Source organism: Musa acuminata, chromosome BXJ2-3 (assembly GCF_036884655.1).
Source record: "Musa acuminata AAA Group cultivar baxijiao chromosome BXJ2-3, Cavendish_Baxijiao_AAA, whole genome shotgun sequence".
In the NCBI taxonomy this organism is placed as follows: Eukaryota; Viridiplantae; Streptophyta; class Magnoliopsida; order Zingiberales; family Musaceae; genus Musa; species Musa acuminata.
In genome coordinates, this window is record NC_088340.1 from 23,401,228 (window position 1) to 23,473,316 (window position 72,089).

A 72,089-nucleotide genomic window follows, 5' to 3' on the forward strand; every position below is an offset into this window, starting at 1 on the left:
TCTTTTGTTTCACAATATTTTGCTTGTCACTTGGGCATTCAACCTAAACCACTAGATTATTTGCTACACGTAACTACTGTTGTTGGGGATTCCTTGACAACAAATCTGGTTTATCCTCATCTTTTCGCTGAAAGAGATATGACAAATTTAGAGGACTAAATTTTATTCTAAGGAGGGGAGAGTGTAACATCCCCCATTTTTTTAAAAATTTAGTAAAATATTTGTTTGTAAAAATAAGGATTATTTAATGATTATTTTATATTAAATAATATTATATTAAAATTTATGGCCAAGGACCTAAGAGTAAATATTAAAATTTTGATATGATTTATAGAATATTCAGAATTGAGTAAATAAAAATAAAATAAAATAAAATTTAGTGGACATGTGTCACTAGCTAGCTTAATGATGCCACCTAAGTTTGCCCTAAGGATGACACCTAGCACTTTTCATGCATGCTTGCCACCTTGAAACTTTGCAACTCTTGTGTTAACCAAAAGTAATTAAGTAAGAGATTAAAGGAGAAACTAAATGTAACCTTCAGATGCTGCATCCAACGTGAGTTTAAGAAGAGAAGGGAAGAAGAAGAAGAGGAATTGAAGAAGAAGATTTGATTGAGGTTTTGCATCAACTCCCCCCATTTGGGAATCAAATTTGTTTAAGGCAAGTGTTCTAATCTCTTCCTACAGAATTCCTAATCTTTATTTTCCTTTTAATTCTTCATAATGCAAAAGATTTCAGCTTAGTACCAAACCGTTCTTTCCTTTTGATACAAATCCATGAATCTGAAATTTTTCAGTAATCTGACCTCTATTCAATGTTTCGGTCATAACATTTTGTAATAAACTCTGATTTAGACAAACCTATTCCATTTGAAAGTAGACTCAAATATCTTTATTTTGACACTAAGATTGAATGATTCGGAGTTTAAATGCCTACTAAGACTTCTATTTCAATTAACCCTATAGATTCTGCAAAATAGGGACTGAAATTTCTGACCTTCTGTTACTAAATTGCTCATAACTCTCTAGAGAAAATTCTGAACTAAGCAAAACTTAGTTCTTCGAAAACTAGATTCGTATATCTTTCTTTTGACACCTAGTTGGAAATTTTGAAGTATGTTTGCCTTCTGAAACTTCTGTTTAAATCGATCCTATCAAGTCTACAAAATAGGGATGATCATTTCTGACCTTCCTTTACTCTATTTGTTGTAATATCCTGTTGAGAACTCAAAAAATTATAAATCTGAGTTCATCGGAAAATAGATTGATACGGCTTTCTAATGACACCTATTTTGTATAAATTGGAGCATAATTGGTCATCCAAATCGTTCATATAATGTTCCTATCAAATTCTGCCAGAATCGAGCTTTGGTCGATTTCAGCTTTCTTTGTTTCTTCTCTTTGGAAATCGATTTCGGCAAAAACTCTTACTTCAGTTAAGCTTTACATTATTACCTTTAATTCCTGTATACTTTTGTCCTTTATTTATTTGTACATCTGCAGCTATCATCTAAAGATCATGTTTGCATCGTAATGATTCGGCATATGCATCCCATTGTTCCGCATTTGCTTTCGATATGTGCCTCTTCCAGTTTAATTTCATTGGACATTGAATTCACCTAACCTTCTTATTTCAATTGAGCTATATGTGATTTCTTGAAATCCTTGTATGCTCTTGCTTTTGTTTTCTTTCAAATCTGAATACATTTATGAAAGATTATGTTTGTATCGTATTGACTCGAAAGGCATATGTATATTTTGTTGTTCCGCATGTGCTTCTGATATGTGCCAATGTTATTGTTCATACTACCCTTTTTGTACTCTGGTGTCTTGTGGGATATTGTGAACCTTTGCCAGAAATGGTAAAGGGAGTTATGCTTAGAGCCCGCGATTGCTCTGCCGGCCCCATTGACTTCACTCAGACGTGGGTGGATGGAGCTCCCAGACGTGGGAGACTTATGCTTGGTGGTCATCCAGAAATGGATGAATCACATTATGTATTGGTCCCACAGCGCCATCTATGTTTATTGATATGATATCCAAAGCTTTGTTTATGAGTTCATATTATGCTTTGTATAAAAATGGAATGCATGCTACATCAAAAATGACATACAAGCTTGTGTTTATTACTCGGTTCACTTGTTATACCTTGAAGTGTTTCGTATGTCATTGTTATGCTCTCAAACACTCTTATGCCTTTGATATGTACCTAAATGCCTCATGTGCCATTTGATACATGCCTAAATGTTTCTTTTGCCAATGAAATGCTCCAATTTCCTTTCTCCTATTGTTATGTCTAATGCCTATTTTTGAACGAGGTAAACCTTTGTGATTTTATATCAAATGAGATGACTTCAAATGAACATTTGTATTTCTACTTTGTATCTTGATACTAAACCTGCTTGAACTTCTCCTATCGCCATGGATATGTTAGACACTTGCTGAGCTCTTTATGCTCACCCCGTTGCTATATAAAATTTTCAGGGTAGCTTGCCACGCACTGAAAGCTAGAATTGGGTTAAAGCAGTGAAAGGCTAGAAGATTTTTGAGCTAATCTTTGTTGGGTGATGGTTTTTGTTGTATAGTAAACTTTACTTCTGATGTAATGTTAAGGATCTATTGATACTTATGTGTTGTAAAATGTTAAAGGACCGCTCATGTGTATGGAATGATGAGTTTAAGATGTGTAAGGATAAGAACTCATGGTAAATAATTATCTTTTTGTGATTGTATATACTTCTATGATTATGGATTTGTGTTGTGGTTGATGTTTAGTTGAGTTGCTTTTAGATTTCTCGAATCTTTGAGTGAAGTGGATAATGATTTATGTAACGTTCAGGTTTATGAATTGTGAATATTGATTTTGAATGATTCTTAGTATCCTCAAATTGTTAGATTGGATCCTGGATTGAATTGATGATGAATTATAATATAATTGATTTTAGACAGGGTCACACCTCCTGAATGTGATAATTCGGGGGGGGCGTGACATTAGGAGGCAACCCTTACAGAATTTTCTCTCCTCTCTTGAAAGATTAGAACTTGGAAGAAAAGAGGGAGAAGAACTTTTAACTCATACAACACTTTTGAGATCTAAAAATCACAGAGTAAGATCAGGATTTCAGTGGTTTTGGTTGCTCTTTCATTGCTGAAAGAGTGGGGTATTTATAAGCCCCAAACTAGTTTGAATTCCGAGCTCAAAACTGTCAATTCCTGGAATTCGGGGGTTTGGCCGTTGCACCGCCTGACTGAGGCGGTTGTACCGCCTAGCAGAGCTCGGAGACTGAGCCTCTGGGCGGTGCCACCGCTTGTCAGGGGCGGTTGCACCTCCTGCTAGAGCTCGGAGACCGAGCTCAGGCGGTGCCACCGCCTAACTGGGGTGGTTGCACCGCCTAGCTAGAGCTCGGAGATCGAGCTCAGTCGATTGCACCTCTGTTAGAGGCGGTTGCACCGCCCAGCCAGAGCTCGGAGACTGAGCCCTGGGCGGTGCCACCGCTGACCCAAGCGGTGCCACCTCTGGCCAAGTAATCTGGGTCCGAATGGGCTGATCCATTTGGCCCAATTTGGGTCTTTCAAGGGCCCAATTGTCCCAAGATTAAGTCAATGGGATCACCTCCCATTTCTAACTTAATCATTGTGCTAACTACAAATTTCTGAAGACATTTACTGCAGCTTGCTTCGGTGCATCAATCGCTTCTTTCGGCGAGCTTCCGGCGAACTTCCGGTGAACATTCGACGAACCTCCGGCGATGCTCCGACGGACTTCCGGCAAACTCCTGGACTTACGACGATCCACTTGGCGAGTTCCAATGAGCTTCTTTTGGCAAGCTCCTGGACTTCTTGGATTTGTTCCCGTAGAACCTCCGACGACCGTCCGAACTTCCGTCGAGCTCTCGAACTCCCAACGTGATCATAGTCTTGACTCCGACGCAACTCCTACTGCATGTCTTACTTTCATTGTAGTTAATCCTACACACTTATCTCAACATATGGATTAGATAACAAATGACAATTGACATCATTATCAAAATCTAAGATTCAACAATCTCCTCCTTTTTTATGATGACAATCAATTGATAACGGAGTTAACCTTAACTCCCCCTATCTATGTGCCATAATTGAGATAAGTCATTCTTGAATTCAAAGCCTTTGAATTCAAGAGACATATTGATAAGTTAAAATCATTTAACCTTATTAATACTCCCATCATGATGTATCTCTCTGAAAATGATGTATGATGTCAAAGCTTGACATTCATTTTCAAATTTCAAATGTGAATGATGGTCATGGTAGCAATTTATCATATGGTAAGAAATCAACATGTAAAATTATGATGCAAGTTCTTGATATCTTAACATGATGCAAATATGGCAATCATAGCTATCATCAATTCATATTTTTTTGATGATGCAGTCATAGCATAATCATAGCATCAATAATCATATATCTGCTTCTTTCAACATAATATGGTATTTATAGCATCAATTCATATACTTCTCCCCCTTTGTCATCAACAAAAAGGAGAACGATATAAACAACTTTTAAATAAACGTGCGTGTTAGGACTCTAGCTTGGAGAGTCCTAATTGAGAGGGACATTCATGTAAAAATGTTAGGACTCTAGCTAGGAGAGTCCTAATTGAGAGGGACATTCTGTTAGGACTCTAGCTAGGAGAGTCCTAATTGTGAGGGGCATTCATGTAGGAGGTTTTTTCTTAGAGAAGAATTAGGAGTTGTAAGGGAATAGGAGTCTTGAGTAGGAGTCCTATTAGGAGTGGTTAGAAGTAAGAGTCTTAAGTAGGAGTCCTATTAGGAGTTAGGGTTTAGAAGCCCTATAAATAGCCATGTATTCCTTCTCTTTTCTAAAGCAATAGATGAATCTTTTCTGCAGCCTTTGAGCAGCAACTTGGAGGGAGGAACCCCTATAGAGTTCCAAGGAGGCCGATCCCCTAAAGAGATTAACCCCAAGTTTAGAATCTGTAAGGGTTCTAACACCTGGTATCAGAGCAGCGTTCTTGGCTTCTCGCTGCCCTTCCACAGCCATCCATCAACCCTACACAACCATCCAAAGCAATTCCCACAATTGCTTAAAAGATCGTCACCGAATTCCGCCATCATCTCTACCACCGCGGATCATCCTTTGATCTCCCTGTGAATTGCAACAGGTTCTGGTTTCCTACCTTACTGCTGCTGCAATTTAGTTATCCTTATTCAAAAATCCAAAAAAAAAAAAAAAATCGTTCCTATATTGCTGCATAAACTTTTCGTCACAAAGTTTTCATCTCTACGACGAAAGATACATTGCAGAATTCCAACTGCATAGCACCATCTGTTTGATCTTGCTACTGTGTTTTTTCTATCCAAATATCTACGAAATTTTTATGACATCTTTGACACTTCCTAACAGTAGATTTCCCTTTGGTTTTATCGAAAAATTCTCAATATAAACTACTGATCTTTTATGTCCAATCTGCTGCACTTGAAAATCTTTGCTGTAGAAAATTTCAGCTGCATATCGTTGCCTTAACCCATCTATTTGCAATCTTTTTTGAATGAAATTTATTATAGACTTCATATATCATCTTGCCTTCCATCTAAGATTGATCTATTAAGAAATTCATCTCTAAAAACGATTTTATGTTGCTGCAAATTTTCATCGTAACCCGCTGAAATTTTTCGACGACAATTCTGCAATTGCAACTTGCACCAATTTCCTTGCTGTTATACTGCCGAAATTTTCTTGATTAAACTAGATATCCTTGCTGTCATATAAACTGTGATTTTGCTATCAATTCCCTCCTCAATTCTCTCAAGTTTTTGGTGGAAATTACGTCGAGAAACCGTTGTTTCTTCGACGACAATTCTACTCTTACAAGACAGCACATGCTTGCTGCAAATTCCACGGATTTTTGTCAAACCTTTGCTACCATCTACCATAGATCCAAAACTTTCATCCACAACCCTAAAACTCTACCAAACCACACCCTCAAACTGCACCCAAAACAGCCACAAAACAAGCCTAAATCGTAGCATACATCCACCGATCCACCAACCCTTTCGACCATCACTTCTCTCAACCTATACATGCCTTTAACCTGACAACAAAAGAGAGATCTTAACATCATAGATTTGGAGGCATATACTATGGCATCTAAGGAGGCAATCGATGCTAAATTCGAAGCCTTGGAGGTGCGAATGGAGGATAAGATTCGGACGCTATTTACCGAACTCAGATTGGGCCGACTACAGAGCCCGAAAAAATCATATCACAGAGAGAGCTTTGCCCAATCGCACCAGGCCCGAAGAGATGAGTTCCAAGGGAGGGGAGGCTCTATGATCGATCCCAACTATCCACGCATAAGGGTGGACTTCCCTAGATGGGAAGAAGGAGACCCGATTGGTTGGATCTTGCACGCGGAGTGATATTTTCAGTACCATAAAACCGCAGATGCATCTATGGTGAAAATTGCAGCTATACATCTTGAAGGGGATGCTATACAGTGGTTTGACTGGTTTGAACATACTTATGGAGTCCTTTCATGGCGACAATTCAAAGAAGGACTGCTGATTCGCTTCAGACCAACCGATTACGAGAATATTGACGAACAACTAGCAAAGATCCGACAAACCTCCACCATTCAGGAGTACCAAACCAGGTTTGAAAGTTTATCTAATCAAACTCGTGATTGGTCTCAAAAACAGCTATTGAGGACCTTCATTGAGGGCTTGAAGCCGGAGATCCGAGGAGAAGTTAAAGCGCGACAACCGTATACACTTATGGCAGCCATCTCTTTCGCACGACATCAAGAGGAGCAATTGAACCATGAAGCTCGGAGGACTAGGGTCACTCCTCAACCAGTAATATTGAAGCCCTCAGCCCCCCCTACTGTCGACCAAGTCCCTACACTAAAGAGGTTAACAAGAGAAGAGCTTTGGGCGATATGCGAAGGGGTTATATTGGCATTGTGACGAGCCGTGGAGCCGTGAGCATCGCTGTAGTAAAGGGGGACTTCTTATGATTGAACCGATAGAAGAAGAGGTCATTAAACATCCAAAAGAGAGCATTGAACTTGAAGAAGAAGATGCAGAAGAAGAGCCACAACCGACCGAAGTTACGGTACATACACTAGCTAGCTACTCAAACCCGCAAACGATGAAAATTGGAGGTCTTCTCAAACAACAACCAATCACTGTTCTCATCGACACGGGCAGTACTACTAACTTCCTAAATAGTAAGCTTACTGTTCGGATATCATTACCTATCGAGAATCGCTGCAGGTTTGATGTTAAGGTCACCGACGGACGGATTTTGAATTGTGATCATAGGTTTGATGTTCTGGTTTCCTACCTTGCTGCTGCTGCAATTTAGTTATCCTTATTCAAAAATCCAAAAAAAAAAAAAAAATCGTTCCTATATTGCTGCATAAACTTTTCGTCACAAAGTTTTCATCTCTACGACGAAAGATACATTGCAGAATTCCAACTGCATAGCACCATCTGTTTGATCTTGCTACTGTGTTTTTTCTATCCAAATTTCTACGAAATTTTTATGACATCTTTGACACTTCCTAACAGTAGATTTTCCTTTGGTTTTATCGAAAAATTCTCAATATAAACTACTGATCTTTTATGTCCAATCTGCTGCACTTGAAAATCTTTGCTGTAGAAAATTTCAGCTGCATATCGTTGCCTTAACCCATCTATTTGCAATCTTTTTTGAATGAAATTTATTATAGACTTCATATATCATCTTGCCTTCCATCTAAGATTGATCTATTAAGAAATTCATCTCTAAAAACGATTTTATGTTGCTGCAAATTTTCATCGTAACCCGCTGAAATTTTTCGACGACAATTCTGCAATTGCAACTTGCACCAATTTCCTTGCTGTTATACTGCCGAAATTTTCTTGATTAAACTAGATATCCTTGCTGTCATATAAACTGTGATTTTGCTATCAATTCCCTCCTCAATTCTCTCAAGTTTTTGGTGGAAATTACGTCGAGAAACCGCTGTTTCTTCGACGACAATTCTGCTCTTACAAGATAGCACATACTTGCTGCAACTTCCACTGATTTCTCTCAAACCTTTGCTGCCATCTACCACAGATCCAAAACTTTGATCCACAGCACTAAAACTCTACCAAACCACACCCTTAAACTGCACCCAAAACAGCCACAAAACAAGCCTAAATCGTAGCCTACATCCACCGATCCACCAACCCTTTCGACCATCACTTCTCTAAACCTAGACATGCCTTTAACCTGACAACAAAAGAGAGATCTTAACATCATAGATTTGGAGGCACATACTATGGCATCTAAGGAGGCAATCAATGCTAAATTCGAAGCCTTGGAGGCGCGAATGGAGGATAAGATTCGGATGCTCCTTACCGAACTCAGATTGGGCCGACTACTAAGCCCGAAAAAATCATATCATGGAGAGAGCTTTGCCCAATCGCACCAGGCCCGAAGAGATGAGTTCCAAGGGAGGGGAGGCTCTATGATCAATCCCAACTATCCATGCATAAGGGTGGACTTCCCTAGATGGGAAGAAGGAGACCCGATTGGTTGGATCTTCCACGCGGAGCGATATTTTCGTTACCACAAAACCGCGGATGCATCTATGGTGAAAATTACAGCTATACATCTTGAAGGGGATGCTATACAGTGGTTTGACTAGTTTGAACATTCTTATGGAGTCCTTTCATGGCAACAATTCAAAGACGGACTGCTGATCCGCTTCAGACCAACCGATTACGAGAATATTGACGGACAACTAGCAAAGATCCGACAAACCTCCACCATTCAGGAGTACCAAACCAAGTTTGAAAGGTTATCTAATCAAACTCTTGATTGGTCTCAAAAATAGCTATTGAGGACCTTTATTGAGGGCTTGAAGCCGGAGATCCAAGGAGAAGTGAAAGCACGACAACCGTACACGCTTATGGCAGCCATCTCTTTCGCACGACATCAAGAGGAGCAATTGAACCATGAAGCTCGAAGGACTAGGGTCACTCCTCAACCAGTAATATTGAAGCCCTTAGCCCCCCCTACTGTTGACCGAGTCCCTGTACCAAAAAGGTTGACAAGAGAAGAGCTTCATGAGCGATCTGCGAAGGGGTTATGTTGGCATTGCGACGAGCCGTGGAGCCATGAGCATCGCTGTAGTAAAGGGAGACTTTTTATCATTGAACCAGTAGAAGAAAAGGTCAATGAATATCCAGAAGAGAGCATTGAACATAAAGAAGAAGATGCAGAAGAAGAGCTACAACCGACCGAAGTTACGGTACATGCACTAGCCAGCTACTCAAACCCACAAACGATGAAAGTTGGAGGCCTTCTCAAACAACAACCGATCATTGTTTTCATCGACACGGGCAGCACTAATAATATCCTAAACAGTAAGGTTGCTATTCGAATGGCATTACCTATCGAGAATTGCTGCAGGTTTGATGTTAAGGTCACCGACAGACAGATTTTGAAGTGTGATCGTAGGCGCCCGCAGGAGAAACTATTGCTGTAGGACCAAGAGATAATTGCAGATTTCTTCCTTCTCCCTCTTGATGATCATGAGGCCATGCTCAGAATTAAATGGTTGACAACATTAGGTGATTTTTCTTGGAATTTTATGAAACTAATTATGAAATTTTACAGTAAGGAGAAATAGGTGATACTGCACGAGAAACGTGGGGGCGACGTAACGATGATTTGCACACAACAAATGAAGAAGGTTTTACATAAAACATGCAGTGGCTTTTTGGTACAACTTGAGCAGCAAACTAAGGGAGAGCCAACAAAATTGGAAGATCCAAATCTACTTCCTTTGCTTGCTGAATTTTCAGATATATTTGACGAACTATGCAACCTACCTCTTACCCGTCGGCATGATCATTATATAACGATTCTTCTAGGCCAATCTTCAGTAAATGCTCAGCCATATCAGTATCCACATCTCCAGAAGGATGAAATAGAAAGGATTGTAAAAGAGATGCTCAAAACAGGAGTTATTGGGCCATGTTGTAGCCCCTACTCTTCACCGGTGCTCCTCATACGAAAGAAGGATGGAATATGACGATTATATGTTGATTACCGAACTCTCAATGGCATAACCATCAAGGAAAAATACCCTATTCCAGTAGTAGATGAGTTGCAAGATGAAAGGGAGCACAAATCTTCACAAAGCTGGACCTTCGATCCGGGTATCATCAAATACGAGTATGCGAAGAAGACATACCGAAAACCACCTTTTGAACACACAATAACCACTATGAATTTTTGCTTTCTTCAAAAGAAGGTGGAATATCTTGGGCATATCATATCAGAGGAAGGTGTGGCAGTAGACCCCTTCAAAATTGGAGCAATGCAAAATTGGCTGACCTCGAGAAACATAAAATTGCTATATGGCTTTCTGGGTTTAACAAGATACTACCGCAAGTTCGTGAAAAACTATGGAAAGATCAGTGCACCACTTACTTCCTTACTAGAAAAAGATATCTTCCAATGGTTGGACAGAGCCTCCACTGCCTTCGACAAACTTAAGGCAGCCATGACGACGACGCCGGTGCTAACACTACCAGATTTCAACCGACCCTTCATTATTGAGGCCGACACATCTGGAGTCAGAATTGGAGCCATTCTCATGCAGATGGTCGACCACTCGCATGCACTAGCAAGGCATTATCTCCCTCCGATCAAAATATGTCAACATATGATAAGGAGATGCTCGCCATTGTGCACGCAGCAACAAGGTGGAGATTGTACTTGATCAGGCGATACTTTCAAATCAAGACCGACCATAAAAGCCTAAAATATCTCTTGGAGCAGAAGATATCTTCCCCTGAGCAGCAAAAATGGGTAACAAAACTTCTTGGATTTGATTTTGAAATAACTTACAAAAAGGGGAAAGAGAATGTTCTTGCAGATGCGCTTTCGCAGCTACCCGAGCAAGTTGAAGTTTCGACCTTTTCACTTCCGACCAGCGACTTCCTTGAGGATATTAAGATGGAATGGCAGGAAGATTCAGATACTAGTAAGATTATAAAAAAAAATTGGAGGAAGCACCAAGCCCCATGGCTCATTACAATTGGGACTCAAAAGAATTACACTATAAGGGACGCATTGTGCTTGTGACAAATTCTACTTGCATCTTCTTTTTTTTTTGGTAAGTAAAAGTAAATTGATTATGTTTAAAGTTTCTACAAATAGCTTTATCTATACAAGTCATAGACAAAGCCAAGTAACTTATAGAGTGCGAATGCGATAGTTATGACTACACATGCTGTAGACTATAACTCATAATTATAATCAATATAGAAAATGTTTATCCAGATATATCAAAACTACCTGTGGGTACATAATTTGGCATCATTCCCAAGATCTTTAGCTAATAGCAAAATTAAATTTGATAAAAATATCTTTTTCTCTTTGGGTAAAGTGCTCCGTTTTGAGATCTTGCTCCATACAGGATCTTGAGTCTCTAATAATCTCTTTTAATAATTGAGCATTGTTTGTGTGTTGGCATTCAAATATTCTGTTACATCTCTCCTTCCACATCTACCAAATAGCGCATCTGAAAGTAACCTTTGCCAGTTGTGTTAGAGGCCCTTTTCTTGAGAAACATTGCATGAGGTCGCTTAGTTCTTGGTGCAAGTTTGGTTGCGGCAGTCTATTGAGTTCAAATCGCTGGAGAATCTCCTTCCTTGCATTCGGTATTACACTCCTACTCTATATATTGGTGTAATGCATTTCTTCTACCTGCTGGACTTCTCCATGATATTGAACGGTTATTAATGAACTTATTCTGGAATGGCACAAATGATAAGGCAATGCATATGGTAAATTGGGATAGCATTTGCAAACCGAAAGATGAAGGGGGGCTAAACTTGAGAAATATTAGAGATTGGAATCAAGCTTGTCTGGTACAGCAATTGTGGGATCTTTTGCAAAACAAATGTTCCTTATGGTCACATTGGGTTTTTGCTAGGTATCTTTCAAAGGAATCAATCTGGGAAATTTCAACAAGAACATACCACTCAGCAGCTTGGAAAGGAATTTTAAAGGCAAGGAATTGGCTAATCAAACACATTTCCTATGCAATCTCTTCTGGTACTAGTACAAATATGTGGTTTGATCCTTGGGTAAATGGGAAGAGTATATTTCAATTATATGGTGACAGAATACGAAAAGATCTTGGGGCTCCCAAAGATTGGAAGGTTTCTGAGTTCATTGCTAACAGTGCTTGGTGTCTCCCTAATCCTATTTCTCCCGAAATGTTATCACTTTGGCCGACTATTATAGCTATTCCAATCAGGAACAACTCTTCAGATATACTTATTTGGCCTCATGACAATGGCAAATTTAGTGCCACATCTGCATGGAATCAAATTAGGCAAAGAAATAACAAGTGGGTCCCAAGCAGTTAGACATGGGATCGACCGGGATCACAAAGACATTCCTTATGTACATGGCAGGCTCTTCTCAATAAACTACCGACAATAGACAATATGAAAAGAAGAGGTATCTATCATGTTAACCGATGCTCCCTTTGTATGCAACAAGAAGAAACTGTTGACCACCTCTATTCTACTTGCATCTTCAATAGCAGATTTTGGACAAAGTTATTCTATATGCAGGGTACTAAATTGAAAAGGAGTACGACATATCACCCATTAACCAACAGCCAACCGGAAGTTTTAAATAGGTGCTTGGAGACAGCCCAAAGCCACCCACCAAATATAACTACCCAAAGAGAACTCCAGACCCAGCCAAGTGCCATTATTGATCGACGGATCGTGACTCGACGACGATGACCCACTAATGAAGTGCTAATACAGTGGGCGAACCTACCAAAAGAAGATACCACTTGGGAGAACTATGACGACTTGAAGATCAAATTCCTAGAATTCATGAATCATCAGCCTCGAGGACAAGGCTGATTTGAAGAGGGCGAGTCTGTTAGGACTCTAACTTGGAGAGTCCTAATTGAGAGGGACATTCATGTAAAAATGTTAGGACTCTAGCTAGGAGAGTCCTAATTGAGAGGGACATTCTGTTAGGACTCTAGCTAGGAGAGCCCTAATTGTGAGGGGCATTCATGTAGGAGGTTTTTTCTTAGAGAAGAATTAGGAGTTGTAAGGGAATAGGAGTCTTGAGTAGGAGTCCTATTAGGAGTTGGTTAGAAGTAAGAGTCTTAAGTAGGAGTCCTATTAGGAGTTAGGGTTTAGAAGCCCTATAAATAGCCATGAGTATAGATAAAGCTATTTGTAGAAACTTTACACATAATCAATTTACTTTTACTTACCAAAAAAAAAATAGATGAATCTTTTCTACAGCCTTTGAGCAGCAACTTGGAGGGAGGAACCCCTATAGAGTTCCATGGAGGCCGATCCCCTAAAGAGATCAACCCCAAGTTTAGAATCTGTAAGGGTTCTAACAGTGCGATGCCATAAGTAGGTTCATGTCATTTATAGGATACAAATATCTCAAGAAAAACATGACATGAAGATTATTTACATAGAGTGAAAACTTCTTCCTTTTTATTTGTTATTATCATTTTTGCTTGAAGGAGGAAAGCCATTTGTGTAGTTCAAATCGATAGGATATTAAGGCATGCTTTACAAGGATCAGGATATTTATGTGAATCAAATCCTTGCAAAAAAAATATCTTACTTTTATTAGAAGGAATCATCAAATCTATTTCTCAAAGGGAATATTTTTCATATGATAAGTCTAAAAGATATGCATTTGCTAGATGATTCTATTTGTCAAAAATCAATGATGTGACATCAAAGTCCGAAAGAGAATAATGTATTCATGAAATCCGATTGGAACTGAAAATTTAATTTAACACTTTCATGCAATCAGATAAGACTATACAATCATGAAGATATGCTAATTGTTATGGAAATTTTTGTATTAATTTCCAACGTGTTATTTTAGTGATTTAATCATTCAATAAATAAAGTCTGAATAATTTTAACAAGTTTATGCATTCGGACACATCAACATTCCTAATTATTTTCTTATGAAATTATATTGTTCTTCACTTAGAGATTTTATAAAAATATCAGCTAGTTGATGCTTAGTATCTATGAACTCTATAATTACATCATGATTAGTAACATGATCTCATATGAAATGATGTCTAATATCAATATGTTTTGTTCTTGAGTGTTGAATAGGATTCTTTGTTAAACATATTACACTCGTGTTATCACATTTAATGGGAATGGTTTTAAGATAGACTTTATAATCTTCTAAGCTGTTTTTCATCCACATAACTTGTGCAAAGCATGCACTAGCTGCAATATATTTAGCTTCAGTTGTTGATAGAGCAAATGAGTTTTGTTTCTTATATGACCAGGAAACAAGGGAATGTCCCAAAAATTGACATATTCTTGTTGTGCTTTTTCTATCTAGTCTACACCCAGCAAAATCCGCATCAACATAAGCAATTAACTCAAAATTTTCAGATTTTGGATACCATAATCCTAGATTTATGGTACCTTTAAGATATCTAAGTATTCTTTTAACTGCTTTGAGATGAGATATCTTAGGGTTCGATTGAAACCTAGTACAAAGTCCTACACTGAACATGATATATGGTCTAGTTGTAGTGAGGTAAAGTAAACTTCCTATCATACCCCTATAGGTTTTTTTATCAAAGCTTTCTCCACTCTCATCAACTTATAACTTAGTGGAGGTGCTCATAGGGGTGTTAATAGCCTTTGAGCTATCCATATTAAATCTTTTCTGTAGGTCTAAAGCATATTTAGTTTGACTAATAAAGATGTCATTGCTTAGTTGCTTAATTTGTAAGCCTAAGAAAAACGTTAATTCTCCCATTAAACTCATTTCAAATTTGAGACTCAAGGTTTTAGCAAAAGATTCACAAAGAGATTTATTCGTAGAACCGAAGATAATATCATCAACATAAATCTAAACAATGAGAAAATTATTTTTAAAATTCTTGATAAACAATGTAGTATCGACCTTGCCTTTTGTAAAAATATTTTCAATAAGAAAAGTGTTTAGTCTTTCATACCAAGCCCTTGGGGCTTGTTTTAAACCATAGAGAGCTTTGGTTAATTTAAATACATGATTAGGGAGGCTATTATTTTCAAATCCGGGAGGCTGTTCAACATAAACTTTTTCAGAAATAAAACCATTAAGAAAAGCGCTTTTAACATCCATTTGAAACAACTTAAAATTTTTATTACTAGTATAGGTAAGGAGCATCCTTATGGACTCTAATCTAGCCACAAGAGCGAAGGTTTCTTCGTAATCGATACCTTCTTCTTGGTTGAAATTTTTGCCACTAATCTAGCCTTGTTTCTCACCATGATACCATATTTATCTTGCTTATTTCTAAAGACCCATTTAGTACCAATAACTAAATAGTCATTTGGCTTAGGAACAAGCTTCCATACCTCATTTCTCTCAAATTGATTTAACTCATCTTGTATTGCGATAATCCATGAATCATCTTTCATGGCTTCGTCAATACATTTAAGTTCAATTTGGGAGAGAAAAGCGGTGTTGACACAAAAATTTTTAAGAGATGAACGTGTTTGAACCCCCTTAGATGTGTCTCCTAGGATTAGCTCCTTAGGATGAGCATCTACATACTTCCAATCCTTGGGTAAGGATGTTTCGGAAGTGGATGCATCCAAGTTGCTAGTTGGAGAAGGGGTTTCATTTAAATTCAAAGAATCGAAATTAACATCATCATCAAAGTCATTTTTCTTGATTTCGAAAGTCTCATTGAAAACAACATGAATGGATTCTTCTATAATTAAAGTCATTTTATTGAAGATACGAAAAGCTTTAGAAACCGAAGAATAACCAAGAAAAATTTCTTCATCGGATTTAGCATCAAATTTTCCTAAGGCATCTTTTTCATTCAAGATAAAACACTTACACCCAAAAACTTTAAAATATGAAACATTGGGTTATTTATTGTTCCACAACTCATAGGGACTTTTGGTAAGGGTATTACTAAAACTCTATTCAGAATATAGCACACAGTGTTTACAGCTTCGGCCCAAAAATATTTGGGTAGGCTATGTTCATTCAACATGGTTCTTGGCATTTCTTGTAAATTTATATTCTTTCTTTCTACTACTCCATTTTGTTGAGGATCTTGGAGTAAAGAAGTTGTGGTTGTATCCATTTAATTCACAAAATTCATGGAAATCACGGTTTTGAAATTCACCACCGTGATCACTTCGAATTGATGAAATCATAAAACCCTTTTCATTTTGAACAACTTTGCAAAACTTGGTGAAATATCTAAAGCATATATTTTTGTGTTTCAAGAAATAAGTCCATGTGTATCTGCTATAGTCATCTACAATGACGAAGGCGTATTTGCTACCTCCTAGGCTTGATGTAGAGATTGGTCCGAACAAGTCCATATGGATCAATTGTAAGGGCCTAGATGTGCTTATTTGATTCTTAGATTTGAAACTACTCTTAATTTATTTTCCTAATTGACAAGCATCACAAACATTATCTTTTTTTTTTTTTTTGGTAAGTAAAAGTAAATTGATTATGTGTAAAGATTCTACAAATAGCTTTATCTATACAAGTCATAGACAAAGCCAATTAACTCATAGATGCGAATGCGATAGTTATGACTACACATGCTGTAGACTATAACTACCTGTGGGTACATTATTTGGCATCATTCCCAAGATCTTTAGCTAATAGCAAAATTAAATTTGATAAAAATATCTTTTTCTCTTCGGGTGAAGTGCTCGGTTTTGAGATCATGCTCCTGTTAGAACCCTTGCAGATTCTAAACTTGGGGTTGATCTCTTTAGGGGATCGGCCTCCTTGGAACTCTATAGGGGTTCCTCCCTCCAAGTTGCTGCTCAAAGGCTGCAGAAAAGGTTCATCTATTGCTTGAGAAAAGAGGAGGAATACATGGCTATTTATAGGGCTTCTAAACCCTAACTCCTAATAGGACTCCTACTTAAGACTCTTACTTCTAACGAACTCCTAATAGGACTCCTACTTAAGACTCTTACTTCTAACGAACTCCTAATAGGACTCCTACTCAAGACTCCTATTCCCTTACAACTCCTAATTCTTCTCTAAGAAAAAACCTCCTACATGAATGTCCCTCTCAATTAGGACTCTCCTAACTAGAGTCCTAACAGAATGTCCCTCTCAATTAGGACTCTCCTAGCTAGAGTCCTAACAGAATGTCCTTCTCAATTAGGACTCTCTTAGCTAAAGTCCTAACAGTTTTACATGAATGTCCCTCTCAATTAGGACTCTCCTAGCTAGAGTCCTAACAAACCCGCCCTCTTCAAATCAGCCTTGTCCTCGAGGTTGACGATTCATGAATTTTGGGAATTTGATCTTCAAGTCATCATAGTTCTCCAAAGTGGCATCTTCTGTTAGTAGGTTTGCCCACTGTATTAGCAATTCAGTAGTGGATCGTTATCGTCGAGTCATAATCCGTCGATCAATAATGGCACTTGGCTGAGTCTAAAGTCCTCCTTGGGTAGTCATATTTGGTGGGTGGCTTTGGGCTATCTCCAAGCACTTACTTACAACTTCTGTCTGGCCGTCGGATTGTGAGTGATATGTCAGACTCCTTTTCAATTTAGTACTCTTATAGTGTAATTCTTTTGAGTCCCAATTGTAATGAGCTACGGAGCTTAGTGCTTCCTCCAATTTTTTTATAATCTTATTAGTCTCTGAATCTTCCTGCCATTCCATCTTAATATCCTCAAGAAAGTCGCTGGTCGGAAGTGAAATGGCCAAAACTTCAGCTTGCTCGGGTAGCTGCGAAAGCGCATCTACAAGAACATTCTCTTTCTCCTTTTTGTAAGTTATTTCATAATCAAATCCAAGAAGTTTTGTTACCCAGTTTTGCTGCTCAAGGGATGATATCTTTCGCTCCAAAAAGTACTTGAGGCTTTTATGGTCGATTTTAATTTGAAATCGTCGACCAATCAAGTAGGGTCTCCACCTCGTTGCTGCGCGCACAATGGCAAGCATCTCCTTATCATATGTTGACTTATTTTGATGGGAGGGAGATAATGCCTTGCTAGTGTATGCGAGTGGTCGACCATCTTGCATGAGAATTGCTCCAATTCCGACTCCAGATGCATCGGCCTCAATAATGAAGGGTCGGCTGAAATCTGATAGTGTTAGCACCGGCGTCGTCGTCATGGCTGCCTTAAGTTTGTCGAAGGCAACGGAGGCTCTGTCCAACCATTGGAAGACATCTTTTTTCAGAAAGGAAGTAAGTGGTGCACAGATCTCTCCATAGTTTTTCACGAACTTGCAGTAGTAGCCTGTTAAACCCAGAAAGCCATGTAGCAATTTTATGTTCCTCGGGGTCAGCCAATTTTGCATTGCTCCAATTTTGAAGGGGTCTACTGCCACACCTTCCTCTAATATGATATGCCCAAGATATTCCACCTTTTGAACAAAGCAAAAATTAATAGTGGTTATTGTGCGTTCAAAAGGTGGTTTTCGGTATGTCTTTTTCGCATACTCGTATTTGATGATACCTGGATTGAAGGTCCAGCTTTGTGAAGATTTGTGCTCCCTTTCATCTTGCAACTCATCTACTACTGGAACAGGGTATTTATCCTTGATGGTTATGCCATTGAGAGTTCGGTAATCAACATATAATCGCCATATTCCATCCTTCTTTCGTATGAGGAGCACCGGTGAAGAGTAGGGGCTACAACATGGCCGAATAACTCCTATTTTGAGCATCTCTTTTACAATCCTTTCTATTTCATCCTTCTGGAGATGTGGATACTGATATGGCTGAGCATTTGCTGGAGATTGGCCTGGAAGAATCGTTATACAATGATCATGCCGACAGGTAAGAGGTAGGTTGCGTAGTTTGTCAAATATATCTGAAAATTCAGCAAGCAAAGGAAGTAGATTTGGATCTTCCAATTTTGTTGGCTCTCCCTTAGTTTGCTGCTCAAGTTGTACCAAAAAGCTACTGCATGCTTTATGCAAAACCTTCTTCATTTGTTGTGTGCAAATCATCGTTACGTCGCCCCCACGTTTCCCGTGCAGTATCACCTATTTCTCCTTACTGTAAAATTTCATAATTAGTTTCATAAAATTCCAAGAAAAATCACCTAATGTTGTCAACCATTTAATTCTGAGCATGGCCTCATGATCATCAAGAGGGAGAAGGAAGAAATCTGCAATTATCTCTTGGTCCTACAGCAATAGTTTCTCCTGCGGGCGCCTACGATCACACTTCAAAATCTGTCTGTCGGTGACCTTAACATCAAACCTGCAGCAATTCTCGATAGGTAATGCCATTCGAATAGCAACCTTACTGTTTAGGATATTATTAGTGCTGCCCGTGTCGATGAAAACAATGATCGGTTGTTGTTTGAGAAGGCCTCCAACTTTCATCGTTTGTGGGTTTGAGTAGCTGGCTAGTGCATGTACCGTAACTTCGGTCGGTTGTAGCTCTTCTTCTGCATCTTCTTCTTTATGTTCAATGCTCTCTTCTGGATATTCAATGACCTTTTCTTCTACTGGTTCAATGATAAAAAGTCTCCCTTTACTACAGCGATGCTCATGGCTCCACGGCTCGTCGCAATGCCAACATAACCCCTTCGCAGATCGCTCATGAAGCTCTTCTCTTGTCAACCTTTTTGGTACAGGGACTCGGTCAACAGTAGGGGGGGCTAAGGGCTTCAATATTACTGGTTGAGGAGTGACCCTAGTCCTTCGAGCTTCATGGTTCAATTGCTCCTCTTGATGTCGTGCGAAAGAGATGGCTGCCATAAGCGTGTACGGTTGTCGTGCTTTAACTTCTCCTTGGATCTCCGGCTTCAAGCCCTCAATAAAGGTCCTCAATAGCTATTTTTGAGACCAATCAAGAGTTTGATTAGATAACCTTTCAAACTTGGTTTGGTACTCCTGAATGGTGGAGGTTTGTCGGATCTTTGCTAGTTGTCCGTCAATATTCTCGTAATCGGTTGGTCTGAAGCGGATCAGCAGTCCGTCTTTGAATTGTTGCCATGAAAGGACTCCATAAGAATGTTCAAACTAGTCAAACCACTGTATAGCATCCCCTTCAAGATGTATAGCTGTAATTTTCACCATAGATGCATCCGCGGTTTTATGGTAACGAAAATATCGCTCCGCGTGGAAGATCCAACCAATCGGGTCTCCTTCTTCCCATCTAGGGAAGTCCACCCTTATGCATGGATAGTTGGGATTGATCATAGAGCCTCCCCTCCCTTGGAACTCATCTCTTCGGGCCTGGTGCGATTGGGCAAAGCTCTCTCCATGATATGATTTTTTCGGGCTTAGTAGTCGGCCCAATCTGAGTTCGGTAAGGAGCATCCGAATCTTATCCTCCATTCGCGCCTCCAAGGCTTCGAATTTAGCATCGATTGCCTCCTTAGATGCCATAGTATGTGCCTCCAAATCTATGATGTTAAGATCTCTCTTTTGTTGTCAGGTTAAAGGCATGTCTAGGTTTAGAGAAGTGATGGTCGAAAGGGTTGGTGGATCGGTGGATGTAGGCTACGATTTAGGCTTGTTTTGTGGCTGTTTTGGGTGCAGTTTAAGGGTGTGGTTTGGTAGAGTTTTAGTGCTGTGGATCAAAGTTTTGGATCTGTGGTAGATGGCAGCAAAGGTTTGAGAGAAATCAGTGGAAGTTGCAGCAAGTATGTGCTATCTTGTAAGAGCAGAATTGTCGTCGAAGAAACAGCGGTTTCTCGACGTAATTTCCACCAAAAACTTAAGAGAATTGAGGAGGGAATTGAAAGCAAAATCATAGTTTATATGACAGCAAGGATGACTTATTTAATCAAGAAAATTTCGGCAGTATAACAACAAGGAAATTGGTGCATGTTGCGATAGCAGAATTCTCGTCAAAAAATTTTAGCAGTTTACGATGAAAATTTATATCAACACAAAAATCAGTTTTAGAGATGAATTCCTCAATAGGTCAATCTTAGATGGAAGCCAAGATGATCTATAAAGTGTATAAGAAATTTCATTCAAAAAAGATTGCAAATAGATGGGTTAAGGCAACAATATGCGGCTGAAATTTTCTGCACCATAGATTTTTAAGTATAGCAGATTGGACGTAAAAGATTAGAAGTTTATATTAAGAATTTTTTGATGAAACCAAAGGGAAATCCACTATTAGGAAGTGTCAAAGCTATCATAAAAATTTCATAGAGATTTGGATAGAAACAATGTAGTATCAAGATCAAACAATCAGTGCTATGCGGTTGAAATTTTACGGTGCAGATTTTCAAGTATAGCAGATTAGATGTAAAATATCAATGGTTTATATTGAGAATTTTTTGAAAAAAACAAAGGGAAATCTGCTGTTAGGAAGTATCAAAGATGTCATAAAAATTTCATAGAAATTTGAATAGAAAAAGCATAGTAGCAAGATCAAACAGATGGTACTATGCGGTTGGAATTCTGCAATGTATCTTTCGTCGTAGAGATGAAAACTTTGTGACGAAAGGTTTATGCAGCAATATAGGAACATTTTTTTTTTTTTGGATTTTCGAATAAGGATAACTAAATTGCAGCAGCAGTAAGGTAGGAAACCAGAACCTGTTACAATTCACGGGGAGATCAAAGGATGATCCGCGGTCGTGGAGATGATGGTGGAATTCAGCGACGATCTTTTAAGCAATTATGGGAATTGCTTTGGGCGGTTGTGGAGGACTGATGGATGGCAGTGGAAGGGCAGCGAGATGCCAAGAACGCTGCTCTGATACCAGGTGTTAGAACCCTTGCAGATTCTAAACTTAGGGTTGATCTCTTTAGGGGATCGGCCTCCTTGGAACTCTATAGGGGTTCCTCCCTCCAAGTTGCTGCTCAAAGACTACAGAAAAGGTTCATCTATTGCTTGAGAAAAGAGGAGGAATACATGGCTATTTATAGGGCTTCTAAACCCTAACTCCTAATATGACTCCTACTTAAGACTCTTACTTCTAACGAACTCCTAATAGGACTCTTACTCAAGACTCCTATTCCCTTACAACTCCTAATTCTTCTCTAAGAAAAAACCTCCTATATGAATGTCCCTCTCAATTAGGACTCTCCTAACTAGAGTCCTAACAGAATGTCCCTCTCAATTAGGACTCTCCAAGCTAGAGTCCTAACAGAATGTCCTTCTCAATTAGAATTCTCCTAGCTAAAGTCCTAACAGTTTTACATGAATGTCCATCTCAATTAGGACTCTCCTAGCTAGAGTCCTAACAGCTCCATACAGGATCTTGAGTCTCTAATAATCTCTTTCAAGAGCTGAGCATTGTTTGTGTGTTGACATTCAAAGATTCTATTACATCTCTCCTTCCACATCCACCAAATAGCGCATCTGAAAGTAACCTTTGCCAGTTGTGTAAGTGGCCCTTTTCTTGAGAAACATTGCATAAGGTCGCCTAGTTCTTGGTGCAAATTTGGTTGCGGCAGTCTATTGAGTTCAAATCGCTGGAGAATCTCCTTCCATATCATGTTAACTGATGCTCCCTTTGTTTGCAACAAGAAGAAACTGTTGACCACCTTTATTTTGCTTGTAATCACACACATTATCTTTGATGAACTTAATGTGAGAAATTCCTCGTACAAGTTCCTTGGATGATATTTGAGTGATTAGTTTCATACTAGCATGACCTAATCTCCTATGCCAAAGCCAAGCATCCTCATTCAAAACTGAGAAACATACTTCATTGCAAAGATCATTGATGTTAATAGTGTATACGTTATTCTATTTTAATACAATCATAGATGTGTTTTTGTGTGGTTTCTCAATGATGCAAGCATTAGATTCGAATTTGACGATATATCTTTTATCACATAATTGACTAATACTCAAGAGGTTATGTTTTAAACCATCAACTAACAAAACATCTTCAATAAAGAAGTTGGATTTATTACCTATGGTTCCTTTGCTAATGATTTTACCCTTGTTGTTCGAAGGTGACATAGCCTTCATCTATGCTAGTGAGCTTAGAGAATTGAGATGGATCTCCAATCATATGCCTTGAGCATCCACTATCAAGGTACCATCTCTTGCTCCTAGCTTGTGATGGTGTATGTCTCTACAAGAAAGGATAATTTTTAGGTACCCATTTGCTTTTGGGTGCCTCAAAAACTGATCTACATTGTTTGTCATGTTGCATAGAGTTTATCATGGTTCCTTTAGGAACCCAAATTAATTTGTTCGGACTAATTTTCTTTAATGGACAATAATACGTTTTGTGTCCATGCTTGCAACAAAAGTTGCATTTGCTTTGGTGTCAAACATATAGGATGGGGCCTTTTATGAAGGTGGTTGAATTTTAGTGAGGATTTCTCACAAATCTAATTCCACTTCTTTTGGGAATGTGACCCTTGTTTGTAAGGATCATGTTCAAAGACTTACTACCAACCTCGAATTTCTTCAAGGTGTTCTTAAGTAGCAAGTTTTCCTTCTGGACGGTTTCTAGATCATGACATTTTATACAAGAACCTAAACTATCATGATATTCAGTTTTTAACTTATTGAAATTACAAGGCTATCATGCTCCTTTTTTAGTAATTTATATTTTCTACTAATAATCTTGCATTCATCAAATAAGTCATGGAAGGCATAACTCATCAAATGATAAATCTGCATCAATTAAATTTGTTACCTCCTCTCCAATGGCCATTAAGGCAGAATGAGCAACTTGCTCAGTGTTGGACTCCTCTTTTTCGGACGCGCTTGAGTCATCCCATGTTGCTTTGAGCGCCTTCTTCTTTGATGTTCTCTTCTTGGCTTGGGGACAATCACTTTTGTAGTGTCCCAGCTTTTTGGTCCTTTGTGGGTTCAAGTTTATTTTTTGTGTCATTTTTAAACTTGTTTCTCTTAATGAATTTTTTGAATTTCCTTGTTAGAAGTGCTAAGTCATCGTCATAGTCCTCATCACTTGAGTTTTCTCTCAAGTGGTCATCTAAAGTTCTAAGTGCCATATCCTTCCTGTTCTTTGGAAGGATGTCTTCTTGCTCTTCATGAGCCTTGCATGTCATTTCATAGGTCATAAATGACCCGATTAGTTCTTCAAGAGGGAAGTTATTTAAATCTTTAGCCTCTTGAATAGTAGTGACTTTAGGGTCCCAACTCTTAGGAAGGGATCTTAAAATCTTATTCACGAGCTCAAAATCCGAAAAACTTTTACCGAGTTCTTTTAGACCATTGACAACATCCATGAAACGGGTGTACATGTCGCCAATAATCTCGCTCATTTTCATTCGGAAAAGTTCGAAAGAGTGTATCAAAATATTGATTTTTGACTCTTTCACTCTACTTGTGCCTTTGTGAGTCACTTCGAGTCTTCTTCTCCAATTTATTCCAATCGATCATTGGAAGAGAAGACTTCGAAAATCCATTTTCGACAAGATTCCAAAGTTCAAAATCCATTAAAATAAGGAAAATCCTCATTCGGGTCTTCCAATAGGTGTAGTCCGTCCCATTGAACATGGGTGGACGTGTAATAGAATGACCCTCTTGGTTTCCGGCGTATGCCATCTCTCTTGGGTTTTAATCCGTTTGAGAGTTAACCCCGCTCTGATACCAATTGTTAGGATCAAGAGCATTAAGAGGGGGGGGGGGGGTGAATTAGTGCAGCGGAAAACTTTCGACGATTAAAACTGCATTCGTACGATAAGAGCGATTTCGGTAGAAAAGCCGATTCATAAATCACTTTAACTTATGATCAAGATGCAGTTAAAGTGAATCTATAAGGGCAGTTTGCAATTATGATGGAAATCAGAATGTAAGCACAAACTGAAATATGATGTTCGTACGATAAAACTGATTTACGACTAAACACCGATTCGGAAAACATTGAACTATGAACACGATCGTAAATTCGCAGAAGGTAGTAAGCTATTAAGGAGGTTTGCAGTAAAGATAATATGCTCAAAGTAAATGCAAACCAAAGAGCACCACGATTTTAGAGGTTCGGTCAATCTTAACCTATATCCACTTCTGGCATCCTCCACCAACGAGGTCACCGACGTCCACTAGAGGCCTTCCTTCAATAAGCGAAGGCCAACCACCCTTTTACAGTTTCACTCCTTTTGACGGGCTTAGGAGGTAACCCTTACAGAAATTTCTCTCCTCTCTTGAAAGATCAAAACTTGGAAGAAAAGAGGGAGAAGAACTTTTAACTCATACAACACTTTTGAGCTCTAAAAATCACAGAGTAAGATTAGGATTTCGGTGGTTTTGGTTGCTCTTTCATTGCTGAAAGAGTGGGCTATTTATAGGCCTCAAACCAATTTGAATTTCAAGCTCAAAACTGTCAATTCCCGGAATTCCGAGGTCTGGCGGTTGCACCGCCTGACTGAGGTGGTTGCACCGCTTAGCAGAGCTCAGAGACTGAGCCTCTAGGTGGTGCCACTACTTGTCAGGGGCGGTTGCACCTCCTGCCAAAGCTTGGAGACCGAGCTCAGGCGGTGCCACCGCCTGACTAGGGCGGTTGCACCGCTCATCCAGAGCTCGGAGACTAAGCCTTGGGCGGTGCCACCGTCGACCCAGGCGGTGCCACCTCTGGCCAAGTAATCTGGGTCCGAATGGGCTGATCCATTCGGCCCAATTTGGGTCTTTCAAGGGCCTAATTGCCCCAAGATTAAGTTAATAGGATCACCTCTCATTTCTAACTTAATCATCGTGCTAACTATGAATTTCTAAAGACATTTACTGTAACTTGCTCCGGTGCGTCAAATCGCTTCTTCCGGCGAGCTTCTAGCGAACTTCCGGTGAACATCTGATGAACCTCCGACAATGCTCCGATGGTCTTCCGGCAAACTCCTGGACTTGCGACGATCCACTTTGCGAGTTCCAACGAGCTTCTTTTGGCAAGCTCTTGGACTTCTCGGATTTGTTCCCGCAGAACCTCCGACGACCGTCCGAACTTCCGTCGAGCTCTCGAACTCCCAATGTGATCATAGTCTTGACTCCGGCGCAACTCCTGCTGCATGTCTTACTTTCATCATAGTTAATCATGCACACTTATCTCAACATATGGATTAGAAAATAAATGACAATTGACGTCATCATCAAAATCCGAGATTCAATAGTTGCTGCGCGTACAATGGCAAGCATCTCCTTATGATATGTTGACTTATTTTGATAGGAGGGAGATAATGCCTTGCTAGTGTATGCGAGTGGTCCACCATCTTGGATAAGAATGACTCTAATTCTGACTCCAGATGAGTTGGCCTCAATAATGAAGGGTCGGTTGAAATATGGCAGTGTTAGCACTGGCATCGTCGTCATGGCTGCCTTAAGTTTGTCGAAGGCAGCGGAGGCTCTGTCTAACCATTGGAAGACATCTTTTTCCAGTAAGAAACTAAGTGGTGCATAGATCTTTCCATAGTTTTTCACGAACTTACGATAGTAGCTTGTTAAACCCAGAAAGCAATGTAGCAATTTTATGTTCCTCGGGGTAGGCCAGTTTTGCATTACTTCAATTTTGAAGGGGTCCACTATCACACCTTCCTCTGATATGATATGCCCAAGATATTTCATCTTTTGTTGAAGAAAGCAAAAATTCGTAGTGGTTGTTGTGTGTTCAAAAGGTGGTTTTCGGTATTTCTTCTTCGCACACTTATATTTGATGATACCCGGATCATAGGTCCAGCTTTGTAAAGATTTGTACTCCCTTTCATCTAGCAATTCATCTGCTATTGGAATAAGGTATTTGTCCTTGATGGTTATGCCATTGAGAGCTCGGTAATCAATGCATATTCGCTATGTTCCGTCCTTCTTGTGTACAAGTAGCACCGGTGAAGAGTAGAGGTTGTAACTTGGCTGAATAACTCCTGTTTCGAGCATATCTTTTACAATCCTTTCTATTTCATCCTTCTGGAGATATAGATATTGATATAGCCGAGTATTTGCTGGAGGTTTGCCTAAAAGAATCGTTATATAATGATCATGCCGACGGGTAAGAGGTAGGTTGTACGGTTCGTCAAATATATCTGAAAATTCAGCAAGCAAAAGAAGTAGGTTTGGATCTTCAAATTCTATTGGCACTCCCTTAGTTTGCTGCTCAAGTTATACCAAAAATCTGCTGCATGCTTTATGCTAGTCATAGGTGCCCGCCCAGCAAGCCAATCACGTGAGTGATGGCACGTGTGACTTGATATAGAATCTTTTTGCTTATTATATTTTGGCGTATATCACTTTATAACTATTGCATAAATGCATGCATATATTGTGATGTTCTTGGATTTGTGCAATGGGAATCGGATCGTGATGAGATCACGATAATGAGATCGATTCACCTTTAAACACATATCCTAAATAATCCCGGTCATAGGTTACTCGAGAGGGACATCGTGATAACCGGATAGACTGGTGTGCTGTATACCCATCCATATGATGGATGCAGCTGCTCTCATAGCTGCTCGTATAGGGACACTAGGGATACAGTACAGGTGCTCATTGAAGAATGAGTTCACTGATTGATCCGCTTACGAAATGCTGGATGGTTGATGATGCCTTATTGTTAGACAGCGATTCTGTAGTCCTAGTGGTGTATCTGGTCCTTAGACTTGAGACACCAAGGATGTCCTGTATGAGTGCTCCACTCTTTGATACCAGACTTATAGGTTTGGTTGTCCCAGATCTAGTACAGCTGGTCATTGGGAGTGGTAGTCGACCTTACAAGGGCTATTGAGTGTCGATAAAGGATCAACCACTCTCGGCGTCATGAGAGGAATATCCCATGTATTCTTACTCAGACAAATCCCTGGCCAGGGTCATTCGGGTTGAGAGAGAAAGAGTTCTCTGGGAGAATCCGATTAGAGCGAGACTCGAGTAGAAACCGTATGGGTCTGACAACACCATGCTCGATATACGGTCTCTGGGATATTAGATGGATGAGGGACTATAGGTACACGGTAACTGAGGACAGACAAGTCCAATGGATTGGATTCCCCTGTAACGTCTGGGGACTACGGCGTAGTGGCCTAGTACGTCCGTAGTCGATGAGTTGAGTGAATTATTACAGAGATAATAATTCACTGAGTTAGAAGGAGTTCTGACAGGTATGACTCACGGCCAGCTCGATATTGGGCCTAGAGGGTCACACACATATGGTAGGCATTGCGATGAGTAGAGGTTCAGATATGAGATATCCGACGGAGCCCTTGTCCTATTGGATGCAGATCCAATACCCATTAGGGTTTGACAGGGGACCTCTATAAATAGGAGGGATTTAGAGCTTCATAGGCTAGAGCCTTTGCTTGCCTTTCTTATTCTCCTCTCCCTCTCCACCTTAGAGCAGGCCTGGAGTTTTGAGGAGCGTCGTCGCAACCCTACTGTATGGATCACCGCTAGAGAGGAGGACGCTTGACCTTCTTCACCCTCTCCTAAGGATCTGTAAGGAAACAGGGATATACGATCTCCCTAGGTAACACAACATACTCTATATGCAGTTTTAAGTTTCGCGGATTTTGCGCACCAATCTTCGCAAGACGACGAACATCTCTTTGGGAATCGGGGATTTTGTTTTCTTGTTCTTCCGCTGCACATGTGATGTCGCCCCCATGATTTCCCAACACTTTATGCAAAACCTTCTCCATTTGTTGTGTGCAAATCGTCGTTACGTCGCCCCCACGTTTCCCGATCAGTATCACCTGTTTCTCCTTACTGTAAAATTTCATAATTAGTTGCATAAAATTCCAAGAAATATCACCTAATATCGTCAACCATTTAATTATGGGCATGGCCTCATGATCATCAAGAGGGAGAAGGAAGAAATATGCAATTATCTCTTGGTAAAGCCTCGTGATCAGCAATAGTTTCACTTGCGGGCGCCTACGATCATACTTCAAAATCCATCCATCAACGACATTAATGTCAAACCTGTTGCAATTCTTGATAGGTAAGGCCATCTGGATAGTAACCTTACTGTTTAGAAAGTTATTAGTACTGCCCGTGTCGATGAGAACAGTGATCGGTTGTTGTTTGAGAAGGCCTCCAACTTTCGTTGTTTGCGGGTTTGAGTAGCCGGCTAGTGTATGTACCATAACTTCGATCGATTATGGCTCTTCCTCTACATCTTCTTCTTCATGTTCAAGGCTCTCTTCTGGATATTCAATGACCTCTTCTTTTTTTTTGGTAAGTAAAAGTAAATTGATTATGTGTAAAGTTTCTACAAATAGCTTTATCTATACAAGTCATAGACAAAGCCAAGTAACTTATAGAGTGCGAATGCGATAGTTATGACTACACATGCTGTAGACTATAACTCATAATTATAATCAATATAGAAAATGTTTATCCAGATATATCAAAACTACCTGTGGGTACATAATTTGGCATCATTCCCAAGATCTTTAGCTAATAGCAAAATTAAATTTGATAAAAATATCTTTTTCTCTTTGGGTAAAGTGCTCCATTTTGAGATCTTGCTCCATTCAGGATCTTGAGTCTCTAATAATCTCTTTCAATAATTGAGCATTGTTTGTGTGTTGGCATTCAAATATTCTGTTACATCTCTCCTTCCACATCCACCAAATAGCGCATCTGAAAGTAACCTTTGCCAGTTGTGTTAGAGGCCCTTTTCTTGAGAAACATTGCATGAGGTCGCTTAGTTCTTGGTGCAAGTTTGGTTGCGGCAGTCTATTGAGTTCAAATCGCTGGAGAATCTCCTTCCATATCCATTTTGTATAATCACAAGCAAAATAGAGGTGGTCAACAGTTTCTTCTTGTTGCATACAAAGGGAGCATCGGTTAACATGATAGATACCTCTTCTTTTCATATTGTCTATTGTCGGTAGTTTATTGAGAAGAGCCTGCCATGTACATAAGGAATGTCTTTGTGATCCCGGTCGATCCCATGTCCAACTGCTTGGGACCCATTTGTTATTTCTTTGCCTAATTTGATTCCATGCGGATGTGGCACTAAATTTGCCATTGTCATGAGGCCAAATAAGTATATCTGAAGAGTTGTTCCTGATTGGAATAGCTATAATAGTCGGCCAAAGTGATAACATTTCAGGAGAAATAGGATTAGGGAGACACCAAGCACCGTTAGCAATGAACTCAGAAACCTTCCAATCTTTGGGAGCCCCAAGATCTTTTCGTATTCTGTCACCATATAATTGAAATATACTCTTCCCATTTACCCAAGGATCAAACCACATATTTGTACTAGTACCAGAAAAGATTGCATAGGAAATGTGTTTGATTAGCCAATTCCTTGCCTTTAAAATTCCTTTCCAAGCTGCTAAGTGGTATGTTCTTGTTGAAATTTCCCAGATTGATTCCTTTGAAAGATACCTAGCAGAAACCCAATGTGACCATAAGGAACATTTGTTTTGCAAAAGATCCCACAATTGCTGTACCAGACAAGCTTGATTCCAATCTCTAATATTTCTCAAGTTTAGCCCCCCTTCATCTTTCGGTTTGCAAATGCTATCCCAATTTACCATATGCATTGCCTTATCATTTGTGCCATTCCAGAAGAAGTTCATTAATAACCGTTCAATATCATGGAGAAGTCCAGTAGGTAGAAGAAATGCATTACACCAATATATAGAGTAGGAGTGCAATACCGAACGGATGAGTTCGAGTCGTCCTGCTTTTGATAGAAACCTATTTTTCCAAGAAGAAATTCTATTCTTTATTTTTTGTAAGATAGGCTGACAATGGGTTTTGTGAATGCCTGTGGATATGAGCGGGAGACCCAAATAAGGAACTGGCAAGCTTCCCTCACTAACCCCCAAAGTTTGCACAATAAAGACCTTATCCACAACGTAAGGACTCATATATACTTTACTTTTCGCATGATTTAACTGAAGTCCAGAAATCATACCAAAGTCATTCATAATAGTAGCCAGGTTCTTTACTGAAGTTGGTTCATTTTGGAGAAAGATAAGTAAGTCATCTGCAAATGTTATATGTGATATATGAACAGAACCAGCAATGGGTACCTTAATGCTGCCATTTAAGACTGCGTGTTCTAACATACAGCTAAGTCCTTCCATCGCAATAGTAAAAAGATACGGAGATAGTGGATCACCTTGTCGGATGCCATTCGTGCTCCCAAAAAAACCAATAGGTGAGCCATTAAAGAGTATCGAAAACTTTGGAGTTTCCAGGCAAGATTGAATCCAATTAACCCATTGCTGTGGGAAGTTCATATCGAGGAGCATCTTATAGATAAACTTCCTATTAACTGAATCAAAGGCTTTCCGTAAATCAGCTTTAAAACAGATTTTTGTCCCTCTTGCTTTTGAATGCAAATCTTTGACCAAGTCATTAGCAAGCAAAATGTTATGATGTATACTTCTCCCTTTGATGAAAGCAGCTTGATTTGGGCTAATAATCTTGTGTATTACCTTTTGCATTCTATTTGCCAATACTTTGGAGATGATCTTGTAAACAAAGTTGCATAATGATATGGGTCGATAGTGCTAGTCATAAGTGCCCAGCAAGCCAATCACGTGAGTGATGACACGTGTGACTTGATACAGAATCTTTTTGCTTATTATATTTTGGCATATATCACTTTATAACTATTGCATAAATGCATATATATTGTGATATCCTTGGATTTGTGCAATGGGAATCGGATCGTGATGAGATCACGATAATGAGATCGATTCACCTTTAAACACATATCCTAAATAATCCCGGTCATAGGTTACTCGAGAGGGACATCGTGATAACCGGATAGACTGGTGTGCTGTATACCCGTCCATATGATGGATGCAGCTGGTCTCATAGCTGCTCGTGTAGGGACACTAGGGATACAGTACAGGTGCTCATTGGAGAATGAGTTCACTGATTGATCCGCTTACGGAATGCTGGATGGTTGATGATGCCTTATTGTCAGACAACAATTCCGTAGTCCTAGTGGTGTATCTGGTTCTTAGACTTGAGACACCAAGGATGTCCTGTATGAGTGCTCCACTCTTTGATACCAGACTTATAGGTTTGGTTGTTCCCAGATCTAGTACAACTGGTCATTGGGAGTGGTAGTCGACCTTACGAGGGCTATTGAGTGTCGATAGAGGATCATCCACTCTCGATATCATGAGAGGAATATCCCATGTATTCTTGCTCAGACAAATCCCTGGCCAGGGTCATTCGGGTTGAGAGAGAAAGAGTTCTCCGAGAGAATCCGATTAGAGCGAGACTCGAGTAGAAACCGTATGGGTCTGACAGCACCATGCTCGATATACGGTCTCTGGGATATTAGATGGATGAGGGACTATAGGTACATGGTAACTGAGGACAGACAGGTCCAATGGATTGGATTCCCCTGTATCGTCTGGGGACTACGGCGTAGTGGCCTAGTACTTCCGTAGTCGATGAGTCGAGTGAATTATTACAGAGATAATAATTCACTGAGTTAGAAGGAGTTCTGACAGGTATGACTCACGGCCAGCTCGATATTGGGCCTAGAGGGTCACACACATATGGTAGGCATTGCGATGAGTAGAGGTTCGGATATGAGATATCCGACGGAGCCCTTGTCTTATTGGATGCAGATCCAATACCCACTAGGGAAAGGACCCATTAGGGTTTTGACACGGGATCTCTATAAATAGGAGGGATTCACAGCCTCATAGGCTAGAGTCTTTGCTTGCCCTTCCTATTCTCCTCTCCCTCTCCACCTCAGAGTAGGCCTGGAGTTTTGAGGAGCGTCGTCGCAACCCTGCTGTGTGGATCACCGCTAGAGAGGAGGACGCTTGACCTCCTTCACCCTCTCCTAAGGATCTGCAAGGAAACAGGGATATACGATCTCCCTAGGTAACACAATCTCTATACGCAGTTTTGTGTTTTACGGATTTTGCGCACCAATCTTCGCACGACGATGAACATCCTTTTGGGAATCGGGGATTTTTGTTTTCTTGTTCTTCCGCTGCGCATATGATGCCGCCTCCCTATGATTTCCCAACAGTGGTATCAGAGCCAGGTTGTTCGTGCGAATGATTGGTTTTTGAACTGCGTGTGTTGTGTTTAGGAAGAATATTGACGTCAAAATCGTTGACGCAAAAGCAAGGAAGGGCAGCAACAGTTGCTGCCCTCGATCTGCATGCCTGCAGCCACCTGCAGCGGCAGCCGCAGCCGCAGCCAGGCAGCACAGCGCCGGCGCATGCGTAAGCGCTGTGCCTGCAGCAGCCGGCCGGCGGCCTGCTTGCAGCAGGCTTGCTGCCGGCGGGGCTGGCAACCCACGGGCAGAGGCGCCGCAGGGCAGCGGCGCCTACCGCCGAAAGGAAGCGGCGCCTGCCGCCGCAGGGCAGCGACGCGCGACGCCTGCCGCCGCAGGGCAGCGACGCGCGACGCCTGCCGCCGCAGGGCAGCGACGCGCGACGCCTGCCGCCGCTGCTCCCGCGGGCGAAACCCCCCCCACAGGGGCGGCCGCCCGGCGGGACAGCACCGCCTGCGGAGGCAGCGGCGCCCGAAGAGGGCGCCCACCCGCAGCGGCATCGCCGCCAGCGGGCGTGCCGCCTGCATGTCACGACCTTAGCTGGTTTTGCCTAAGGCGTGCGGCACCCTCGCGCGTCCGTCCGCAAGGGTCAGCCTCCCCGAAGCCTCCCATTGTCCCTTAGGACCAACAAAAGAGAGAACGGGTTGAAGAGAACGCCTCAATCGGGATCCACAAGCAAACATGTCCGAAAAACACTTCATAGACAATGCAAATTACAAACAGACTTTACAAGCTCTGAATAGTGGCACAACAAAGGGTAAAATGGTCCATTACAGACCGAAAAGCTCTCGAACGTGTCCACATGACACAACCTTTATTTACAAGCCTAAAGAGGCCACCAACCCAACTAAAATGGGACTATTAAGCCTTCGGCCGCCCCTTTACATTCTGTACAAGGCATGAACATGCCAAAAGACAACGGACAGACATAAGCATTACATCCAACATCTTGTTTAGAAGTTTGTCCGTTACATTCTCCCCCACTTATCCCTTCGACGTCCTCGTCGAAGCCTTTGTGAACACTGCAACTCTTCGCCTTTGCTGAGTCTTCAATCTTCCGCTCCAGCTGCAATGCGCCTCCTGGCTCCCAGCTGCTCTCCGCTGCTGTTTCTGAGTAGTCGAACCTTTGATCCGCCATGCTGCTTCAACTCGCCAATGACTCTGACTCTGGTGTGGGGTTGGCTGAGTTGTATTGATCCTCGTTGATTCCTACGGATCCACCAAATGAAGGAAAAGACCATCTTTTCTGCGCCAGTCTCTCAAAATTTCCACATGCTGCTTGAACTGGGTGGATGCTTGTTGGAGCTTTAACGAGCATCGCCTCGCAAACTTCAGAAGTTTTGGGTCCTTCCTCCACAAAATCTGCTCATTGACTCTTCTTTCAGTTAGTTGTCACATCCAAGTAGGTTCGCATCACTTCCGCTTTCGATTGGCATTTCGTTGGGAAATGAAGCGGACAATCTACTCTCAGTAGCACTGATCACCGTTGGTGAGGATTTGACAACTATTGTCTTCCATTATCTTCGAAGTGTCTTTGAACTTGTGCAGAGCTCCTCTGCCGGATAGATAAGAGAACTGGGGTACTCGGTTTCGCCCATTCTCTTAAGAGTTGAGAAGGCAAAGGTTACTTGACTTCGCCCGCCTCCTCGAGGTTGTACTTCATGCATCGAGCTGGTTACTGGCCTTCGCCTGCTCTTTGCTCACACTTCTGAAGCACTTGAAGTGTTTGCACTCCTTGCGTTGAGTTGGCTACTGTGATTCACCTTCTCAATGCCATCGAACTTCTGGAATGCGGGAAGTTTTCACCCCAACTTGGAGTAATTCTCTGATAGATGAGGTCGCCTTTGGGATTGTACCGTCTTCTCCATCAACCCTGCCGCCTACTCCACTGAGTAGCAAAGGTACAGCACCGCGTACTGCCTGCTTCGTTCCTTGGTCATGCACTCTTGCATGACCCGAAGTCCTTCACTTACGGCTATCTTGATGAGAAACTTGTTGACACCGGTCTTACGAAGTTTCTTGGCCTCTGCCCTTCAGCCTTGTCTCGGTACTTGGAGATTGCCTCTGCATGCTCCACCTCCTCGGCCCCTTTCACGACCAAGCGCTCTCCCTCCGTGAGAGCAAGGGATCAATGACTTGCACGGAAGTCCCGCCTCTGCGGTACCATGGCGCTGGCATGCCCATGGCCCTACTATCCGTCGCCTCGCCTCTGTATCCCTTTTCTGCATGATCAGTAGAAATGTCTCTGTGGCACTCCTCTGAGTCCACCTCCATTCTGACTGATGCTTGATTTTGGGTAGCTAAGTCCCTCTGGACTCGTCGTCGCTTCCTCGCCCCTTTCGACCCCCTGCTTCAACACCACTGTGTTCTCCAAGCAGTCCGTTTGGTCGATGGAAAGACAGACTGCAACTCCCAAGCATGGCCTCTGCCATCACATTGTAGAGTTAGCACCGATTTTGTTCTCCTTAGCTTCCTTGGTAGCAACGTTCGCTTACTCGACCTTGTCCTCTGACTTGTCGGGCTCCCTTAAGCGAATATGAGCTCTGGAGCAGTCCAACTCTCCAACTGCTTCGATCATACCTCTGCATGATCAAGTCCCTCTCATGGGACTCACTGGTACTTGCATTCGAACTTTTCCCTTGGTGGAACCCAGCCCCCATATGCTGATGACCAAGGTTTTCATCCGATGCAAAATTCGGTGCACGCCCGGAAGACCCGCCTCTGTGGTACCATGGCCTTCACTCCTTGAATCCATAGCCCTTCTTGCCGTCGTGTTGTTCACCAAAGCGGAGCTCCCAGTAGCTCCCGATCATACCTCCATATGATCTCATCCCTCACGGGACTTTGTCGTGTGTGTCGCATTGCCACGAACTGTTCCACCACGATCCGCTGCACCATGTCGCCTCCTGGTGACATCTCCATTGCATTCTGATCCTTGTGGAATAAACTCGAATTGTGAACCCTCCATGTGTGGCCTCTGCCAATACATCGCAGGGTCTCCTCCACCTTCGATTTTGTTCGCTCCTTTGGCAATCGACCTTCATCCACCCACTCTTGGGTCACACCTAGATGAAGCACCGCTCTAGGACAGTCCGTCGCCTAGTAGCTCCCGAAGTCCACCGACTTCGCTGTAATTTGTGCACCATTGCCTGGATCCTGGGCCTCTGCCCCTACCAGCACAATCTCCGCTGCGCACTGCTTCCTTCATAGCAACTCAAATGGCAACACTGTGGCATATTCTTCAAGAGTACCCGCCTCTGCGTCCTCTTGCCCCGTGCTAAGGCCTTCTGTACCCAACTTCGCCTCTGCAAATTGAGTCGCCTTAGTTCCTCCATCGAATGCTCCTCCGAGATAAGGTGCATGTGCCCCGAAGCTCCCTTCGTCTTTGGCACCATGCAAGATGAGTCCGCTCTGTCAGAATGAAGGACCCAGGGAACAGCATGATTCTACTCCTGCCTCTGCAAGAGTTCATGTCCTTGACCTCTGTCTAGGGAAAGCGCTGTGCCTCTGCTCCATGTTCCAACTTCTATGCTGGCTCCCTTCATGCGGCTTGGGTACTTCGCCAAGTTACACCCAAGTTGCTCCGCTCCTCGTTTTTGCATTGAGTCGATGGTGGCCCTCGCGCCCACCATTCCACGGGTCAGCCCTCCCTTGAGTCCGATCTCCATATCGACTCCAAGTGTGCCTCCATTTGAGTTGCTTTGGGTCGCTCCCCCACTTGATCTCGCAATGCATCCACCAATGCATTCTCTCAAGCGAGATCATGCGACGACTCCTCGCCGCTTGCTCAGTCCATCGAGCTTCGTGGAGTTGTTGTTTGTGAGGTACTCCTCCTCAACATGTGAAGTCCGTCTCACATGATTCTCCCTCTGGAGAGCTGAGACTTATCCCTCCTGGATAACTATCCCGTTGGAGCAACATCTCTCTTCGTTTCGGAGACCACCATCCCCTTGGACTACTCCGATCTGCTGAACAAACTGTGCATTGTTCTGCCTCTTGCAAACGCACTTACTAGATTGCGCCTCCACGTCAATACAGCCACCGCTGCACCCCTCAAGGCCTAGCAACATGCTGAACTCGTTGCACATTTCAGCCTCCTCCGGGCGTATCCTTCGCATGTCGAAGAGAAAGTTTCAATGCTCCATGGCGCCGAGTCTCGACCGCCTTGGGATGGCCACGAACAATCCATCGTCCGCATACAAGCCCATGCATGAGTACCGAATTCTTCGAGTTAGCAATTCCCCTCACCTCTGTGAGCTTTGCACAACTCTTTCGGTCGCTGAGCAACTCATTCCACTTTGCATGGTCTCGTCCTTTGCCAAGCGCCTCGCTTGCCTTGAGCACCATCAAGTAAAGTTGTCAACGTTGAGCCGTAGCTCAAACTCAGCCATCCCAACCTTTGTGCGCTCCAAATTCTTCCAAGCTTGCCTGTTCTCGTGGTGCCTCTTGCGCGAAGGGTTGGCCATTCCTCTGAATGCCAATCTCAAATGCCCACTCCTCTGAGCGACTCTTTTCCCTACATCTCCATGCCCGTTTTCCCTTAAACGGTCGCGCGTGTGCTGACTGCCCTCAACGCAGCCCCGCTAGGTCCCCCACGTTTGCATGTCAAGTGTTTCTATGAGTGCTTGTCCCGCTCTGATACCATACTGTCACGACCTTAGCTGGTTTTGCCTAAGGCGTGCGGCACCCTCGCGCGTCCGTCCGCAAGGGTCAGCCTCCCCGAAGCCTCCCATTGTCCCTTAGGACCAACAAAAGAGAGAACGGGTTGAAGAGAACGCCTCAATCGGGATCCACAAGCAAACATGTCCGAAAAACACTTCATAGACAATGCAAATTACAAACAGACTTTACAAGCTCTGAATAGTGGCACAACAAAGGGTAAAATGGTCCATTACAGACCGAAAAGCTCTCGAACGTGTCCACATGACACAACCTTTATTTACAAGCCTAAAGAGGCCACCAACCCAACTAAAATGGGACTATTAAGCCTTCGGCCGCCCCTTTACATTCTGTACAAGGCATGAACATGCCAAAAGACAACGGACAGACATAAGCATTACATCCAACATCTTGTTTAGAAGTTTGTCCGTTACATGCAGGTGAGGGCAGTACCCTCGCCCCGCCGCACAGGCCGCCGCCGGCAGGGTGGCGGCGGCGGCAGCAGCGAAAAGGGGAAAGGGTATTAGGGTTTTCTGCGCAAAAGACAGTTTTGCCCCTGTGAATTTGAGAAATTCCAGTTTCTATCTTTTGTCCAAATTACGAAAATACCCTTAGGAATTGAGAAATTCCCTACATGTCCCTGATTTCAGAAAATATTAATTAATTAAAAGGTTTAGTTGATTATTATTTTTATTATTATCTAGTAGTCCTACATGATGATGATTATTTATACATGTGATGTATGATGTGTGGACGGATGATCATGGACCGTGTGATGTGTGTACTTGTGATTATTATTATTGAGGTCTGCGAACCTCCATTATATTTCTCGTTTATTGTCGGGCCTGCGTGCCTATGATTAAGTTGTAATCACATGAGGAGGCGCAGCGGGAGCGTGGATGCGATAGCGGGACCCACGAGACGGACGATCGTGATGCATGAAGATGCATCAAGATGTCGACGGAACCAACGAGGACGAGATGGACGATCACAAGGCATGGAGATGCACCGTTGCACACATAGATCTTGATGTGAGTGATTAGGCCTACTGGCTCGGGCCTAATCATATTAGGTTGTGGTCCATGATCATCTGGTGTGATTGCTTATACACATACTAGATATGTATATATATTTGCATGCGATGTAGATATATATTAAATATGTATATGTGTGACATGTCATATTAGGAGACCAAATCATAGAAACATCTCTCGATAATATTAAGTCGGTAAACGTGAGGCAATTAGATTGACCCACGTGGCCTTCCATCGTTATGAGTAGGAACCGAATCTCGGTGTAGGTTGAGTTGGTCGAGTCCCTCGAGACTCACCTATATCGCGATTCGCTATCTTGCTTACGACATAGAGATGTCACCGGTGACCTGAGGGCATGATATGCTTGGTCGAGTCCCTCAAGGGTATATCATCAAATCAGACTCATCTTGTAACGAAGGTGTTGACTTAACCGAGCATCATGGTTGGTCGAGTCCCTCGAGGCCATGGTGATTCGGAGGCCGAACAGGACGGGAATCATAAGGAGTTGTGATCGGCAAGAGTTGTCTATCTTTTAGGCTTAGTGTGATTGGTCGAGTCCCTCGAGGTTACACTAAGACGCTGATTGGATCCTGATCCCCACTAGAAGTCTGCCGGAGACTTCCGTTTCACGTGCTGAGGGTGTCGCGTGACTCGTTAGTAAAATAGTGGGAGCATATTAAGATAGAAGTCCATATCTTGATAGTTTATTTCTTGCAAAATCTGCATGTTATTCATTTTTGCTACATCTTTATTTTCAGAAAATGTCGCTTTCAAATCCCTTACGTGGCATACTTGATGTCAACCGCCTCACTGGTCCAAATTATACGGATTGGCTCCCTAACTTGAGAATTGTTCTCACAGCGGAGAAAATCGTGTACGTCCTTGATACAGTGATGCCTACGCCCGAAGAAGGGGCAAGCGAGGATGAGATCGCTCGCTACGTGAAGTACATTGATGACTCCACTCTTGCTCAGTGCTATATGTTGGGCTCTATGACTCCAGAGTTACAGAGACAACATGAAAAGATGGATGCCAGATCCATTCTCCTACATGTCCGCAAATTGTTTGAGGAACAGGGAAGGACTCAACGATATGAGATATCCAAGAGCCTTTTCCGCGCTAGGATGACTGAGGGGACACCGGTTCAGAACCATGTCCTAAAGATGATTGAGTGGATAGAGAAACTCACAAGTCTAGGAATGGTCCTAGAGGATAACTTGTGTGTGGACATTGTGCTTCAGTCCCTACCAGATTCCTTTTCACAGTTCATAATGAACTTTAATATGAACAAGCTTGAGGTGACTCTCCCAGAGCTCCTCAATATGTTGAGGGAGGCAGAGAGTACTATTAAGAAAGAGAAGCCAATTCTCTACACTGGTGAGACCAGAAAGAAAAGGAAAGCAGAAAGGTCCCTTAAGAAGGGAAAGGGCAAGGGCAAACAAGGTAAAGCAAAGGTTGCTAAGAAAGACCCAACAAAGGACAAAGGCCAGTGCTTCCACTGTGGTAAAGATGGGCACTGGAAGAGAAACTGCAAAGAGTACCTTGCAGAAAGGGCGAAACAAAAGCTTGATGAAGCTTCAGGTACATTCATGATCAGTCTCCATTTGTCAGACTCTTATGATAACACATGGGTATTAGATACCGGTAGTGCTTATCATATATGTAATTCATTGCAGGTTCTGGCAAGGCCTAGGAGACTAGAGAGAGGCGAGATGGACCTCAAGATGGGTAATGGAGCAAAAGTTGCTGTATTAGCTGTTGGCGAGGTCGCCCTACATCTGCCTAGTGGAGCTTTTATTGCATTAGATGCATGTTATTTTGTTCCTTCTATTATCAAAAACATTATCTCCATTTCATGTTTAACAGTTAGTGGATATAAATTTGTTTTTGAGAACAATGGTTGTTCGATATTATTAGATGATAAGATCATCACGAAAGGAACATTGCATAATGGTTTATTTATGTTAGACACCACTCCACATATCATGAATATAAATATGTCCAAAAGGAAATGAGATGAGTTGAACAGTGCATACCTGTGGCATTGAAGGCTAGGTCACATCCATGAAAGAAGGATTCAAAAGTTGCTAAATGATGGATATCTAGATCCATTCGACTATGTGTCATATGCAACTTGTGAGCCTTGCATTCGTGGAAAACTGACCAACTCTCCATTTAGTGGAACTGGAGAGAGAGCCACTGAGTTGTTGGAACTCATACATAGTGATGTATGTGGACCCATGTCAACTCATGCCATTGGAGGTTACTCCTACTTCATTACATTTACTGATGATTTCTCAAGGTATGGATATGTGTACTTAATGAAGTACAAGTCCGAGGCCTTTGAGAAATTCAGAGAGTATAAGAATGAGGTGGAGAACCAGACTGGAAAGAGTATCAAAACTCTTCGATCAGATCGAGGAGGTGAGTACTTAAGTACAGAGTTTACTCACTTCCTCAAGGACCATGGGATATTATCCCAATGGACACCTCCTTATACACCTCAGCTCAATGGTGTCTCTGAAAGGAGAAATCGTACATTATTAGATATGGTACGGTCCATGATGAGTTTCGTTGACCTACCCATCTTATTCTAGGGATATGACCTAGAAACCGCAGCTTACCTTCTGAACAGAGTTCTAACTAAGTCGGTAGTGTCTACACCATATGAGATATGGAAAGGGAAGAAGCCTGATCTTAAGGTTGTTAAGATTTGAGGCTGCCCTACCCACATTAAAAGACACAACCCCGATAAGTTAGAATCAAGGACAGAGCGATGCAAATTTGTGGGATACCCCAAGGAAACTTGTGGGTATTATTTCTATCATCTCGAGGACCAAAAGGTCTTTGTAGCTAAGAGAGCAGTGTTCCTTGAGAAGGAACACATTCTTGGCGGAGACAGTGGGAGAATGATAGAGTTGAGCGAAGTTAGGGAACCAAGCTCAAGCACCACTCTACAGCCCGAGTCTGTTCAGGTATCTAATACACAATTTTCAACTTTACGCAGGTCTGATAGAGTATCCCATCCTCCTGAGAGATATGTGGGACATATTAGAGCAGAGGATGTAGAGGATATTGATCCTCAGACCTACGAGGAGGCTATTATGAGTATAGACTCCGGGAAGTGGAAAGAAGCCATGAATTCTGAGATGGATTCTATGTACTCCAATAAGGTTTGGAACCTAGTTGATGCACCCGAAGGTATTGTACCCATCGGTTGCAAGTGGATCTTTAAGAAAAAGATCGGAGTAGATGGAAAGGTAGAGACCTATAAAGCAAGGCTAGTGGCTAAGGGGTATCGTCAAAGGCAAGGTGTTGACTACGACGAAACTTTCTCACCCGTAGCAATGCTAAAATCCATCAGAATTCTATTGGCTATTGCAGCACACTATGATTATGAGATCTGGCAGATGGATGTGAAAACCGCATTCCTCAACGGGAACCTGGAGGAGGAGGTGTATATGATGCAACCTGAGGGATTCGTGTCCAAGAACTGCCCAGATAAGGTGTGTAGGTTGCTTAGATCCATTTATGGACTAAAGCAAGCTTCCCGAAGTTGGAACATAAGATTTGATGAGGCAATCAGATCTTATGACTTCGTTAAGAACGAAGATGAGCCTTGTGTATACAGAAAGGTAAGTGGGAGCGCTATTAGCTTTTTGGTGTTATATGTGGATGACATCCTCATCATTGGGAATGACATAGGAATGCTATCCACAATAAAGGCTTGGTTATCTAGACACTTCTCCATGAAGGACTTAGGAGAAGCATCTTATATCTTGGGGATTAGAATCTATAGAGATAGATCCAAAAGGATGCTTGGCTTGTCCCAATCCAGGTACATAGAAACTATTGTCAAAAGGTTTGGCATGGAAAATTCCAAAAGAGGTCTCATACCGATGAGACATGGGATATCGCTTTCTACGAGTATGTCCCCAAAGACTCCAGAAGAAAGGGCGAACATGGATATGATACCTTATGCCTCAGCAATAGGGTCTATCGTGTATGCCATGCTATGTACTAGGCCTGATATAGCGTATGCTCTGAGTGTCACGAGCAGGTATCAGGCGGATCCAGGCTTGGAGCACTGGAAAGCAGTAAAGTGTATCCTTAAGTACTTGAGAAGGACTAAGGATCTTTTACTAGTATATGGAGGTAATAGCCTTAAGGTTGAAGGCTACATTGACTCAAGTTTTTAGTCTGATGTCGATGATAGCAAGTCGAATTCAGGGTATGTGTACACCTTGAATGGAGGAGCAGTATGCTGGAAGAGTTCCAAGCAAGATACCACTGCTGACTCGACCACAGAGGCGGAGTACATTGCTGCATCAGATGCAGCAAAGGAGGGAGTCTGGTTGAAGAAGTTCATCACAGATTTGGGAGTCGTGCCGGATAGTGAGGAGCCGATTTCCCTATATTGCGACAACAACGGGGCAATTGCTCAAGCGAAGGAACCTAGGTCTCATCAGAAATCTAAGCATGTTCTGAGGAGGTTCCACCTTATCAGAGAGATCGTGACCCGAGGAGATGTAGCAGTGGAAAGAGTTCCATCCGAAGATAACATTGCAGATCCACTTACAAAGCCATTGTCTCAGATTGTCTTTGAGCGTCACAGGGGTCTGATGGGGATCAGACACATAGGTGATTGGCTTTAGGTCAAGTGGGAGATTGCTAGTCATAAGTGCCCAGCAAGCCAATCACGTGAGTGATGGCACGTGTGACTTGATACAGAATCTTTTTGCTTATTATATTTTGGCATATATCACTTTATAACTATTGCATAAATGCATATATATTGTGATGTCCTTGGATTTGTGCAATGGGAATCGGATCGTGATGAGATCACGATAATGAGATCGATTCACCTTTAAACACATATCCTAAATAATCCCGGTCATAGGTTACTCGAGAGGGACATCGTGATAACCGGATAGACTGGTGTGCTATATACCCGTCCATATGATGGATGCAGCTGGTCTCATAGCTGCTCGTGTAGGGACACTAGGGATACAGTACAGGTGCTCATTGGAGAATGAGTTCACTGATTGATCCGCTTACGGAATGCTGGATGGTTGATGATGCCTTATTGTCAGACAACAATTCCGTAGTCCTAGTGGTGTATCTGGTTCTTAGACTTGAGACACCAAGGATGTCCTGTATGAGTGCTCCACTCTTTGATACCAGACTTATAGGTTTGGCTGTTCCCAGATCTAGTACAGCTGGTCATTGGGAGTGGTAGTCGACCTTACGAGGGCTATTGAGTGTCGATAGAGGATCATCCACTCTCGGTATCATGAGAGGAATATCCCATGTGTTCTTGCTCAGACAAATCCCTGGCCAGGGTCATTCGGGTTGAGAGAGAAAGAGTTCTCCGGGAGAATCCGATTAGAGCGAGACTCGAGTAGAAACCGTATGGGTCTGACAGCACCATGCTCGATATACGGTCTCTGGGATATTAGATGGATGAGGGACTATAGGTACATGGTAACTGAGGACAGACAGGTCCAATGGATTGGATTCCCCTGTATCGTCTGGGGACTACGGCGTAGTGGCCTAGTACTTCCGTAGTCGATGAGTCGAGTGAATTATTACAGAGATAATAATTCACTGAGTTAGAAGGAGTTCTGACAGGTATGACTCACGGCCAGCTCGATATTGGGCCTAGAGGGTCACACACATATGGTAGGCATTGCGATGAGTAGAGGTTCGGATATGAGATATCCGACGGAGCCCTTGTCTTATTGGATGCAGATCCAATACCCACTAGGGAAAGGACCCATTAGGGTTTTGACACGGGATCTCTATAAATAGGAGGGATTCACAGCCTCATAGGCTAGAGTCTTTGCTTGCCCTTCCTATTCTCCTCTCCCTCTCCACCTCAGAGTAGGCCTGGAGTTTTGAGGAGCGTCGTCGCAACCCTGCTGTGTGGATCACCGCTAGAGAGGAGGACGCTTGACCTCCTTCACCCTCTCCTAAGGATCTGCAAGGAAACAGGGATATACGATCTCCCTAGGTAACACAATCTCTATACGCAGTTTTGTGTTTTACGGATTTTGCGCACCAATCTTCGCACGACGATGAACATCCTTTTGGGAATCGGGGATTTTTGTTTTCTTGTTCTTCCGCTGCGCATATGATGCCGCCTCCCTATGATTTCCCAACAGATAGTTCTCTAGTGAATCAGCCCCTGGATTCTTCGGAATTAAAGAAATAAAAGTGCAATTCATCTCTCTAAGAATATGACCTGAAGAGAAGAAATGTTGGCAAGCCTTGATCACATCATTTCCAATAATAGACCAAGCAGTTTGGTAAAATTCAGCTGGAAATCCATCTGGACCTGGGCTTTTGTGCTTTGGTGACTTAAAGACAACACGTACAATTTCGTCATCTGTAATTGGGGCATTGAGGATTGAAATAGCTTCCGAATCAAGTTTTCTAGTCGGCTCTACATGAATGTTATTAGGTTTCCCAGCTTGATTGAGTAAGGAATAAAAAAATTGCTCTGTGTGTGCTTTAACCTCATCTAAATTCTCAATAAGATTATCATCTTTGTCTCTGCATTTGCTGATACGGTTAACAGCCCTTCGAGTAGCAATTGAAGCATAGAAAAATTTAGTATTGGAATCCCCTAGTGTAAGCCAATTATGTCGAGACTTCTGCTTTGCAAAACTTTCCTCCTGTTTTAAGGCTTGCATGAAGTTATTTCTGGCTTCTGTCTCTTTGTAGATAATATTTTCATCATTTGGCTGAAGTTGCAGCTCATGTTGCAATGACATTAGTTCATTTCTGCAAAATTGAACTCTGGTGTTAATATTGCCAAAGGTATTTGTATTCCACTCCTTTAGTGCTGCTTTACAGGCTTTGAGCTTTTGACATAAGATGTAAGGGGGGGATCCATGCACATTAACATTCCAAGCAGATCTGATAATATCAAGAAATTGAGGATGAGTACTCCACATGTTAAAGAATCTAAACGGTTTCTTGCCTCTTGGTGTCGATTTTTCTGCGTGTATATACATTAAAGAATGGTCAGAAAACAAAGGAGCACTATACTCAAGAAGTGAATCTGGGTAAACTGTTAACCATTCATGATTAATCAAACACCTATCAAGTCGAGCCATTAATTTTCTGTTAGCAGCACCTTGATTACTCCAGGAGAGCCAATTACCCACAGATTTCATATCAAACAATGCTGCAGTGTCAATGTAATCATTAAAACTTTGAAGCTGGCTTTCTGAAAGTTGTCTACCCCCCTCTTTTTCATTTGTGTACCGAACAGTATTAAAGTCTCCAAGAACAATCCAAGGTACATTGAGACAACCATTTACAATATTAGTCAGGTCAGACCAAAGAGTATTTCTTTCTTGCATACTGTTTGAAGCATATATACCAGTGAGATTGAATTGACAGCCATTCTTTTTATCCTCTACCTTAAGATGAATGAATTGATCAGTAGCAGAAATAAACCAAGCATTAATAGAGTTAGGATGCCATAAGACCCATATTCTACCAAAAGTTTCATTTGAGTCATTGGTAAACAATTCTGCATCCGGCCATATTAAATTCTTTTGAGCTTGAACGCGCGATTGTTTAATTTTCGTTTCCACTAGAATAACAATATCACATGCGGCAGACTTGATTATTCTATTGAGCTCCCGACATTTCTCCGGCTTATTAAGTCCGCGAACATTCCAGCATGTTATCTTCATTAGTAATAAACAAATGAAAAGGTAGTAAGGAATACATCCTACGACTTTGGATGGATTGTACCATCCTTTTTCTTATCCTTCGGTTTTGTATTTTCCTCCCGCACAATATCCTTACCTTTTATGGCTTTATTCCTATATTTATCCACTTCATCTACAGCTTGCAGATTTTTAAACTTTAAAGTACCTTGAATCATGTGGTCTTGATTGGCAGGGTTTGTTGAAGCTCGATAAGATTGTTGCAGCACAATATCCTGGATAGTACTTATTGGAGCAGCCTGGCTAGAGAGGTTTGTTGGGGCATGAGTTTGTTGAGACAGAATATCCTTGTTGGCGATGTTGTTGAGGCCTGAGTTTGTTGAGGAAGAATATCCTTGCTGACGAGATTTGCTTGGACCTGAGTTCGTTGAGCGATTGTAGATGGATCTGATGGTATTGGAAGAGATGAAGTTCCTGACTTATGCTTCTCCTGTCCACTAGTAACATGGGAAACCTCTGTTGTGGAAGGCTCTGACATTATAGGAAGAGATAAAGTTTTAGAATTGTCCTTCTGTCCGCGGTGCTTTCCTTGCGAGTCGGAGTGCTCAATAGTTTTTGCCACCATCGGTGCTACTGCCATTAGAGAAGAATCACTTTGTTGCTGAGGCACTTAACGTGGTCGATAGGCCTTTGTGGTTAGTTTTGGGGTTTGTTGACAAGCTCCATTTGCATGACCAAAAGATAAGCAACGCTGACATCGTTGTGGCTTCCAGGAATATGAGACATGTACCTTCCGAGTGTTCCCGTCAAGATCACGATAGAAAACCTCGTTAGGAAGATCTTCATCGGAAGAAACCAGCACACATGCTCGTGCAAATGCTAATCTCGTCTGAGCTGCTGTTGCTTTGTCGATGTAGAGTGGCTGTCCCAGAGTGCTGCATAACTTTGCAATAAAACGTCGACTCCAAAGATGTAGAGGCAGTCCTTGAAAGGATACCCATAATGGAATAGACTGTAGGCTATCTAACTCCAAACGGACATCAGGAGACCAACGTCGTAGAATCATTGGATGACCGCGGATAGTCCAGAATCCTTCGAGGATTCGTTGCAGATCTTCTTCAGAGTATAGCTTGCAAACAAAGAATCTGTTCTCCAGCATATGAAGATCAAATGACGATAATCCCCATCGAGTTTTGATAAATGAGGATAGTGGGAAATAAGAAGTTTTGAGACCTACTACATAGCCAACAATCGACATAGACCATGTCTCAATAAGCTCTACTGAATCAGCAGTCTCGTATACAGCAATCTTCTTATCAGCTTGAACTTCTGGAGTAATGAATTCCAAGCTTAGATCTGGACTTCCAACCGGAGCCTTGAAGAGGCTAGTCCAAGGCCGAGGATCGCTGGAAATGAGAGCAGGCTGCCGCGATCTAGAGCGCGACCTACTTCGATGCTACTTCATCGAAGGAGTTTCTCTCTGGAAAGGATATGGTGGAAGAGCAACTTGGGGGGTAGCGGTAGGGGGCCTTGCCATCGTTTCATCCCTCCCGCCACCGTCGCCAGCCTTAGGGGTCGTCGCTGCCATGTTTGATCCCTTTTCTGATCTCCGCTACAGAATCGTCGCCATAGGGAAAAGCCACCGCTGCAGTATATCAGATCGCCGCTACAGTACCATCGCCCTAGGGAGATCTGGTCTCGTCGCCCTTGGGGAGAAGCTGATGCTGCAGGAGATCCGATCACCACAACAGTCCTAGATCTGGTCGCCGCTATAGTATCGTCGCCGCTACAGCATCGCCCTAGATCTGGTCGCCGCTATAGTTTCGTCGCCGCAACAGTACCGTCGCCCTAGATCTGGTCGCCGCTACAGTGTCGCCGCCGCTACAGCGTCGCCGTAACAGTACCGTCGCCCTAGATCTGGTCGCCGCCGCTACAACGTCGCCCTAGATCTGGTCGCCGCTACAGTTTCGTCGCCGCAACAGTACCGTCGCCCTAGATCTGGTCGCCGCCGCTACAACGTCGCCCTAGATCTGGTCGCCGCTACAGTTTCGTCGCCGCAACAGTACCGTCGCCCTAGATCTGGTCGCCGCTACAGTGTCGCCGCCGCTACAGCGTCGCCGTAACAGTACCGTCGCCCTAGATCTGGTCGCCGCCGCTACAGCGTCGCCCTAGATCTGGTCGCCGCTACAGTTTCGTCGTCGCAACAATACCGTCCGCGGTGCTGGGGAAAAGTATATTTCAATTATATGGTGACAGAATACGAAAAGATCTTGGGGCTCCCAAAGATTGGAAGGTTTCCGAGTTCATTGCTTCCTAAAGAATACCTCTTCTTCTATTGGTTCAATCATAAGAAGTCTCCCTTTACTAAAGCGATGCTCACGGCTCCACAGCTCGTCACAATGCCAACATAACCCCTTCACATATCGCTCCCGAAGCTCTTCTCTTGTTAACCTCTTTGGTGTAGGGACTTAGTCAATAGTAGGAGGGGCTGAGGGCTTCAATATTACTAGTTGAGTAGCAACCCTAGTCCTCTGAGCTTCATGGTTCAATTGCTCCTCTTGATGTCGTGCGAAAGAGATGGCTGTCATAAGCGTATATGATTGTCGCGCTTTAACTTCTCTAATGTAGGTCCTCAATAGCTATTTTTGAGACCAATCACGAGTTTGATTAGATAACCTTTCAAACCTAGTTTGGTACTCCTGAATGGTAGAGGTTTGTCAGATCTTTGCTAGTTGTCCGTCAATATTCTCGTAATCGGTTGGTTTGAAGCGGATCAGCAGTCCTTCTTTGAATTGTCGCATGAAAGGACTCCATAAGTTTGTTCAAACTAGTCAAACCACTGTATAGCATCCCCTTCAAGATGTATAGCTGTAATTTTCACCATAGATGCATCCGCGGTTTTATGGTACCGAAAATATCGCTCCGCGCGCGAGATCCAACCAATCGGGTCTCCTTCTTCCCATCTAGGGAAGTCCACTCTCATGCATGGATAGTTATGGTTGGTCATAGAGCTTCTCCTCTCTTGGAAGTCATATTTTTGGGCTTGGTGCAATTGGGCAAAGCTCTCTCCTTGATGTGATTTCTTCGGGCTTAGTGGTCGGCCCAATCTGAGTTTGGTTAAAAGCGTCCGAATCTTATCCTCCATTCGCGCCTTGAAGGTTTTGAATTTAGCATTGATTACCTCCTCAGATGCCATAGTATATGCCGCCAAATCTATGATGTTAAGATCTCTCTTTTGTTGTCGGGTTAAAGGTGTTGAATCTTGAATTTTGAAGATAAAATCAATTGATGGGTTAATTGATCTAATCTATATTATTGAGTTAAATGTGCAGGATTAACTATGATAACCTGAAAACATAAAGCAAGAATACCAGAATCAAGTTCGATGGACGTTTAAGAGTCCGAAGAATCGTCGGAGATGCTGCCGGAACCAACCGAGAAGAAATCAGGAACTTGTTGGAATTTTCGGAAGTTCGCCGAAGAGATCATCAGAGGTTTGCGGAGATCACCGAGAAGGCTCGGCTACTCGTTGAAGTCGTCACAAGATCGGGAGCCTACTGGGAGTCCGTCGGAAGAAATCCGAGGGCATATCGGAAGTCCGCCGGAAGTTCGTCGGAAAGCTCGCCAGAACAAGACTCAACGTTCGCGGTTGAAAACTTGCTTGGAATGTTTTTAGTTACCTAGTTCACATGTAATTAGGATTAGGATTAAAAGATAATCCTATATCCTGGTTAGGGGCCAATTGGGCCCAAAATTAGACTTGGTTTGGGCTGAACTTAAAGCCCAACCAATGAACCGAAGGGTCTGGCGGTGGCACCGCCCAACACCCGAGAGGCAAGCGGTGGCACCGCTTGGCTGGGCGGTGGCACCGCTAGTACACTGTCAGTGTCAGACACTGACAGGCGGTGGCACCGCCAGCATCGGGAACCATAGAGAATTCAAATTTTGGAGCCCAAATTTGAATCCTCTTGAGACCTATAAATACCCCTCAATTCTCAGCTGAGATTATAACTTTTTGAGAAGCAAAGATTGAGAAAAAGGTCTTAGAAAAGTCTTAGCAAGTCTTGTTTTTAATTTGCTAGAGTGTTCACCTCCTTCTTTTTTGCTGAAAATTTGTAAGAGTGTGAACTGCTAGTAAAAGGTTGTAAGAGGGGTATTTGTCCTTCCCCTTCAAGAGATTTGCTAGTGGAAGGTGGGAGCCTCATCGAAGAGGGCCTCGCAAGTGGATGTAGGTCATTTGACTGAACCACTTTAAAATCGGTGTGATCTCTGGTTTGCATTTTCTTATTGCTATTTACATTACTGCAAACCTTCTTACGTGCTTTATTTCCTCATTACCTTTGCTGCACACCTTTACGAACACACGTTCAAGTTAAGCTTTTCAAGTTCGGTTTTTATCGTACGAAAGATTTGTCGAAACCAACGTTTTAATCCGCTGCACTAATTCACCCCCTCCTCTTAGTGCCGCTCCGATCCTAACAGTTTGTATCAGAGCCAGGCTCACTCTCATATTTGGTTTGATACCCAAGAGAGATGGCTTACTCCGGCATACATGAGGGTAATTCTATCACACGTCCACCCATGTTTAATCGGTCGGATTATACTTATTGGAAGACTCGTATGAGGATGTTTCTCATTTCCATGGATTTCGAGCTTTGGACTATTGTCGAAAACGGATTTCAAAAATCTTCTCTTCCGATGAGCGAATGGAATGATTCGGAGAAGAAGGTTTTTGCTTTAAATACAAAGGCTATGAATGCCTTGTTTTGTGCACTAGACAATAATGAATTTAATCGTGTTTCAATTTGTGATTCGGCTTTTGATATTTGGAGAACTCTTGAGGTCACTCATGAAGGCACTAGCCGAGTGAAAGAGTCCAAAATCAACATCCTTGTGCACTCTTATGAACTTTTCCGAATGAAACCAAGTGAGTCCATCGGAGACATGTACACCCGGTTCACGGATGTCATCAATGGACTCAAAGCTCTTGGTAAAGATTTTACTAACTTTGAACTAGTAACTAAAATCTTAAGATCCCTCCCTAAAAGTTGGGATCCAAAAGTTCGCCATTCAAGTGGCCAAAGACCTTAAAACATTCCCGCTTGAAGAACTTATTGGGTCTCTAATGACCTACGAAATGACATGTCAAGCTCATGACGAGCTCGAGAACCCCCTTCCAAAGAACATGAAGGATATGACACTCACATCACAAGAAAACCACTTGAAAGGAACATCAAGTGATGAGGACAGTGACAATGACATTGCACTTTTGACTCAAAAATTTAAAAAAAATTTAAGAAAGAATAAATTTAAAAATAATACAAAGAATAATTTGAACACAAGAAGGACCAAGTTATTTGCTATTAGTGCAAAAAACCGGGACACTACAAGAACGATTGTCCCCAAGCCAAAAAGAGAACATTAAAGAAGAAGGCACTCCGCTGTAGCGGCGACCAGATCTAGGGCGACGCTGTAGCGGCGGCGACCAGATCTAGGGCGACGGTACTGTTACAGCGACGCTGTAGCGGCGGCGACACTGTAGCGGCGACCAGATCTAGGGCGACGGTACTGTTGCGGCGACGAAACTGTAGCGGCGACCAGATCTAGGGCGATGCTGTAGCGGCGGCGATACTGTAGCGGCGACCAGATCTAGGACTGTTGTGGTGATCGGATCTCCTGCAGCATCAGCTTCTCCCCAAGGGCGACGAGACCAGATCTCCCTAGGGCGACGGTACTGTAGCGGCGATCTGATATACTGCAGCGGTGGCTTTTCCCTATGGCGACGATTCTGTAGCGGAGATCAGAAAAGGGATCAAACATGGCAGCGACGGCCCCTAAGGCTGGCGACGGTGGCGGGAGGGATGAAACGATGGCAAGGCCCCCTACCGCTACCCCCCAAGTTGCTCTTCCACCATATCCTTTCCAGAGAGAAACTCCTTCGATGAAGCAGCATCGAAGTAGGTCGCGCTCTAGATCGCGGCAGCCTGCTCTCATTTCCAGCGATCCTCGGCCTTGGACTAGCCTCTTCAAGGCTCCGGTTGGAAGTCCAAATCTAAGCTTGGAATTCATTACTCCAGAAGTTCAGGCTGATAAGAAGATTGCTGTATACGAGACTGCTGATTCAGTAGAGCTTATTGAGACATGGTCTATGTCGATTGTTGGCTATGTGGTAGGTCTCAAAACTTCTTATTTCCCACTATCCTCATTTATCAAAACTCGATGGGGATTATCGTCATTTGATCTTCATATGCTGGTGAACGGATTCTTTGTTTGCAAGCTATACTCTGAAGAAGATCTGCAACGAATCCTCGAAGGATTCTGGACTATCCGCGGTCATCCAATGATTCTACGACGTTGGTCTCCTAATGTCCGTTTGGAGTTAGATAGCCTACAGTCTATTCCATTATGGGTATCCTTTCAAGGACTGCCTCTACATCTTTGGAGTCGACGTTTTATTGCAAAGTTATGCAGCACTCTTGGACAGCCACTCTACATCGACAAAGCAACAGCAGCTCAGACGAGATTAGCATTTGCACGAGCATGTGTGCTGGTTTCTTCCGATGAAGATCTTCCTAACGAGGTTTTCTATCGTGATCTTGACGGGAACACTCGGAAGGTACATGTCTCATATTCTTGGAAGCCACAACGATGTCAGCGTTGCTTATCTTTTGGTCATGCAAATGGAGCTTGTCAACAAACCCCAAAACTAACAACAAAGGCCTATCGACCACGTCAAGTGCCTCAGCAACAAAGTGATTCTTCTCTAATGGCAGTAGCACCGATGGTGGCAAAAACTATTGAGCACTCCGACTCGCAAGGAAAGCACCGCGGACAGAAGGACAATTCTAAAACTTTATCTCTTCCTATAATGTCAGAGCCTTCCACAACAGAGGTTTCCCATGTTACTAGTGGACAGGAGAAGCATAAGTCAGGAACTTCATCTCTTCCAATACCATCGGATCCATCTACAATCGCTCAACGAACTCAGGTCCAAGCAAATCTCGTCAGCTAGGATATTCTTCCTCAACAAACTCAGGCCTCAACAAACATCGCCAACAAGGATATTCTGTCTCAACAAACTCATGCCCCAACAAACCTCTCTAGCCAGGCTACTCCAATAAGTACTATCCAGGATATTGTGCTGCAACAATCTTATCGAGCTTCAACAAACCCTGCCATTCAAGACCACATGATTCAAGGTACTTTAAAGTTTAAAAATCTGCAAGCTGTAGATGAAGTGGATAAATATAGGAATAAAGCCATAAAAGGTAAGGATATTGTGCGGGAGGAAAATACAAAACCGAAGGATAAGAAAAAGGATGGTACAATTCATCCAAAGTCGTAGGATGTATTCCTTACTACCTTTTCATTTGTTTATTACTAATGAAGATAACATGCTGGAATGTTCGCGGACTTAATAAGCCGGAGAAATGTCGGGAGCTCAACAGAATAATCAAGTCTGCCGCATGTGATATTGTTATTCTAGTGGAAACGAAAATTAAACAATCGCGCGTTCAAGCTCAAAAGAATTTAATATGGCCGGATGCAGAATTGTTTACCAATGACTCAAATGAAACTTTTGGTAGAATATGGGTCTTATGGCATTCTAACTCTATTAATGCTTGGTTTATTTCTGCTACTGATCAATTCATTCATCTTAAGGTAGAGGATAAAAAGAATGGTTGTCAATTCAATCTCACTGGTATATATGCTTCAAACAGTATGCAAGAAAGAAATACTCTTTGGTCTGACCTGACTAATATTGTAAATGGTTGTCTCAATGTACCTTGGATTGTTCTTGGAGACTTTAATACTGTTCGGTACACAAATGAAAAAGAGGGGGGTAGACAACTTTCAGAAAGCCAGCTTCAAAGTTTTAATGATTACATTGACACTGCAGCATTGTTTGATATGAAATCTGTGGGTAATTGGCTCTCCTGGAGTAATCAAGGTGCTGCTAACAGAAAAATAATGGCTCGACTTGATAGGTGTTTGATTAATCATGAATGGTTAACAGTTTACCCAGATTCACTTCTTGAGTATGGTGCTCCTTTGTTTTCTGACCATTCTTTAATGTATATACACGCAGAAAAATCGACACCAAGAGGCAAGAAACCGTTTAGATTCTTTAACATGTGGAGTACTCATCCTCAATTTCTTGATATTATCAGATCTGCTTGGAATGTTAATGTGCATGGATCCCCCCCTTACATCTTATGTCAAAAGCTCAAAACCTGTAAAGCAGCACTAAAGGAGTGGAATACAAATACCTTTGGCAATATTAACACCAGAGTTCAATTTTGCAGAAATGAACTAATGTCATTGCAACATGAGCTGCAACTTCAGCCAAATGATGAAAATATTATCTACAAAGAGACAGAAGCTAGAAATAACTTCATGCAAGCCTTAAAACAGGAGGAAAGTTTTGCAAAGCAGAAGTCTCGACAGAATTGGCTTACACTAGGGGATTCCAATACTAAATTTTTCTATGCTTCAATTGCTACTCGAAGGGCTGTTAACCGTATCAGCAAATGCAGAGACAAAGATGATAATCTTATTGAGAATTTAGATGAGGTTAAAGCACACACAGAGCAATTTTTTTATTCCTTACTCAATCAAGCTGGGAAACCTAATAACATTCATGTGGAGCCGACTAGAAAACTTGATTCGGAAGCTATTTCAATCCTCAATGCCCCAATTACAGATGACGAAATTGTACGTGTTGTCTTTAAGTCACCAAAGCACAAAAGCCCAGGTCCAGATGGATTTCCAGCTGAATTTTACCAAACTGCTTGGTCTATTATTGGAAATGATGTGATCAAGGCTTGCCAACATTTCTTCTCTTCAGGTCATATTCTTAGAGAGATGAATTGCACTTTTATTTCTTTAATTCCGAAGAATGCAGGGGCTGATTCACTAGAGAACTATCGACCCATATCATTATGCAACTTTGTTTACAAGATCATCTCCAAAGTATTGGCAAATAGAATGCAAAAGGTAATACACAAGATTATTAGCCCAAATCAAGCTGCTTTCATCAAAGGGAGAAGTATACATCATAACATTTTCCTTGCTAATGACTTGGTCAAAGATTTGCATTCAAAAGCAAGAGGGACAAAAATCTGTTTTAAAGCTGATTTACGGAAAGCCTTTGATTCAGTTAATAGGAAGTTTATCTATAAGATGCTCCTCGATATGAACTTCCCACAGCAATGGGTTAATTGGATTCAATCTTGCCTGGAAACTCCAAAGTTTTCGATACTCTTTAATGGCTCACATATTGGTTTTTTTGGGAGCACGAATGGCATCCGACAAGGTGATCCACTATCTCCGTATCTTTTTACTATTGCGATGGAAGGACTTAGCTGTATGTTAGAACACGCAGTCTTAAATGGCAGCATTAAGGTACCCATTGCTGGTTCTGTTCATATATCACATATAACATTTGTAGATGACTTACTTATCTTTCTCCAAAATGAACCAACTTCAGTAAAGAACCTGGCTACTATTATGAATGACTTTGGTATGATTTCTGGACTTCAGTTAAATCATGCGAAAAGTAAAGTATATATGTGTCCTTACGTTGTGGATAAGGTCTTTATTGTGCAAACTTTGGGGGTTAGTGAGGGAAGCTTGCCAGTTCCTTATTTGGGTCTCCCGCTCATATCCACAGGCATTCACAAAACCCATTGTCAGCCTATCTTACAAAAAATAAAGAATAGAATTTCTTCTTGGAAAAATAGGTTTCTATCAAAAGCAGGACGACTCGAACTCATCCGTTCGGTATTGCACTCCTACTCTATATATTGGTGTAATGCATTTCTTCTACCTACTGGACTTCTCCATGATATTGAACGGTTATTAATGAACTTCTTCTGGAATGGCACAAATGATAAGGCAATGCATATGGTAAATTGGGATAGCATTTGCAAACCGAAAGATGAAGGGGGGCTAAACTTGAGAAATATTAGAGATTGGAATCAAGCTTGTCTGGTACAGCAATTGTGGGATCTTTTGCAAAACAAATGTTCCTTATGGTCACATTGGGTTTCTGCTAGGTATCTTTCAAAGGAATCAATCTGGGAAATTTCAACAAGAACATACCACTCAACAGCTTGGAAAGGAATTTTAAAGGCAAGGAATTGGCTAATCAAACACATTTCCTATGCAATCTCTTCTGGTACTAGTACAAATATGTGGTTTTATCCTTGGGTAAATGGGAAGAGTATATTTCAATTATATGGTGACAGAATACGAAAAGATCTTGGGGCTCCCAAAGATTGGAAGGTTTCTGAGTTCATTGCTAACGGTGCTTGGTGTCTCCCTAATCCTATTTCTCCTGAAATGTTATCACTTTGGCCGACTATTATAGCTATTCCAATCAAGAACAACTCTTCAGATATACTTATTTGGCCTCATGACAATGGCAAATTTAGTGCCACATCCGCATGGAATCAAATTAGGCAAAGAAATAACAAGTGGGTCCCAAGCAGTTGGACATGGGATCGACTGGGATCACAAAGACATTCCTTATGTACATGGCAGGCTCTTCTCAATAAACTACCGACAATAGACAATATGAAAAGAAGAGGTATCTATTATGTTAACCGATGCTCCCTTTGTATGCAACAAGAAGAAACTGTTGACCACCTCTATTTTGCTTGTGATTATACAAAATGGATATGGAAGGAGATTCTCCAGCGATTTGAACTCAATAGACTGCCGCAACCAAACTTGCACCAAGAACTAAGCGACCTCATGCAATGTTTCTCAAGAAAAGGGCCTCTAACACAACTGGCAAAGGTTACTTTCAGATGCGCTATTTGGTGGATGTGGAAGGAGAGATATAACAGAATATTTGAATGCCAACACACAAACAATGCTCAATTATTGAAAGAGATTATTAGAGACTCAAGATCCTGTATGGAGCAAGATCTCAAAACGGAGCACTTTACCCAAAGAGAAAAAGATATTTTTATCAAATTTAATTTTGCTATTAGCTAAAGATCTTGGGAATGATGCCAAATTATGTACCCACAGGTAGTTTTGATATATTTGGATAAACATTTTCTATATTGATTATAATTATGAGTTATAGTCTACAGCATGTGTAGTCATAACTATCGCATTCGCACTCTATAAGTTACTTGGCTTTGTCTATGACTTGTATAGATAAAGCTATTTGTAGAAACTTTACACATAATCAATTTACTTTTACTTACCAAAAAAAAAAAAAGAAGAAGGCACTCAAGGCAACGTAGGATGATTCAAGTGCGTCCGAAGAAGAGGAGTCCAACACCGAGCAAGTTGCTCATTACGCCCTAATGGCCATCGGAGAAGAGGTAACGGATTTAATTGATTCAGATTTATCATATCATGAATTATTAAATGCCTTCCATGAGTTATTTGATGAATGTAAGACAATTAGTAGAAAATACAAATTGCTAAAAAAGGAGCATGATAGTCTGACTTGTAATTTTGATCAATTAAAGACTGAATATCATGATAGTTTAGCTCCATGTATAAAATGTCATGATCTAGAAACTCTCCAAAAGGAGAACTTGCTGCTTAAGGACACCTTGAAGAAATTCGAGGTTGGTAGTAAGTCTTTGAACATGATCCTTACAAATAAGGGTCACATTCCTAAAAGAAGTGGAATCGGATTTGTGAGAAGTCCTCACCAAAATCCAACCACCTTCATTAAAGACCCTATCTTATATGTTCGACACCAAAGCAACTGTAACTTTTGTTACAAATATGGACATAAAACTTATAAATGTCCATTCAAAAAAATTAGTCTGAACAAACTAATTTGGGTTCCTAAAGGAACTATGATCAATTATATGCAATATGATGAACAAATCAGATCAGTTTTTCAGGCACCCAAAAGAAAATAGGTACCTAAAAATAATCCCTTCTTGTAGAAACATACACCATCACAAGCTAGGAGCAAGAGATGGTATCTCGATAGTAGATGCTCAAGACATATGACTGGAGATCCATCTCATTTCTCTATGCTCACTAGCAAAGAAGAAGGGTACGTCACTTTCGGAGACAACAACCAAGGTAAAATCATTGGCAAGAGAACCATAGGTAACAAATTAATTTTTTTTATTGATGATGTCTTATTAGTTGATGGATTGAAACATAATCTCTTGAGTGTTAGTCAATTATGTGATAAAGGTTATATTGTTAGATTTGAATCAAATGTGTGTATTATTGAAAAACCAAACCATAACATAACTATGATTGCATTAAAATAAAATAATGTCTACACCATCAACCTTGACGAACTAAGTAATGAAATGTGCTTCTCTACTTTAAATGATGATGCTTGGCTTTGGCATAGGAGACTAGGCCATGCAAGCATGAAACTAATATCTAAGATCTCATCTAGAGAATTAGTATAAGGAATTCCAAATATGAAGTTTATTAAAGACAAAGTATGCGATGCATGTCAACTAGGTAAACAAATAAAAACTAGTTTCAAACCAAAAATTCAAATTAGCACCACTAGACCATTACAATTGATTCATTTGGACTTATTTGGACCAATTGAGTTAGCAAATATGCGTTTGTAATTGTGGATGACTATACTAGATACACTTGGACCTATTTCTTAGCTCACAAAAGTGATTGTTTCAAGTGTTTCTCTAAATTTTGTAAACTCACTCAAAACGAAAAAGGCTTTATGATTTCATCAATTCGGAGTGATCACGGTGGCGAATTTCAAAACTGTGACTTTCAAAATTTTTGTGAAGTTAATGGATACAATCACAACTTCTCCACTCCGAGAAATCCTCAACAAAATGGAGTAGTTGAAAGAAAAAATAGAAACCTACAAGAAATGATAAGGACGATGTTAAATGGACATAGTCTACCCAAGTATTTTTGGGCCGAAGCCATGAATACGGCTTGCTACATCATGAATAGGGTTCTAATAAGACCATCTCTATCAAAAACTCCCTATGAATTATGGAATAACAAAAAACCAAATGTTTCCTATTTTAAAGTTTTCGATTGTAAATGCTTTATTTTGAATGAAAGGGATGCCTTAGGAAAATTTGATGCTAAATCCAATGCAAGCATCTTTCTTAGTTACTTTTCCGTTTCTAAGGCTTTTCGGGTTTTTAACAAAAGAACCTTAGTAATAGAAGAATCTATTCATGTAGTTTTTAATGAAATTTCTGATATAAAGAAAAATAATTTTGATGATGATCTTGGTTTTGATAATTTGAATTTAAATGAACCCCCTCCTCAAAATAGCAACTTGGATGCACCTTCTTCCGAAATTTCCTTACCCAAGGAATGGAAGTATATAGATGCTCATCCAAAGGAGCTAATTATAGGAGATACATCAAAAGGGGTTCAAACTCATTCCTCTTTCAAGAATTTTTATGCCAACGCCACCTTCCTTTCTCAAATCGAACCTAAATGCATTGACGAGGCCATAAAAGATGATTTTTGGGTTATTGCAATGCAAGAGGAATTGATTCAATTTGAGAGGAATAAGGTATGGAAGCTTGTTCCTAGACCTAGTGACCATTTAATCATTGGTACTAAATTGGTCTTTAGAAACAAGCAAGACAAAAATGGTATCATGGTTAGAAACAAGGCTAGATTAGTGGTCAAAGGTTTCAACCAAGAAAAAGGTATCGATTACGAAGAAACATTCGCTCCCGTGGCTCTTTTAGAAGCCATAAGATGCTCCTTGCCTACGCTAGTAGTAATAACTTTAAACTATTTCAAATGGACGTCAAAAGTGCCTTCTTGAATGGTTTTATTTCGGAAGAAGTATATGTTGAACAACCTCCCGGATTTGAAAATTCTCTTCTACCTAATCATGTATTCAAATTGACTAAGGCTCTCTATGGTTTAAAACAAGCTCCTAGAGCTTGGTACAAAAGGCTTAGTTCCTTTCTTATTTCAAATAATTTTACCAAAGGTAAGGTTGATACTACATTATTTATCAAACACTTTGAAGATAATTTTCTTACTATGCAAATTTATGTTGATGATATTATTTTTGGCTCTTCGGATGAATCACTATGTGAATCATTTGCCAAATGTATGAGTCATGAATTTGAAATGAGTTTAATGGGTAAATTAACTTTCTTTTTAGGATTACAAATCAAACAACTTAGTGATGGTATATTTCTTAACCAATCTAAATATACGGTAGAATTGTTAAAACGATTTAACATGGATAATTCAAACGCAACAAACACCCCGATGAGTACTTCGACTAAGTTTGATTTGGATGAAAATAGTTAAAATTTCGATCAAAAAACATATAGGGGAATGATTGGTAGTCTACTCTACCTCACCGCGACTAGACCGAATATTATGTTTAGTGTAGGACTTTACGCTAGATTTCAATCCAATCCTAAATGATCTCATCTTAAGAGCGTTAAACGAATATTTAGATATCTTAAAAGAACTCCAAATTTAGGATTATGGTATCCAAAATCTAATAAATTTGATTTAATAGCTTATGCAGATACCGATTTTGGCGGATGCAGGATAGATAGAAAAAGTACATCCGGAACATGCCAATTTTTAGGACATGCACTTGTCTCTTGGACTTCCAAGAAGCAAAATTCAATTGCACTATCTACGGTGGAAGCCGAATACGTTGCTGCTAGTGCATGTTGTGCACAAGTTGTTTGAATGAAAAATACATTAGAAGACTATGGAATTCACTTAAAAAATATTCCCATAAAATGTGATAAAACAAGTGCCATATGTATTACTAAAAATCCAATTCAGCACTCTAGAACTAAGCACATCGACGTTAGGTATCATTTTATATGTAATCATGTCCTTAACAATAATGTCGTTTTAGAATTTATTGACACAAATCATCAATTAGCAGATATTTTTACAAAAGCCTTAAATGAAGACCAATTTGAATTCATTAGAAGGGAACTAGGCATGTTAAATTATTCCTGAAATTAAGCTTGTTTGAACATGACAAATATCTCATCCTTTTCGTTCCTTTATGAATTTGACTTCATCCTTCTCCTTCAATTCCAAATGACATATTATCCTTCTCCTTCTGCTTTTGAACGAAAACTAAGCCCTCCCTTGAGATGTATTTTTAAATTATGGATAAATGCTGATTTTTTTTTCTGAATGAATGCTGATTTTTTTTCTGGATGAATGCTGATTTTTTTTATGAATTCTGGATAAATATTTTTAGCAAATTTGAATGATGAATTTTATATGATTAATCTTAAGCCTAAATTCTTTTTCTACTGATTTTATGATCACAAATTGTGTGCTTCACATCTCATCTCCTTTTTGTTGATGACAAAGGGGGAGAAAAGTGATGACTTGTACCATTTTGATAGCATGACTTATATGAATTGCAAAAGCTTGTGTGATACGAATGTCTTATATGCCTTGCAAAATCTTTGAGAATATCGCAAGATTGGTTGATCATATTGAAATCATGCCTTACATCTATATCGTGAAATTCATGTTGAAAATCTTTATCTCCTGTCGTAGTAAAAATTGTCCCTTATCATTCGACTTGAAAATGATTTTCATCGAAGTTTCGTATGTTTTTTTGTAAGTAAAAGTAAATTGATTATGTGTAAAGTTGTCGTAGATGGTGAACTATGCCTGAACGAGGCGAAGCCAGAGGAAACTCTGGTGGAGGCCCGAAGCGATACCGACGAAGTTTCGTATTTACTTATGCTTAATGAGAATAACGATAAGTTCAACGGTTAGAACTTATCGGTTTACTAAGCGATCTCATGCAATTTTTCTCAAGAAAAGGGCCTCTAACACAACTGGCAAAGGTTACTTTCAGATGCGCTATTTGGTGGATGTGGAAGGAGAGATGTAACAGAATATTTGAATGCCAACACACAAACAATGCTCAATTATTGAAAGAGATTATTAGAGACTCAAGATCCTGTATGGAGCAAGATCTCAAAACGGAGCACTTTACCCAAAGAGAAAAAGATATTTTTATCAAATTTAATTTTGCTATTAGCTAAAGATCTTGGGAATGATGCCAAATTATGTACCCACAGGTAGTTTTGATATATCTGGATAAACATTTTCTATATTGATTATAATTATGAGTTATAGTCTACAGCATGTGTAGTCATAACTATCGCATTCGCACTCTATAAGTTACTTGGCTTTGTCTATGACTTGTATAGATAAAGCTATTTGTAGAAACTTTACACATAATCAATTTACTTTTACTTACCAAAAAAAAGAACTTATCGGTTTATGCTTGAATTCAATGGGATGGAATTCAAGTGTTTTTATCTTCTCATAATATGGCATATAGATAGGGTGAGTTATGTTTAACAACGTCATCAATTGATTGTCATCATAAAAAAGGGGGAGATTTTTGAATCTCGGATTTTGATGATAAAATCAATTGATTGGTTAATTGATCTAATCCATATTATTGAGTTAAGTGTGTAGGATTAACTACAATAACCAAAAAACATAAAGCAAGAATACCGGAGTCAAGTTCGATGGACGTTTAAGAGTCCGAAGAATCGTCGGAGATGCTGCCAGAACCAACCGAGAAGAAATCAGGAACTTGTCGGAATTTTCAGAAGATCGCCGTAGAGATCGTCGGAGGTTCACGGAGATCACCGCGAAGGCTCGGCTACTCGTTGAAGTCGTCACAAGATTGGGAGCTTGCTGGGACTCCGTCAAAAGAAATCCGAGGGCATATCGGAAGTCCGTCGGAAGTTCGTCGGAAAGCTCGCCAGAACAAGACTCAATGTTCGTGGTTGAAAACTTACTTGGGATGTTTTTAGTTATATAGTTCACATGTAATTAGGATTAGGATTAAAAGATAATCCTATATCCTGGTTAGGGGCCAACTGGGCCCAAAATTAGACTTGATTTGGGCTGAACTTAAAGCCCAACCAATGAACCGAAGGGTTTGGCGGTGGCACCGCCTAGCACCCGAGAGCCAGGCGGTGGCACCGCTTGGCTGGGCGGTGGCACCGCCAGTACACTGTCAGTGTCAAATACTAATAGTCGGTGGCACCGCCACTGATAGGCGGTGGCACCACCAGCATCGGGAACCAAAGAGAATTCAAATTTTGGAGCCCAAATTTGAATCCTCTCGAGGCCTATAAATACCCCTCAATTCTCAACTGAGATTACAACTTTTTGAGAAGCAAAGATTGAGAAAAATGTCTTAGAAAAGTCTTAGCAAGTCTTGTTTTCAATTTGCTAGAGTGTCCACCTCCTTTCCTGCTGAAAATTTGTAAGAGTGTGAACTGCTTGTAAAAGGTTGTAAGAGGGGTATTTGTCCTTCCCTTTAAGAGATTTGCTAGTGGAAGGTGGGAGCCTCATCGAAGAGGGCCTCGCAAGTGGATGTAGGTCATTTGACCGAACCACTTTAAAATCGACGTGATCTCTGGTTTGCATTTTCTTATTACTATTTATATTACTGCAAACCATTTACGTGCTTTATTTCCTCATTACTTTTGCTGCACACCTTTACGAACACACGTTCAAGTTAAGCTTTTCAAGTTCGGTTTTTATCGTACGAAAGATTTGTCGAAACCAACGTTTTAATCCGCTGCACTAATTCACCCCCCCCCCCTCTTAGTGCTGCTCCGATCCTAACAAAAGGCATGTATTGGTTGAGAGAGGTGATGGTCGAAAGGGTTGGTAGATCGGTGGATGTAGGCTATGGTTTAGGCTTGTTTTGTGGCTATTTTGGGTGCAGTTTGAGGGTGTGGTTTGGTGGAGTTTTAGGGCTGTAGATGAAAGTTTTGGATCTGTGGTAGATGGTAGCAAAGTTTTGATAGAAATAAGTGGAAGTTGCAGCAAGTATGTGCTGTCTTGTAAGAGTAGAATTGTCGTCGAAGAAATAACGGTTTCTCGATGTAATTTCCACCAAAAACATGAGAGAATTGAGGAGGGAATTGATAGCAAAATCTCAGTATATATAACAGCAAGGATATCTAATTTAATCAAGAAAATTTTGGCAGTATAACAGCAAGGAAATTGGTGCAAGTTGCGATTGCAGAATTCTCGTCGAGAAATTTCAACGGGTTACGATGAAAATTTGCAGCAACATAAAATTGTTTTTAGAGATGAATTTCTTAATAGATCAATCGTAGATGGAAGCCAAGATGATCTATGAAGTGTATAAGAAATTTCATTCAAAAAAGATTGCAAATAGATGGGTTAAGGCAACAATATGCGGCTAAAATTTTCTGCAGCATAGATTTTTAAGTATAGCAGATTAGATGTAAAAGATCAGTGGTTTATATTGAGAATTTTTGGATGAAACCAAATGGAATTCCACTGTTAGGAAGCGTTAAAGCTATCATAAATATTTTGTAGAGATTTGGATAAAAACAACAAAGTATCAAGATCAAACAAACAGTGCTATGTGGCTGAAATTTTATAGTGCAGATTTTCAAGTATAGCAGGTTAGACGTAAAATATCAATGGTTTATATTGAGAATTTTTTGACAAAACCAAAGGAAATCTGCTGTTAGGAAATGTCAAAGATGTCATAAAAAATTCATAGAGGTTTGAATAGAAAAAACACAGTAGCAAGATCAAACAGACGGTGCTATACGGTTGGAATTCTGCAATGTATCTTTCGTCGTAGAGATGAAAACTTTATGACGAAAAGTTTATGCAGCAATATAGGAATAATTTTTTTGGGATTTTCAAATAAGGATAACTAAATTTTAGCAGCAGTAAGGTAGGAAACCAGAACCGGTTGTAATTCACGGGGAGATCAAAGGATGATCCGTGGTGGTAGAGATGACGGTGGAATTTGGCAACGATCTCTTAAGCAATTGTGGGAATTGCATTGGGCGGTTGTGGAGGGTTGATGGATGGCTGTGGAAGGGCAACGAGATGCCAAGAACGTTGCTCTGATACTAGGTGATAGAACCCTTGTAGATTCTAAACTTGGGGTTGATCTCTTTAGGGGATCGGCCTCCTTGGAACTCTATAGGGGTTCCTCCCTCCAAGTTACTGCTCAAAAGCTGCAGAAAAGATTCATCTATTGCTTATCAAAAGAGGAGGAATACATGGCTATTTATAGGGTTTCTAAACCCTAACTCCTAATATGACTCCTACTCAAGACTCCTACTTCTAACCAACTCCTAATAGGACTTCTACTCAAGACTCCTATTCCTTTACAACTCCTAATTAATCTCTAAGAAACAACCTCCTAACCCTAGCTGGCCTCTTCACCTCTTTAATAGGGGTCGGTTAGGTAGGTTTTACATGAATGCCCCTCTCAATTAGGACTCTCCTAGCTAGAGTCCTAACAGATCTGTAAGGAAATAGGGATATACGATCTCCCTAGGTAACCCAATCTACTCTATACGTAGTTTTTCAGTTTCGTGGATTTTGCACACCAATCATCACACGACGACGAACATCTCTTTGGGAATCGAGGATTTTGTTTTCTTGATCTTCCGCTACGCATGTGATGTCGTGTTAGAACCCTTGCAGATTCTAAACTTGGGGTTGATCTCTTTAGGGGATCGGCCTCCTTGGAACTCTATAGGGGTTCCTCCCTCCAAGTTGCTGCTCAAAGGCTGCAGAAAAGATTCATCTATTGCTTATCAAAAGAGAAGAAATACATGGCTATTTATAGGGCTTCTAAACCCTAACTCATAATAGGACTCCTACTTAAGACTCTTACTTCTAACCAACTCCTAATATGACTCATACTCAAGACTCCTATTCCCTTACAACTCCTAATTCTTCTCTAAGAAAAAACCTCCTAACAGAATGTCCCTTTCAATTAGGACTCTCATAATTAGTCCTAAAAGAGTGTCCCTTTCAATTAGGACTCTCATAGCTAGAGTCCTAACAGAATGTCCCTCTCAATTAGGACTCTCCTAGCTAGAGTCATAACAGAATGTCCCTCTCAATTAGGACTCTCCTAGCTAGATTCCTAACAGACCCGCCCTCTTCAAATCAGCCTTTTCCTCAAGGTTGAGATTCCATGAACTCAGGGAACCAGGTCTTCAGCTCCTTATATGGTTCCCATGTGGTGTCTTCAAGTGGTAGATTATTCCAATGCACTAGTACTTCAGTAGAGGGATGTCGGCGACGCATCACGATCCTGCGATCGAGGATGGCCTGTGGTTGGGCTTGAATAACTCCATCCTCAGTTGTGTTGGGCAGTTGGATCTGGGGTGACTCGTGTTCTCCCAACTTGGGCTTTAGGCATGATACGTGGAAGACAGGATGAATTTTGGCATCTTCAAGTAATTTAAGTCTGTATGCCACGGCTCCAATACGCTCTGTGATCTGATAGGGCCCATAAAAACGTGGGGATAGCTTCATGGAGGCTCGAGTGTTGATAGAGAGTTGCTTGTATGGTTGTAGGCGAAGATAAACCCAATCTCCCACTGAAAATTCTCTTTCACTTCGTCGTGTGTCGGCTTGCTGCTTCATTCTGGCTTGAGCGGTAGAGATATTATCTTTTAACAGTTGTAAGAGTTTGTCCCTATCAATCAATTCTTGGTCAACCTGATCTACCTTGGCCGAGCCAATTACATACTTTGGAATCACAGGTGCTGGTCGACCATACAATGCTTCATAAAGGGCACATTTTGTAGATGAATGATATGTAGTATTATACCACCATTCGGCCCAAGGAAGCCATTTCGCCCACTCTTTTGGTCGGTCGCTAGCGAAACACCGGAGGTACGTCTCTAAACACCTATTTACCACCTCTGTTTGGCCGTCCGTTTGTGGATGATATGCTGTGCTCATCTTGAGTTTGGTGCCTTGTAACTGAAATAACTCGATCCAAAATTTACTAGTGAAGATCCTGTCACGATCACTTACGATGGACCTTGGCATCCCATGCAGTTTCACAATATTTTCTATGAAAATCTGAGCAATACTAGCAGTAGTGTAGGGATTTCTCACAGCACAAAAATGATCATATTTCGTAAGTCGATCAACCACCACGAGAATCGTGCTTTTACCTTTGGAAGATGGCAGCCCTTCAATGAAGTCCACGGAGATGTCAGTCCACACTGAGTCTGGTATGGGTAGTGGTTGTAGCTTCCCTGGATTTGCCACAGTTTCACCCTTGTGCTGTTGACATACATCACATTGTGCCACATATTCAGCAATAATTTTTTTCATCCCTCTCCAATAAATATTTTGCTTCACTCTTTTGTAGGTTCTTAGGAATCCAGAGTGCCCTGCTGAAGGTATAGAGTGCATTTAATGCAAGATGATTGCGATGCAAGGGGAGTCAGGTATAAGCACAATGCGACCTTTGTAGTGTAAATCCCTCGAATCCCAGGTGTAGTGGGCTATTGCACTTCGTCCTCCTCCAATTTTTTTATGATCTTGCTGATCTCTGGATCCTTCTTCCATTCTTCCCTAATGTCCTTGAGGAGACCGGTGGTAGGAAGGGAGATGGCTGAAACCTTAGCTTGTTCAGGTAGCCGTGAGAGTGCATCTGCAACAACGTTTTCTTTCCCCTTTTTGTAAATAATTTCATAATCAAATCCAAGAAGTTTGGTTACCCATTTTTGCTGCTCAGGGGATGATATCTTTTGCTCCAAAAAGTACTTAAGGCTTTTATGGTCAGTTTTAATTTGAAATCGCCGGCCGATCAGGTAGGGTCTCCACCTCGTTAGTGCGTGTACAATGGCAAGCATCTCCTTATCATATACTGACATATTTTGATGGGAGGGAGATAATGCTTTGCTAGTGTATGCGAGTGGTCGACCATTTTGCATGAGAACGGCTCCAATTCCGACTCCAGATGCGTCGGCCTCAATGATGAAGGGTTTATTGAAATCCGGTAGCGCAAGCACCAGTGTTGTTGTCATGGCTACTTTAAGTTTGTCGAAGGCAGCAGAGGCTTTGTCCGACCATTGGAAAGCATCTTTTTTCAGTAAAGAAGTGAGTGGTGCACTGATCTTCCCATAGTCCTTAACAAATTTTCGGTAGTAGCCCGTTAGTCCAAGGAACCCCCGCAGTAATTTCACGTTTGTAGGTTTCGGCCAGCCTTGCATTGCCTCAATTTTTGTTGGGTCTACCGCCACTCCTTCTTCTGATATTATATGCCCAAGGTACTCTACTTTTTGCTGGAGAAAGCTGCACTTTGGTTGCTTAACAAAAAGAGTATTCTCCCGAAAGATCGTCAAAACAATCCGTAAATGCTGAAAGTGAGTCTCAAGAGAAGGGCTATAAACGAGAATATCATCGAAAAATACCAGCACAAATTTACGAAGAAAGCTCCGAAATATATCATTCATGAGACTTTGAAAGGTTGAAGGAGCATTAGTGAGTCCAAAAGGCATTACCAAGAATTCATAATGGCCATCATGCGTGCGAAATGCAGTTTTTGGAATGTCATCGTTACAAACCCGAATTTGGTGGTAACCGGATCGGAGGTCCAACTTCGTGAAGACTCGAGCTCCTTTCAATTCATCAAGAAGTTCATCCACCACTGGTATTGGGTATTTGTCCTTGATGGTGATGCCATTTAAAGCTCGGTAGTCGATGCACATCCGCCAAGTTCCGTCCTTCTTGCGTACAAGTAGCACCAGTGAGGAATAGGGGCTGCAACTTGGTCGAATCACCCCTGTTTCAAGCATCTCCTTTACGATCTTTTCAATTTCATCTTTCTGGAGGTGAGGATATCGGTATGGTCGAGTGTTCGCTGGTGGCTTGCCCGGAAGGATTGGAATTCGATGGTCATGTTGCCGAGAAGGAGGAAGACCGCGCGGTTCAGCAAATATGTCGGCAAATTCAGTAAGCAATTGGGCAAGATTTTGATCTTCAAATTCTATTTTCTTCCCCTTTGGTTGCTGCTGGAGGTGCATCAAAAAGGCACCATTTACCTTGTGTAAAACTTTCTCCATTCGTTGGGTCGAAACAGTGGTAACGTTGCTTCCGCGCTTCCCGCGTAGGATGATCTGTTTGCCCTTACAATAGAATTTCATAATTAATTTAGAAAAGTTCCAAGAGACATCACCTAGTGTAGTCAGCCATTCTATACCAAGCACTGCCTCATAGTCATCGATTGGTAGGAGGAAGAAATCGGCGATAATTTCTTGGTCTTGTAGTAATAGTTTCACCTGCGGGCATCTTTGGTCGCACTTTAGGATTCTACCGTCGACAACCTTTACATCGAACTTGCTGCAACCTTCAATATGCAATGCCATCCGAGCAGCAACCTTACTATTTAGGAAGTTATTAGTGCTACCCGTGTCGATGAGAACAGTGATCGGCTGTTGTTTGAGAAGGCCTTCAACTTTCATCGTTTGCGGATTTGAATAGCCGGCTAGTGCGTGTACCGTAATGTCGGTCGGCTGTGGCTCTTCTTCCATATCTTCTTCTTCATGTTCAAGGCTCTCTTCTAGATGTTCAATGACCTCTTCTTCTACTAGTTCAATCATAAGAAGTCTACCTTTTTTACAGCGATGCTCGCGGCTCCACGGCTCGTCGCAATGCCAACATAACCCCTTCGCAGATCGCTCCTGAAGTTCTTCTCTTGTTAACCTTTTCGGTGCAGGAACTTGGTTGATCGTAGGGGGGGCTGAAGGCTTTAGTATTGTAGGTCGTGGAGTGATCCTTGTCCTCCGGGCTTCATGGTTCAATCGCTCCTCTTGAAGTCGTGCGAAAGAGATGGCTGCTATAAGCGTGTATGGTTGTCGCGCCTTAACTTCTCCTCGGATCTCCGGCTTTAAGCCCTCAATAAAAGTCCCCAATAACTGTTTTTCAGACCAATCATGAGTTTGATTAGATAACCTTTCAAACCTGGTTTGGTACTCCTGAATGGTGGAGGTTTGTCGGATCTTTGCGAGTTGTCCGTCAATGTTCTCGTAATAAGTTGGTCCGAAGCTGATCAGTAGTCCTTTTTTGAATTGTCGCCATGAAAGGGCTCCATAAGTGTGTTCAAACCAGTCAAACCATTGTATGGCATCCCCTTCAAGATGTATAGCTGCAATTTCCACCATGGATGCATCCGCAGTTTTATGGTACCGAAAATATCGCTCAGCGCGCGAGATCCAACCAATTGGGTCTCCTTCTTCCCATCTAGGGAAGTCCACTCTCATGCGCGAATAGTTGGGGTCGGTCATAGAGCCTCCCCTCTCTTGGAAGTCATCTCTTTGGGCATGATGTGATTGGTTAGAGCTCTCTCCTTGATGTGATTTCTTCGGGCTTGGTGGTCGGCCCAAACTGAATTCGGTAAGGAGAGTCCGAATCTTATCCTCCATTCGTGCCTCAAAGGCTTCAAATTTAGCATTGATTGCGTGCTCAGATGCCATAGTATATGACTCCAAATCTGTGATGTTAAGATCTCTCTTTTGTTAACGAGTTAAAGGCATGTATAGGTTTGATAAAAATCAGTGAAAGTTTGCTGCAGAATTGTGTTGTCTTGTAAGAGCAGAATTATCGTCGAAGAAACAGCGGTTTCTCGACGAAATCTCCACAAAAATTTGAGAGATTTGAGGAGAGAGTTGACAGCAATATCTCAGTTTATATGATAGCAAGGATGTCCATCAAGAAAATTTCGACAGTAACAGCAAGAAAATTGGTGTAAGTTGCGATAGCAGAATTCTCGTCGAAAAATTTCAGCAACTTACGATGAAAATTTGCAGCAATATAGGAACGAATTTTTTTTTTTTTTTTTTTGGATTTTCGGATAGGGATAAATAAATTGCAGCAGCAGTAAGGTAGGAAACCAGAACCTGTTGCAATTCACGGGGAGATCAAAGGTTGATCTGCGGTGGTGGAGATGATGGTGGAATTCGCTGACGATCTTTTAAGCAATTGTGGGAATTGCTTTGGATGGTTGTGGAGGGTTGATGGATGGCAATGGAAGGGCAGTGAGATGCCAAGAACGCTGCTCTGATACCAGGTGTTAGAACCCTTGCAGATTCTAAACTTGGGTTTGATCTCTTTAGGGGATCGGCCTCCTTGGAACTCTATAGGGGTTCCTCCCTCCAAGTTGCTGCTCAAAGGCTGCAGAAAAGATTCATCTATTGCTTATCAAAAGAGAAGGAATACATGGCTATTTATAGGGCTTCTAAACCCTAACTCCTAATAGGACTCCTACTTAAGACTCTTACTTCTAACCAACTCCTAATATGACTCATACTCAAGACTCCTATTCCCTTACAACTCCTAATTCTTCTCTGAGAAAAAACCTCCTAACAGAATGTCCCTTTCAATTAGGACTCTCCTAATTAGTCCTAACAGAGTGTCCCTTTCAATTAGGACTCTCATAGCTAGAGTCCTAACAGAATGTCCCTCTCAATTAGGACTCTCCTAGCTAGAGTCTTAACAGAATGTCCCTCTCGATTAGGACTCTCCTAGCTAGAGTTCTAACATGTCGCCCCCAAGATTTCCCAACAGTGGTATCAGAGCCAAGTTGTTCGTGTGATAGATTGGTTTTGAACTGCATGTTTTGTGTTTTGGTATCAGAGCCAAGCAACGTCGGCAACGTGTCACGGACAAACTTCTAAACAAGGTGTTTGATGTAATGCTTATGTATGTCCGTGTCTTTTGGCATTTTCATGCCTTGTACAGCATGTAAAGGGGCGGCCAAAGGCTTAATAGTCCCATTTTAGTTGGGTTGGTAGCCTCTTTAGACTTGTAAATAAAGGTTGTGTCATGTGGACACGTGCGAGAGATTTTCGGTCTGTAATGGACAATTTTACCCTTTGTTGTGCCACTGTTCAGAGCTTGTAAAGTCTGTTTGTAATTTGCATTGTCTATGAAGTGTTTTTTCGGAGATGTTTG